The sequence below is a fragment of the Plectropomus leopardus genome, chromosome 9 (genome assembly GCF_008729295.1).
Source record: "Plectropomus leopardus isolate mb chromosome 9, YSFRI_Pleo_2.0, whole genome shotgun sequence".
In the NCBI taxonomy this organism is placed as follows: domain Eukaryota; kingdom Metazoa; phylum Chordata; class Actinopteri; order Perciformes; family Serranidae; genus Plectropomus; species Plectropomus leopardus.
The window spans coordinates 5,531,287-5,603,375 of record NC_056471.1 but is presented as its reverse complement, the minus strand read 5'-3'; the positions used below and the strand labels follow the sequence as shown (position 1 = coordinate 5,603,375).

Sequence of the window (72,089 nt, the reverse complement as noted above, 5' to 3'; positions counted from 1 at the left end):
ACTTAAATGGTGCAATCATGTAATATGTTGTTAATTAGACGTATTAAGTAATAAATGTAACATGCTCTTGTTCATTCAGTGCTTTCTCGAGAATTTGTATTTTGATTAGTCACCTCTATACTCAGTAAGAGTACTTTATTTGGTCTTTACACAGTGCAGCTTTAATCATGTGTATAAATGTCACTTTTGATTTCATGAAAAACTGCATTAACGTTGTTCTGTCACCCTCTCAGAGGAGCTGTGTACATTGGTGATCACAGAGGCCTTTCCAGAAGACTCCGGCCTGTTTAAATGTGTGGCCCACAACCCCTTCGGCACAGTCTCCTGCTCAGCAATGCTGGAAGTTTACAATGGTCAGACAGTCCATTTATACAGCACCAAAATGTATCTAATAAAAGGTCACCTGTTGAATTCAGTGATACAGTATAAACCATCAGTCTTGAATTTAGAGTTACTCATCTCTTACAGACCTGGAGGAGCAGCTGGAGGTGGAGGCTGTTTGTCAGCAGGAAGCGGTTTCTGTCCAACAGCAAAAGGAGGCGGCGTTCCAACAGGAGACTTCCTCCTTCAGAGAGAGCAGCGAAGACTTTCCATCTGAGCTGCCTGAATCCATGACCCTCCCCCCGCCTGAGTGGCCGGACAGCTCTGTGGAGGATAACGTCCCTACTGCAGAGTGAGTGGATGGTACACACACACACCAAACACACACCAGCATTAGTCAGTCACTTTCTTTGGTTTAGGTGTCTCTCATTTTATTTACAGTGACCTTTACAGTGTCTCAGAGCCTCCGAGCTTATAGTGTGGATTTAGACTCTAGATCCAGGTGTTATTGTATGTCCAGAGGTTGGAGCAGGATGTAGAACTGTACCCTGTTCATTCCATGAAATGGTTTTATTTTGGAGTAACAGTCACAATCCTTATTTTTCTTGCACTCTTGCACAGGCAGGAATCCTCTTTGACCCTTGACCTTATAATTTTAGCTTCTTGCAACACAGTTTATGTAGAACTTAAATCAACTTGCACTGTTATTCTTCCTGCAAGTAGTTGTCAGTCACAAAAATGTATTTTTTATTGTTAAAATTGAGCACATTTCTTCAAATTAAGTTGTTTAAGAGCAGCAAATGCTTAAAAAAGGTCATTTACATTGTTGTAGTTCTTCCATGGCTCCACATGAGGTCGCTGTTGTATATTCTAAAATTATCTAAAACTCTAAAAATCAAGCAGCAACACCTAGATCCCTTTTTCTTTCTTTCTTTTTCTTTCTTTCTTTCTTTCTTTCTTTCTTTCTTTCTTTCTTCCTTTCGGTCTTCAAACGACTTACCTAATAGGAATGATGATGACATAATAACAAAGAACACAGCTTTTGAGAGAGGCTGTAAAACACTAACTAATTTTAAAAAGAACATGAATAAACAGAAAATAACATTTTTAAAAAGGGCATCCTTTCAGTCAGATGGGATGCTCTATACGTATATTAGACTATTCATTTATTTATTTATTTACAATTCTCAAACTGAACATATGCAAAACATAAGGTGTCACCACAAAAAAAAACCCTCCCCGGTATTTATCAATATATCTGAAAGATTCAAGTATAAATGTGGAATACAAGTGGTAAAAATGGTTCTATATTAAGCGAGGTTGAATGGATGCAGTGATGACGATGCTGAGCGTTTGGGAAACTGAACCAATCAGCTGCACCCGCGCGACCCGTCTGTCCCCCCTCCCGTGAGCGCGCGGTGTCACCTGTTGCAGTCCAGCCTCCCGCTGCTGAGTGTGGATCCCCCCTCACACAGGGAAAGTCCAGTTTCATTCAGACGGTAAATTCACGTTGGTGAAGTTTAGGGACGGTAGTGCAGAAACTTTAACGAGGTAAGAAAACGTCCTCTTCGTCTTTAAACAGTTGGCAGCTGCTTTTCAACCGTGGCGTCGCCGTTTAAACATCTTAATTCTACGTTAATGTATCTCTGCATCTGCGTTAATCTTTAAACAAGCTAATTTTCCTTCCTTGTTTATTTCATGGAAACGTCCTGTGTGTGCGCTGTGTCCTCCTGAAAAGGTCAAACTATGTTGGGAGCACTTGGAAAGTGGACTTTAGTCTATTTTGGGGGCTTTGTGTCATCTGGCTTAGAGCTCTTTCAAACAGGGTAAGGGGAGATAGCCGTCAGGTAATTTCAATTAAGCTATCCATCGACGTCATTCTCAATAAAAATCACTGCTGGCTAGAGGTCTCCTCTGCAAATGTGGTGTATAATCCTCTCAACACTTGTCTTTTAAAGTGTAGCTGAACAACCCCAAAACACAGTAATTGCAGATGATGTTGGAGTTGTAGAAATCTCCACATAGGCTACATATCTACTTTAGTGAACTGAAATTCGATAATAACTGTCACTTTCCTGGAAATCATCTGGAGCTGCCTCAGGGATCCACTTAGGGAAGCACCTTAAATGTTGGTCTTCATTGTGCTATTGAGTTGTGTTTGCTGTCTGCCAGACAGCCCATACTTTAGCCAAGTGGTACCTTAGAATATGCTATGAGCTCATCTGTTGAGTGGTGATATGGGCTGTGTGTCCTTCAGACTTAACCCTTCACCTGCAGTCATACTGAAGCTCATATTGGTGAACATACGGCACTGTGATTTATTTTATCAAATGTGAGGCAGTTACTAGTAGTGTGTCTCATTTATTGATTTTATTTTATGGTTCCATGGGTGCCCTACTCATGATTTTATTTACTTTCTTTAGTAGGCTTGAGGAAATACTAAAAACACTGCGAGGACTGAAGTGACTGATTAACATGTCTGTTGGGATGGTGCATTGATGTGCACTCAAAGTGTGGAAATTAGTCTCGTCCTTCAGACACTAGCTTGTAAATACAATTGTTTTTTGCAGTTTTTAATATTGCACCACAAATATATTCTCAACTTTTAAGAAATACCGGATATAGATATGCCACATAAAGTTCAGTAATATCGCTGCAGATGAAAAATACCGCAGTGAAGAAGCCGACCACAGAGCAGATGTAATTTAGTGATGTATAAAGTAGTGTTTTAGCTTTTGAGATTTTGTTTCATTGATGTTTGATTCAGTTTGGTAACTTTGACTTGATCTTTTGATTCATATTCATACCCAGTGTGTATTTCATGGTGTGAAATATGTTTGGCTGGAGTGTAATGTGTCCACTCTATATCAGAGTCCAGGGCTATGATCTCATCTGTAATGTGAAGTGCAGACATGGCGTCCGTGTCCTTCAAAACCCCCCACCCCCACCCCTCCGCAGTGCTTCACACAACAACAGTTGTTCATAAGCTTTTGGCAGCAGTCTGGCTTTTAAGGTCATGTTGAGGTTCTCTGGCCAACCAGAGGTTTATGTAATTGTTGCATTGATTTATTTGATTAGGAAAAGAAATTATATATGGTGTCTGGAGCTACTGTTGATTTTGACTTTTTTCTAGTAAAATAATGCTCTGATAAATGATGAGAACTTGAAGTTATAATGGTTGGATAAAGATTACTTTCAGCTTTAAAAACAAATTGTCCTTTTGCTTTGAGATCTTCTGCATCATAGCATATCTAAGAGTGACTGTGTAATGTTTTATGTTTTGGAATTAACTCTGACTAACTAATAACATTTTAATGTGAAATGTTTGAAATTATTCATCTATTGAACACCAAAATGTTTTTACTAGACAAACTCTATTAAAAGATAGAATGGTCAAATATGTAAAGGAAGAGCTATGATTGGACAGTTTATTTGGTCCTTAGCAAAACTATACATTTGTATCAATACATATCTGATCTGAATGTTTGACACATTTTCAATGCACAGTAACATTTTCTGCAGTAACAATACACCAATACCAGCTGAGCTCTGTTTTTGTAATCATTAGCCTAATGTTTACTACAGTGTTTGTGCTGTTCTCTACTACTAACCAAGAAAAAAAGTTGTCATGTCATAGTCTTCTGATATTTATCATTTAAGAGAAAGAAAACCCAAAACAAAACAATTGTATGTCAATTTTCCTCATAATATTGAAAATGGCAGTTAGAAATAACAGTTTTGTGACATCACTCTCACTCGGGGCTCATTTATGCTTAACGTTAGATATGTAGACAGACAAAGCCTTCTGTCCATACGCTGCGTTCATTTTGTCTGTAGTTGTGCACGTTTGTATAAAGCTTAGGGATGAAACTGAGCAGTGCCACTGGAAATCATGGGGGCAGTGTAGCATAATTTAAGCTTCCTTCACCGTTGCCTTGTTTGTTGTCAGGTGAAACTTTCGACTCTGCCCTCTTGTGCCATCTATTTTCTGTATCTGTGCTATCACAAAGGATGCATGAGAGTATGAGGGCAGTGACATTCACAAAGGTTGAAACAGATTTATCTATTTTTGCATGAAAATGCAGTGTAAATGAGCCCTTAGGCTGAGTTGAAGGTTAATTACTACAGTTGGTTTATATAACCTTGTTCGGTTGATAGAGATGCTTCATTCAATCAACGTTAGATGGAAACATTTAATTAATGCAGAAAAATGATGCTCATTCACAACATCTTTTTCATTGAGAATTATTTATTTTATCCCTTACCACCCAATATAAATATTGCATCTCAGTACAGTGTTGATGTATTTGAGAATCCAGGAGAGAATTTTATTTTCCAGAAAGTTTACCAAATTATGTAAATCTGTTCTATCTTATCAACCTCTTCAGCGTTCATATTGTCATTTCTCTGTTGTCGCCGGTCATACAGAGGACTTGGGTCATCTTCGCATTTTCCTACCCACAATGCCATGCACAGTGTGTGTGTGTGTATGTGTGTGTGTTTTGAAGGGGTTGGGTCACCAGTAGAGCGTCTGCACCTGCCAGCTGATGTCCGAATTCCAAGACCAATATAGCTTTGCCTACCTAATCACACAAACACAAATACACATACAAATGTGTGCGCGCACACACATGCATACTGTATACCATCAGGGTATTAAATCACAAACACACGCACATGATTACTCTCACAAAGTATCATTTAAAGAAAGTAAAACACATGCTATGGTCACGTGACCACAGTGCGCATGGCCCCCAGCACATCAGTGTCATCAACAGTTAAACATGTGAAAGTCTAAACTCAACACTGAATTTCTTTCACATGAAGTCAGCTGTCGGCATGAGGAAAACTAAGCCCAATGATTAAGTTATATAACTGTGTGTTAATAATCCGTTTCATAAATGTTAGGAGATGAAGCTCAGTGTCCTCCTGGCTGTGTTCACAAGATGCATGAACAATTATGCACAGGTATAATACGGTCAATATAAACAAATATTCATCAGCTAAGATTGTCTTTAAGCCATAGGAGCACAAATGCATTTTTTAAAAGATATTTTTCTGACAATTTTCCAACCAAATGTCGTTGCCTGGTCTAAACTTGTTATTATCTGTTATTATTAACAGCGTTACAAGTGCAAAAGACAAGGTAAAAAACATAAATAATACCCTTGCAGAGGTCTATTCTAGAAAAATGAACAGGACAGTATTTTTAATAATTAAAAGCACAAATTAAAGCCTATATAAGTGATGTAATCAGAATGGTTTAAGGAATCATAAAATTGATCTACTAATTAATTTAAACTAATTGTTAATATAATGATAAAATATCTTACTTGAATTCAGAGTCTTCTCTGTTGTGGTGACAGAAGCAGATTGTTGTAGTGTGCTGCATGTATCTCTGTTTTTAATTCAAAATACGATGTCACAAAGTCAGGTCTCCTCAGCATTTTTACCTTCAAATCTCAAGTCCAGTCCAGTCTTGCAGCATGCAGACAGCTTTTGTTTTAGGGTGTGCTTTATATCCATTATTATTGCCTCAACGGTCCGACAGTACACGATTTTTAGATCTGGTACAGCTGTGCGTAAATTGGGACTATTCCAAATTTTTCAGAATGTCTGGTCACTCTAGCCAACATCAACTCTCTATCACAAAAAGTACAAGTCAGATTATAGAAAGCATCCTCCAAGAATAGGTGTGTATCAATACACAGAAGTCATCACTCGTTTCATACCCTGGATTAGAAGTCATAGTCAGGTGTGACTTCAACACAGCGTAACAAAAAACAACCAAATGCATATGGATATATTTTTAAATTTATCTATATCAGACCAGTAGTGCAAGTGTCAAAGACAGACAGTTCTCCTGCAGAGGACTGAAGTAACATTTTTCCCGCTGACTGCTTAGGTAAATTATTTACCTTAGCAAAGTAAGGAACATTTCATACACTTCTGTATGAAAACTGAACACTTTGCCAAAATGCATTAGGTCACAACAGGTTATCTGAGGCATATCTTATGCTATTACATTGAAAATACAAAATATAGGTGGCTTTTTCCTCAACCCGGTGACTGGCACATCTGCATGATGTTATTATGTGCATTAGCATGTTGGATGTGTCCACTCTCATCCCAGAACAGTGGAGCAACACCGACACAATGTCCTCGTCTTATACGTAAATCCCTACAGTGCTTTTGTGGCTGACCAAGAACCTGCAGGCCCTTCTTCTGGCACCAGTGTTGTATTTAGGCTCATCATAATTTAACTGGCTCTCTTTTACTAACCTCATGTTGAAACTGCCCTAAAGCTGAAAGGCGGAATTTGCACTTGTAAGCGTAGGTTCTGCATTACGTGTATCGATCTACACACCATGTATTTATATTGCGTGTGGCTGCCTGCACCGGACTGTGACCTTTGAACCGTGACAGTTCGGTACAAATACACAACAGTTACAGCCCAAACCAAGGAACTTTTATGTTTCCATTTTTCTTTTAGTTCATGAAACTTCCAAAAAAGTGACTTTGGACACTCAAACTCAAAATTTTGCTCATTATTGCAAGGTACAGAATCAGGATTCTTATTGTCTGGACTACTTGGTTTAACTTGTATCCGTCCACTCATAATCAGGATTTAGAAATACACAGTGTACAAAACATGACCATTCATCAGTGTATTTTTTAGACTTAGCTAATGATTGCTGGCCAAAACTGTCTTGTGCCCTCAGGGGACCAGGAGAACTGCAGAAAAAACGCTGAGCAAGTGTGTGTAAGTAAATGAGTGTGTTGAGAGAGAGCGATCAGAGAGACTGCTATTGTCATTATGCTCCTGCGTAGCCCAGACTACGTGGTAGTCATGGGAACAACATTCTTTCCTAGAATAAAAGTAGAAGACCAGCCAGGAAGAAAACTACTGAGTGGGCTGAAATGGGAGTAGAACCATTGATATCTGGTACTCTCATTAGACAGTCCCAGTAGTACCGTTGCAGCATTACTGGAGCATATATTCTGTAGTTTAAGATGATGTTTAATGTTGTGCAGCAGTTGACATAATGGTCTTGATAGTGAAAATCTCAGCCCTTCATAGTAATAAAGGTTGAGTCACAAAGTTTTCTGCTGAAAAATTATGGTGAGATGACTACCAGCATCAGCTGCTTCAGAATCAGCATCAGATGAGTGTGATGCCAACATGACAACCACTGCAACCACATATACACACACACACACACACACACACACACACACACACACACACAAATTGACCTTTCCCAACCCTAATCTCACCCGTCAACTCCCCTGATACTGTGCTTGCCTCCAGTCCCAGAACCTGTGGTTTTCATAAATATGTTCAGATCTTTACATGCATGCTGTATTTTGTCTGTCAGTCTTCCAGAGCCGCAGCCGGCCAACCACTCCTCTGAGGACCCCTACGGTGGCAGCAAGGAGGGAAGTGCCCTGAGCTCAGAGGACCAAAGGTCACCAGAGGTCACTGTCCTTTCCTGTACGCCCAGCCCTCCCCCTCCACCCTCACTACCACCACCAGCCCAAGTGCAGGAGAAAACCCAAACACCCAAGCTGTTCACCCCAAGCAAGCTCAGTTTCACTGTAAGAACATTTCTTACATGTTTTATGACCTTTTAGAAGCTTTTTTCTATTATGTCAAGTTTAAAAGGTTAAATGAGAAATTATTATTTACACAGACTAAAGAGAGAAACACTAGATCATAATTGAGTAAATGCATCCATACTGTATGCTGCCAAGTTAGTCTGCAATATACAGTATGCCTATTTTTTTTCCTTCCTGCTTATACATAGATGTTTATTTAGGGTGTGTAGCTGATAAATTTTTCATGTGAATATCCTAAAGAGCCTGTCTTATGTTTGCGTTTTGAAGAGCAGGAAAATATATCAGACAGTATTTGTCAAGAACAAAAACCTCCCAGCATTTTTCACTCCACCTTGAATATTCTTAACATTTGGTATTCAAGAAGCATGTTAATTAACCCAGCGAATATAAATATGAAAAAGAGGTGTTTAGAATGTTTTACACTAGACTCGAAGAAATGTTACAATTTCCACCTTTATTCAGTTTTTGTATATGTGTTTGTCTTTTCTCTTCCAGTCCTCCCAGTCAGGAGGCAACAACATGAACTTATCAGACCTGCCCACCTTCACTCCCAGCGTCTTCCCTCCCAGTGCCTTTAACTATGAGCGACCGAGGCATTTCATCCAATCACAGCCGGCCTTCCAGGCACCCAGCTATGAAAGTGTTCTGAAAGAGGCCCAGGAGAACCAGAATAACTCCCAACAGAACCTCAGTAGCTTCCAAAATAGTCCCAATGTTATGGAGACACAGAGTCAAGCTAAAATGAGGTCTGCACAAAGCCAGTCCTTCTCTCAAACTCAGTCCATGTCCAGGTCCTTGTCACAGACCCAGTCTCAGTTTCAAACACTAAGCCTCAATCAGAACCAAACCCAGTCTGCCCCGCAGCCACAGATCCAGAGTCAGATCCAGATCCAGACCCAGGCCAACGGCACAGCCAAGTCCTCTCCCTCCTCATCAAGTCTCAGCTCTCCGATCTCCACCCCGGCTTCCTCTTCTGCACCTCCTCTCTCCTCCGCTGCCCCCTTGCTTAGTCCCTCTGCCACCACCGCCTCTTCCTCCTCTTCCCCTGCCTCCTCATCCTCTCTCCCCCGCACCACCATGCGTTCCACCATCACCCTTACCCCCAGCATCCCCAGTGCCACCGGCCTTGGTAGCGCCACCCTGCCAGCCAATCAGGACACCATGTCAGCACCTGCTGCCTACCTCTGCTCCGTGCTGCCCTCCCAGTCCGCCTTCTCCCCTTTTTCTTCCTCCAAGCTGTCTCCCAACTCCAACCGTCTCCAGCCCTCCATCTCTCCCTCCCCCGCCCGCTCCCCACTTGCCCCCTCCAGCCCTCTCCTCCCCATCAGGACCTCCTCTTCTCCTTCATCCCTCCCTCAGCAGCCTCTGCCTGTGTCCCCTTCCCTCCCTCACTCCCCTCTCTCTCCTTCCTCCTCCTCCTCCTCTCTCCCACAGCCAAACACTCCCAATGGTCAGAACAGAGTGCCGCCTGCTGTGGTCTCTCTGCCCGCCAGCTACAAGGGAGGACCAAGCATGTGAGTCACATGTTTACAGACAAGGGAAAATTTCTCACACAACAACCTGTACTGTATATAGGTCATAGCACTTTTCCACGAGTCAGCTAATGACAAACGTTTATTTCCTGAAGTTTTAGATAAAGCTTGTTGCAGCATTCAGCTAGTCTTCTCTTCATGGTCTTTTCTCTCTTGTTGTTCTCTGTTTAACCTCTGCTCCTCCCTCTTCTCTCTCCCTATCACCAGCCTTCCCAAACCCATCCTGAAGAAGTCTGTTACTCCTCGGCCTTCTTCTGCTCGCTCCACAGATGAAGACATTCAGGGCTCCAAAGACGCCCTCATTCAGGATCTGGAAAAGAAGCTGCGCTCAAAGGAGGCCCGGAGGAGAAGCAACCAGGTTTGTATGTTTGTGTGTGCATGTTTGTGTGTCATGCAAACGGTGTTGGAAGTTCAAAAATCCTACATTTTATTTGTCAAAAAACATTCCCCCAACCAACACGCAAACTCCAGCCTATTCACACTTAACACAATGTGTGCCTTTTTGAAAAACAATGCACAACTACAGAAGTTTACCAAAACAAGTCACAACACGCTATCTGTCAGCGTGAAAAATTACAGTTAACAGTATAAAGCTTCATTTTCGAACAGAAACTGTCCTATGAGGAGCGTATGGCTCGTAGGCTGCTGGGTCCAGACAACGCCAACTACATGTTTGACCAAGACGGTCTTTCAGACTCACAACTCGACCAGGTACGATAACAAACTTTTACTCAGTGAGTGGACATCTTAATCCATAAAAAATCGCTTAATCTCATCATTTCTAACAGCGTGTTCCTGATTATACTGATGTGTGTTGCAGCGCTGACTGTGCTGCACACACATTTATGTTGGCTCTGGTCCAAAGCCCATTAGCTTTCATTTTGCTATTAAGTAAAGACCACACATTATTACAGTCATTTGGGTTTGAATGGCTGCACAGGGAGCCAGTTTCCCTCTAAGGGCCTCCGAGCCCAAAGTTGAAAAAGCCTGGCAGTATAATCAGCAGCCCCAGTGAGCTGTCTCATGCTGTCATTTTGACCAATTTTCACTGTGTGTGTGTGTGTGTGTGCGCGTGTGTGTGTGGTGTTTGTGCACGCACAGGATTGTTCTGTCAAAAAGCTTCTGTCGCTCACAGGGCTTTGCACCATCTATTCTCTCTCTCTCTCTTTCTCTTTCTCTCTCTCCCTCTGCCTCTCTTCACTTTCACACACAACACATGCATATACACACACACAGACACACATTTGTCAGCGGCTATTTCTTGCCTGCTTTCTGAGAACGAGCCCCTTTCATTCTCTGGTAACAACAGGACTATTGTGTCAGAATCCACACACACACACACACACACACACACACACACACACACACACACACACACACACACACACACACACACACACACACACACACACACAGAGTTACCCTCCTGGCTTTTTGTCAAGCTGTTGACCAGTACGGTTCATTTTCAAAGTTAAAACCTGTGATTACCTCTGCTTATATTGGTCTGTTTTCTGTTACAGCCAGAGTCACCAGAAGGAAGACACACAGGTGGACTATGGTAAATAAAAATGATTTATATATCAATATTATTAACTCAGAATTCCAGAATTGTATTGGTGATTTTTTTTCTTTTGAGATTCTCATCTAGAGTGGCAGTATACACTCACTCCATGCAGTTCTTCATCATAATCAGTCTTTGCAGTAGAAATAGGAGGATTTTATACATAAGAATCAAACATTTACAGCAAAGTACTTTTATGCCTCCATGCCAGCAAATGCAGAGGCAGGAGGCATTATGTTTTCGGGATATCTGTCCATCCGTATGTATGTGCATCCATCTCATTCTCGTGAAAGCAATGTCTCCATGAGGGGATTCCTTCAAATTTGGCACAAACATCCACTTGGACCCAATGATGAGTTGGTTAGATTTTGGTGGTTGAAGGTCAAAGGTCACTGTGACCTCACAAAACATGTTTTTGGCCATAACTCAAGAATTCTACCACTAATTATGACAAAATGTCACTCAAATGTCTCATAGGATATAACAATGAAGTGATGACATTTCATATCCAAAAGGTCAAAGGCCAGCTTCACTGTGACATCATAATGTTCTGCAAAACAGGCCACTATTCAGTGTCAGAACTCAGGAGCAGAAGGGGAGACATTTAGCCAGATACTCAATTGGTGACACCAATCTCGAGTGTCCACCTTGAAGCATGTGTGAAGCATTCATGTTTTCACAGACATGGATGTAAACTGTAAGTGACAGGCATACAACTACAAGGTGGTCATTTTAGTTTCATCTCTACTTATAGCCTGTGTTTACGTCATCTCCACATTGTGTTATGCCATGAATATTTCTCATGTCACATAACTCCAACTGTTTGTCAGGAGGGAAAAATGGCCATAGAAATAGAATGAGACTAGAACTGACATTCCCATTTACCTACATTTCATTATGTTTCAACAATTATACAATTAATAGCAACAAAATTTAATTAAAGTAATGGATTGCTTATTTTACAGTGTAACTAAATAACTGATTAATAGCAAAACAAATGCAGCTACTTTTTACAATAAAAAAGTAATCCGAGTTCTCATTTTGTAACATGTCACCCCTGAGGATGCCAATATTAAATACATGTATTCACCGTGCAAAGACATCAATACCATTGATTATGTAAAAGGCAGCAGTAGGCCAAAATGTCAAATGACCACGGCTAACAGTTTTTATCTATCCTATTTCCATGGAAGTAGGATCACATCATTGCTGACAGCAGCCACGCTGTCTGAGGACGGAGACAGAGCAGGAAACTTGTGTGTGTGTTGTCATTGGATTGTAAAATGAAGTAATTGAAAGTGAGTTAGGGTAAAGTTCTGAATAAATAATCCCTCTCTCCCTGCAGGGGGAGGCGCCACTCAGGGACAGATAGGGGAAATGAGGGCTCAGCTATCCAGGAGAAATGTTACGCTCCTCGCTTTCTGCAGATCCCTTCAGACCTCACTGTAGAGGAGGGACGCTTCTGTAGGATTGACTTCAAGGTGAATCACTCATTCACACACACATGCATGCATTACTATCAAAGGCTTCATGTTTTCATCCCTACCACCAATAAACCAGGTTGAGACAAAAAACAAACACAAACACACAAACCTAGTTTATGAAAAACCTGTTTTGAAAGACATTTCATTTGTAACTGTTGAGATCAGACACCTAATTGATGACTTCACTCTGACTAACAAGGTACAAGTGGCCTAATCAAGCCTGCTGAAAGTTGGCAGGTTTCCATTAACCTTCAAATTTCACAAATTAAAATTGCGAATACAAAATACGCCTAATGGAAATAGGTCAATTTCGAAAAACTCCCATTTATGAAGTTAAAAGCCATATTTCGCAACACTGCAGTGGAAACACTTTCATCGCTTTTACAGCTCATATGATGTGTAACATTGGGTGGCGGTAATGCGACTTTATGGATGCCAACCACCATTTAACTGAAAGAAGAAGAAAAAGTACAACAAAGTCACATGACGTTCTACAAAACATGACTCGATATATGTGTACGGAGGAAGAGATCGAGATCTTAACTCTTATGTACTTATGTACTGTTATGTAGGGACAAAGAAATTACGGCGATATTAAATTGGCTGTATTGAGTGGCTGCAATAGAAACCTGCTAATGTTTTGAACATCCATTGCGACGCTTCTTGGAATGTTATCGCGAGAGAAGAGTCGCATAGCACCACGAAGTGGAAACACAGTCATCTTGCAATTGTGTTTTATTGAAATTTGGAAAATATCACTTAAGTTTTGTGCAAATCTGTAATGGAAACCCACCTAGTGACTGCTGTAGGGGATCTGGGTATGTAAAAAGGTATTGAGAACCTTTTCACAAATATACTCAAGTCCATATTAATCTCAGTTCAAAGGCTCCCTTTTACAACTAATATAAATATCAGTGCAAATAATTGTGCAGTCATACAAAGGTAATTAACGTGGAAACTTCTCTCTGTTAACAATCCAGGTCGGAGGACTGCCTACTCCAGATGTCTGCTGGTACCTGGACGGTAAAGCCATTCGTCCAGATGACTACCATAAGATGCTGGTGTGTGAGAAAGGGATGCACTCATTCATCATAGAGATCGTCACTGTGCACCATGCCGGCGTTTATGAGTGTGTGGCTAGGAACCGAGCAGGGGAGAGCAGATTCACCATGAAGCTCGATGTATTAGGTAAAAATGTCATTTTGGCTGGAAATGCTGTCTCTTTAATAGAATTAACATCACTGTGCACCTTAATAACAATTATGTTATTATGTGTACCAGTCCTACATTGCAAGGATCTTGTTCAGGGTAGGGGATAGTTTAATCACTTGTGCTGTGCTCCTCTCTGCAGCCCAGGAGGCTCTCCGTCCTCCCACCTTTGCCCAGAAGATGTCGAACTCCAGAGCTTTAGAGGGCGACACTGTCAGGTTAGAGTGCAAAGTCGACGCTTCACCTCCTCCGCAGCTCTTCTGGAAGAAGGATAAAGACATGCTGCGGATTGACCCAAACAGAATGAGGTGGGTCAGTTGAAGTAGTACATTTCACCTTTATTCTTCCTCTACTCCTCTCTACTACTGCACCTGAAACTCAGTAGATAATACTGAAGGTACATGCATATTTAGTTTTCTGCCTCATTCCTGTTGATTTTGTTCACATTTGCTTGAGAATAGGATGATTAAATATTTCCTTAATAAGATCAATGCATGTCGCACCCATCACTCTTTTCACTTTTTTGTAGCCTGTTAATGTTCACTGTCAAATTCTAAAATAGGCAAAAATTCAAAAAATCAGCAAAAGAAAGATGATGTTCATAGCAATGAACCCAAAGCAGCCCCCTGGGGTTCCCCTGAGCTCCACAGCTTTACAGTGACTTTCAGGTTATTTTGGTTTTAGGGCCTGCTATGTCACTGTTTGATTCGCTATTGCCACTATTATCAGCACCTTTTTCAACCAGAGTTGGCAGCTGTTGTCAGTGGAAAAAAAAGCTGCTTTAAAAAGCTGCTCTTCACTACCTGCCCAGCACCAAATGACAGACAGACACAGTTAGCACCTAGTTTATGTAACATAGTTGAGCAGCTAAAGAGTCAGATATTTTTCCTCAGGAATTGACACAGACACTAAAAGCATAGCTAAAAGAAAGCGAATAGAGCAATATGTGTTTGTGTAGACAACAATTGTTTTCACAAATCAACTTAAAAGAAGATAATAGTTCAGTGTTGTCTTCAAAATTTGTTTCTGCTGCCCCCATGTGGCCAAATGACTCAGCTATTGCTGATTTACTGATGGGCCAATGGTGCCGCATTTGTACAGTTTGTCACTTTCTTTGCTGTAATTTATTTATAGCGTTTTGCCACATTAAAAAATATTTACTTTTTTGTAAACACAGGCAAACATAAAAGTAGGTCTGTTTGCCATGAAAAATAATCTCTAGGGACATGCCAGTGTTAAAAAAAAGTACTCTGCACAGGTAAAACAATGTGCACAGTGAGCGTCAATGTTATAAAAACATGAGAATGAAGAGGTTTATTTATTGTGTAGTTGTGGTTTGTGATGGAAAATTGCAACTATATTTTTAATTTAAAAAAAACTGCACATATACAAAGTTTATCCTGCTTTATCCTCTTGGGCGTACAAAGCAAAATTGACATACGTGTTAAATACGTTAAATCAATATTTGATATTGTACCAGGATAAGAGGTTACAGATAATGAATGACTAAATAATTTATGTGTTTAGTTGTTCTTTGAAATGCTCAGCCTGCATCAGGATGCTTTGACTATCATGTGCTAACTTCGTGTTGAAATGAACATTTGTGTCTTTTTTTGTTTGTCCACAGTCTGTATCAGGACGGTTCAGGCCGGCAGTGCTTGTTGATAGAGAGAGTGATGAAGTCTGATGCTGGTTGGTACACTCTTTCTGCCATCAATGAAGCTGGAATGTCCACATGCAACGCCAGGCTGGATGTCGGCAGTAAGTCCACCTTGTGTGTGTTCATCTCTCTATGCAAATTTACTTTAAAGGGCCCATCTCAGCTATCTCTTGTATGAGATAGCTGAGAGAGTTGCCATAGTAGCCCAGGCTGTAAAATTAAACAGCAGATGGAGAATGTTGCGTGCTCCACGCTACAGCGAATCCAGCTCTGCGCGTCAAACAAATGCTGTGTTACATGATCGAGCAGAAACTTGATGAACGCACGCGGCATTGAGCTGTTCCGCTTTCCTAGAGAATACTGCATAATCACAGAGTCAGAGCGATAAGTGTGGAGGGCATCCAATGATGAGAGAGCTCACTGGAGGAAAATACAACACAGCTATTAGGTTTCTGCTCTATCACATAACACAGCATCTGCTTTGTGGAGAGCGAGCTGAGTAAGAGGACTGACAAAGGCCACACAGACAGCTACCTGACCCTTTGTTACACATGAGCTAGACTGTGTACCTGATCAGCAAACCCGACCACTTTATCTTTTTATCAGGACTCAGATATCGTCGTTTAACAGGAACTTATAACAGACAGAGGTTTTACAGGGAGCTTAACTGTGTGCAAGAGTTTCATCTTAAATCTTAAACTTGACTGATGGCTAAATTCCACCGGGCCCATCAACGCTACATCACGGCCTTTGCAGCTGATTGCAGATGTTTCAGACGATGCTCATGATTCTACCAGGCGTGCCTTGGCGCGTCTAAGCAGCGTGCTAGACGCAGCTCCCCGCTCTGCCGAGATTATGCATCGAGTCTTTTTTTGACAGTAAAATCCGCTCTGTGCGGCTTGACGCTACAGAGGATTTTATTGTGCATGTGTGTGAGTTGGAGGTAACATAGACTCTTGCTCTAAAATCACTGCAGTTAAATTATTATACAGTTTTGTATGTTATCACTGCTGAGTTTCCTCTTATAACCACAACAGGTTTCTGTGTACATACACATCTCAGTAAATTAGCATCAGGGACAATTCCAACATTGATCAGTTTGATCTTTGCAAGTATTTGTAGGGAGAAAAGGTGACTGTTGAAGTCTTGTCACAGCTATTGGCAGAAGGCTGCTTGTCAGTATTACCTGTGTGAGAGGGGCAGTGATGGTTAAAATCTGAGATGCAGTCACAGTACACTTCAGAACAAATTGTCCCACCCAATTATGTGTAGATTCAGACTATTTTAATAGCAGGCTTTTGAATTTTGCATCATTTTACATTCATTTCCAGCACAACGGTGAACTTCGAAGGCACAAAAGTGCACTGAGGTTCAAACTCTTGTTTAGGCCATGGCCAATCCAGATACTTTTTCTGTCAAAAAAGTCATAGCAGTTTCTAACATGCTACATGACTTTTTTTTGACATGTTTTGACCTTTGTTTGACATGATAGACCATGATTTTTTTTCAACATTCTAAACTATGACTTTTTTTGACATAACATGTGATGACTTTTTCCACATACATACCATACTTTTTTGACATACTATACAATGACTTTTTTTCAACATGATATTGTTTTACTTTTTCAACATGCTATAGTTTGACATTTTTTTGACTTGCGATACTATGAATTTTTTTAAACAGTACACTGTGACTTTTAACATACTGAACTATGACGTTTTTATCGACATGCTATACTATGACTTTTTTTTAAAATGTCATACTTCAACTTTGTTTCAACATGCTACACTTTATAATTTTTTATCGACATACTATACTGACTTTTTTCCAGTAAGTTCTTTTTTGACTATTACTTTTTTGGCATATTATGCAGTGACTTTTTTGACTTGCTATACTATGACATTTTTTGAAATTCTATACTGTGAAGTTTTCAGACATGCTGTTGTATAAATGTTGTGTTAGCATTATACTCTACAATTACGTTTTAATTATATCTTTTCATGACATATTACACTGTGACGTCTTCATGATTTTTTGTATGACATACTAATATTTCATGATTTTCTGCATGATATGGTTTGATCCATTCTAACTATGAACAATGAGTTGCTGGAGAGGGCGTGTGCACACATACAAACACATCAGCTCTCAGATGAATGAAACTGTAAAATCACTTGTGAATCGTTTTGTGAGTTTAACAGCTGAAGGTGAAACATTGAGAGCACCCATTGTCTTTCCGAATGTGTGCTGATTCCATACCTGGCACCGAGCCATGACGCGCTGTCCTGTTCTCTGGTGTACAGGGCAGAAGAGTTATTTTCAGACAGCGGGCATGACAGGAATGTTTAGCCAGTCGTCCAGCAGTAAAGTCTGTTGCTGCGGTGGGTGACACCAGTGGTGTTACTCCTGTTATAAAAATAAATAAACAAGGCATTACAGGTCTGTGGTAAAACCTCAGATTTACACGTGAAGTTAATCAGTTATGCATGTAAAACTCTAACGTCATGGATCACAACTGCAGGCATTGCTTTTAAACTGAATAACTGCTATCAGACAATTTGGCTCCAGTGGCAAAGACTATAATACATATAGGTAAGTTTTTCCAAGTTTTTGAAATTTCACATTTATAAAATTATAGAAAGGTTTAAATCACTCACTTGGTTGCACTTTATTATTAATTGCACTTGTGTCTTTCAACTGCTGCGCAGTGTCTTTTAACTGTCTGTTTTTACGTGTTATTTTGCACATTGGTCCGGGGAAACGTTATTTCGCTTTACTATATGTGTTCTTACAGATATGAATGGAATGACAATTAATTAACTCGCACTTGAGGTAGGGTTATAGTACAATAATATTATCATAAATGAGTAAATAATATTGTTAGCATTGATTACACTTACTAGCCTTCCTCTAATAGAACTGTTCCAAATTAGGTTTTTGCAGGTTTAATACGTTTTTGTTTGTCAAGCAACAAAATAATACAAATTGAGTGCATCTGTTGTTGATCAATAACAAATTCCTCTCTCTTTCTATCAGCTCGCACAGCCCCGGCCATGAAAACGGCGCCCCCTGGCTCAAAGACTTTGACGCTTCTGTCCTCTCTGAGCCACATGCCTTCTCTGACTGTGGAGAGCCCCGCCCAGCACACGGCCCCCCTGTACGAGAGCGAAGAGCTGTAGAGCCACACTGATCCTCAGATAACGATAGCACAACTCAGAGGTGTAAAACTGGACCGCAGTCTGTATTTACTGTCATTTTAAGGCAGACCTGGCTACTAATCATGCTTTGGTTCAGATTTACAGCATCGCAGCAGAACAGGACACTGAAATTTGAGGCTAATCCAGATCAAGTTATTTAAACAACCAACATTTACAAGGCTGATAAACTCTACAATCTAATTTCAAATTTCTCAAAGAGCAGCCACATTTTTAAGATTAAAGTGTATTTACAGAAGAATGTTTTAATTACACTATGATATGGTAGTTCATTGGAAAAACTTTAGATTTATCTTGCAAATACACTCAAAGCAACCCTCCTTTCATCCATTAGAGGTTACGTGTTACGGAAACAACAACCCTAAGCATAAGGAGCAGTCGGTTGCTTCTTGGAGAGAAATGTTTCCATAGTCAAGTGCCTTCTAAGCTAAAATAATCACACCTCATACTGTCCATCTGCTGCCGTTTGTCACCGCTGTGCCTGTCCTTTCTCTGTCTGCTTGTTGTCTAAGGCTGCAGAGCTGATGTTTGATCCATGCCTGTAAGCCTGTCTTCATCTGCCTGTCTGCTCCGCTCTCAGAATGGTGTCTCGGTCACGGATGTATTAATAGACCTGGATACGGCACAGCAGAGTCGGTCAGTTTTATCTTAGCAGCCCACTACAATATTGCAAACACAAAATTAACTCCAGTACCCACAATCCAACACTGCCAACATCCAACACTGCACTTTAATTCAGTCTCCGGCTCTTCTTTCCTCCACTTTGTTGCTATAATGTTTTTGTGTTTGAGCCTCCAAATTGAAGTTGTTGTCCTTGAACTACAGCTGCTGTTGCTTCTGATGACGTGTGTGTCTGTAAAGCTCCGTGTACTGGAATAGATTGTGATCTCAGATGTCACAGCTGGTTACTGCTCAGATTCTCTGCTGTGGTATAAATTCAGTCTAATATGTGTTTTTAAAGTTGGTTTCTAATATACAGCGTATGTGAATGAAGCTATTTATTTGAACTGAAGTTATTAGTTATCAGTGTTGGGGTTTGCAGTCGCCCCTCTCCTGGTCTGCAAAAGGCTGCAACCAGAGGTATATCATATCAGTGAGTTGGGCAAAGAGCAACGGGCTGCCATTCTGATACCCAGCATCTACGACTGAACACAAAACCTCATCTGCACTCAAAGGTACACTCAGAACTAACTCACTCTGAAAAGTTTACATTTTATCACATCTGCAGTGCAGATAAGACGTGTTTTTACAATTTATTCAAGAGGAGAAAAGCTTTTTTTCTCCTTCAGTGCAGGCATGCATCGTTGATTCTGCACGTTCAGTTGAAAAGACAGTATCAGTATGTCAGCCGTGGCTATCTGCCACGCTCTTCATTTGTGACCAGAGCCTTGCATAGAAAGAGCCATCAAATAGAGCCTTGATCTGCCTGTTATTTTCACTCTGCTTGTTATTGCCAGCAAAGAAGCACAAAAAAAAGAAAACTGGTACTTTTTGGCTTGATCTGCATGCAAACAGAAAATCCGGTATTTAACCCTGTGTAGCCACAGTTCACTCTGATGCCCCTATATTCCTGAGATTTAGGTCACAAGATGAAAGTCAGGATAAATATTACATTTTCTGCCTCAAATTCTAGTTGGGCTTCATTTAAATATTTAAACTGCCTTTTACTCAGAACGAATGGGTCTAGATAATGCATTTCTACAGTTTGTCCAGATGTTCGGATCAAACAGGGTTAAACACTGGATTTGCTTAAAGCACCAGAAGAGTTTCGGTAACTTTGGCCCCCTCTGTTATGATTTTAAACTGCAGGTAGTGGTGTGTATACTCCCCAATTATTGTTTGTTGTGTAAGTTCTACATATCACTGGATGAATGAGGAATAAAGTTAATGTGACCTTGACTTTGCCTCTTGGTGTGTTTATTTTATTGTCATTTGTTTTTTGGCGAGCTGTCGTGTCAGTAAGCAAAATGCTGACTCTGTCTACTTCGTCCAAAATGATTTTTGTTAATATGCCCTCATGTCGCCCTCTGGTGGTTAGTGTTCAAACCCTGTTGGTCTGCCTTTAGTAGGGGGGACATCAGCTCAGTGTTAGAGACACATCTCACTGCCAGCAACATACAAGAGAATACTACGGTTATGCCTCTGTGCTGGCGATAGCTGTAGCCAGAGCCGTTATATGTTTTCATGTACCGTCTGTGTGTACCATTCTTTGTGCTTTTATGTGACTTACTATATGCTATGACTTTTTTCATTTCATGAAATACTATATTATGACTTACTTTAATGGCATACAATATAATGATTTTTCTTATTTGTATGACATACTATATAACTGCACTTTATAACTATACGAAGACATTTTTTTTCAGTGTATTTGACATGCTATACCATGACTTTATTTTTATGACATACTATATTATTCTAGTTTTTAAAATATTTTTTCAACATACTTTATTATGATTTTTTACTTTGTCTGAAAATTATATTAGGACCTTTTCATATTTTGATGACCTATAATACTTTTCAATCACATATAAAACTGGCATTTATATATTTTTGACATGCTTTTCTATTAATATTTTACTCAACTTTTTTGACATACTACGCTTAAAAAAGGAAATCAAGATATACAATGAGCTTTTGATTTTAACATGCTATACTGTGACAATTTTTTTTACATCCTATACTATGACATGTTATGGCATACTATACTATGACTTTTTTTTAGGACAACTATACTGTTTTTTAAATATATTTTTTCAACATGATATACTATGACAACTTTTCAACATGCTTTACTCGACATGCTTTTGTCTGACGTTATCTTGCAATAATATACTAGGATACTATTCACTTATTTTGATATGCTTTACTATGATTTTTTTTGACATGGTATACTATGCTTTGTTACATGCTGTACTGTGACCTTTTTGGAAGTTTTTAATATGCTTCATGATGACATGTTATGACCTTTGTTTGACATGACAAACTAGGATTTTTTTTTCAACATTTTAAACTGACTTTTTTTTACTTACTTACTTTTTCCACATACCATACTATACTTTTTTGACATACTATACAATGACTATTTGTCGATGGACTGCACTATGACTTTTTTACACGCCATACTGTGATTTTTTTCTTACAGTACTACACTTTGGCGATTTTATGCTTTAAATTTCTTTTGACATACTATAATATAACTTTCTGTAGACATACAATACTAGGATTTTTTTGACAAACTGTTCTATGACATGTTTTCAACATACTATAATTTTTTTTGACTTATTACTTTTTTCAACATGCTATTTTATAATTTTTTTACAACATTCTGTACTATGATTTTCTTTGACATACTGTGTGATGAAGATTTTTCAGCCATACTATAATATGACTTTTTATTCAACATACTATACAATGACTTATTTTCAGACATGCTATATGATTTTTTTTAAACATAGACACTGTAACCTTTGTTTAACATGCTGTACTATGACATTTTATTGACATGCTATACTATTTTTTTCAAAATGTAATGCTATAATTTTGTTTCAACATGCCACACTTTAATTTTATATATCAACATACTATACGATGACTTTTTTCCAGACAAACTATATTCTATGTTATTTTATGACTTTCACTTTTTTTTTTAGCACATTACACAATAACTTTTTTGACTTGCTATATTATGACTTTTTTTACATACTATACTATGACTTTTTGGACATGCTATTGTATACATTTGTTTTCAACATTTTTAAACATACTAAACAATGAGTTTTTTTAACATACATAACAGTTTTTTTTGCAGCTGAGAATACAAAGACATTTTTTCTCCATATACTATGACTTTTTTTGACATGAGATACTATGCCTTTTTTTTGTACATACGATACTATGACCTTTTTTTACATACTATACTGTTTTTGATTATGTGAGCAGTGCACTACATGGTTATATTTTGATTATATCTTTTCATGAGCTATTGCTCTATGACATCTTTATCATTTTTTGAATAACATACTAGTTTTTTTCATGATTTGGTTACATGGTTTGATGTTTTATAATATTTTTGAAGACTTACTGCACTATAATCGTTTGATGATTTTTTTGGATGACATAAACTATGACCTTAAAATGACTTCTTGAAAGGTATTCTATACAATGACATTTTTATTATTTTTTTAACTACATGCTATGATATTTTAGTCATGATTTTTTGAGCAGCATTCTATATTATGATGTTTTCATGACTTTCTGAATGACATACTGTACTATGACTTTTATTTATTTTTTTGAACAACATACTATACTCAATTTGTCATGATTTTTGAACAATATACTATGAAGTTTTTATGATTTTTTGACATATAATACTATTATGTATTTATGTTTTGTTGAACTTTTTACTACACTGTGAGGTTTTTCAGTGTTTTTTGGACGACAAATGATACTATGACTTTTTTTAATCTTTTTATTTTGGATTATCTACTATGCCATTTTGCTCAGTTTTTGGATGACATACTAAACTATGTTTTTATGATTTTTTTGAAAAACGGTATAATATGACGTTAACATAATTTTTTGGATGGCATTCTCTACCATGAGGTTTTTGTAAAATACATACTTTAGTATGACGTTTTTATCATTTTTGGACAGCATACTTTAGTATGACATTTTTTTATCATTTTTGGACACCATACTATACCATGATGTTTTTAATCATGTTTTGGATGACATACTTTAGTATGATGATTTATTATTTTTTTTTTCATTTTTTGGATAACATCATATAATATCATGTTATTCTTTTTTAGACGACATATTTTAGTATGATGTTTTTTCCATTTTGAGCGGCATACTATACTATGACATTTTTTGGACCAACTACTATAGTTTGATGTTTTTAGCAATTTTTGGATAACATACCATACTATAACATTTTTCATGGCTACTATACAATGAAGTTTTTATAATTTTTTGGACAATCCTGCCACTATATAGGCGGGGCTACATCCAAAATGCATATGTTTTTAAAGCTCTGACGAAGGCCAGTGTTTGGTCGAGACATGTTGGCTTTTTTAATGTTTTAGCCACTATAATAAAGGATTTTTAATGTAAATCCTCCTTGTTTTTCACATTAGCATACTTTTGGAGTGCCTGGATCTCCCTCTCACCTTATTTTTCCCGTCTTCCATTAGCACCCGATACTACTTCGTGACCTACATTTGACTGTGATCCACAGAGCAAACCAGTCAGTTGTCTTTTCTTCAGTCATTTAGTATGATGTTTTATTATATTTTGAAGGACATACTATACACTGACATTTTTACATTTTTTTGGAGGACATACTATGGCAATTTATCAGGTTTTTTGGACAGCATACTCTACTATAAACATTTTACCATTATTTGGACGACATACTTTAGTATGGCGTTTTAATAATTTCTTCAAAAACATACTATACTATTTCATTTATTAGGATTTTTGGAGGCCACACTATACTGAGTCATTTTTGGGATTTTTGGACGCCAAACAATACTTGATAATACTTTCATAATTTCTGGATGCCATTCTATGTCATTTTTCATTATTTTTAGACGACATACTACACTTAAGCAATATCACACAAAAGGGAGTGATGATATACAGCACAACGCATGACCTCGAGTGTGATATTGCTTTTACACAACAGTTCTACAAGCGTCTTTCATGTGTTATTAGTAACATGCAACAACAGATTACGATTTGTTCCACAACCGCTGGACGTGTCAACAGTTGCCTAGCAACACATCCTGCATGCTGCTTGCTAATCTGCATTAGCTCGGTCTTCGTGTTTTGCACAGAGCAACTGCTAAGTGAACATTCATCTGTGTGTTTTCAGTGAAATCAGAGTCTGTTAACAGACAACTTGGTGGCCTGTGTGATTCAGATGAGCTAGTTTGATCAGACAGTTCTCAGTCTCTGCAGTGTGTGTCCACTCACTGCTGTTACCTCCGTCACCTCGAGTCCCGTATCAGACAGCATGTGTGTGTGTGTGTGTGTATGTCGTTGTCTCTCAGGCTGTGGATAGTGTCAGAAGAGTGTGTCTCTGTCTCACTGCACATCCTTGTAACATCTGTAACAGCTGGTTCACCCCTAGTGAACGGTGGTTTACCAAAAACCCGTCCCTCACAGCTTCCTCATCACTTTTAGTAACTCCAGTGCATTTACAGTCAGCTCAAGACACACTAAAAATTCCTGTCCTTCCTGTCCTAATGGATTTTGAAAAGCTGTGAGGAGTCACACATGCAGAGTTAACAGTCCTAGTGGTGTTGTACTGGGTTGTACTCCTATATCAGCACTCATGGAATGCCTCTCGACCAATCAAATTGCTTGGTCAGAACTAACTCCTGTATAATGTGCTGATTTACGTGATTTTTGGACAACATAGTACTATGTTGTTTTTCGTGAATTCTGGACAACATACAATTTTATGTGGCTTTTTGTGATTTTTGGACTACATAATACACTATGTCACTTTTCATGATTTTAGGAAGCCATAATATACTATGTCGCATTTGTGATTTTTGGACATGTTGTTTTTTATGATTTTTGTAGGCCATACAATACTTTGTCCTTTGTGGTGATTTTTGGATGACATACAACACTGTTGTTTTTTTGTGATATTTGGCCTATGTAGTTTTTCATGATTTTTAGACAACATTCTATACTATGTCATTTTGGGGGATTTTTGGTGATTTTTGAACGCCATACTATAGTACAAGGTAAAGAGTAGATTTATTGTTTTCTTAAATGTGGTTTAAGAAGACTAAATTAAAATTGAGTCTCAAATCCTGCTACATCTTTTTGGTGTCAAAGGAGGAGTTGAAGAGTGTCAGAGCCTGGGAAAAGAAGGTGGTTCAGCAGCGGATACTTTTGTATCTTTTTCCAGATAGCAGCAGGGTGAACAGACTGTGGCTGGGGTGGCTGCTGTCTTTCAGTATCCTTTGGGCACTGCGCAGACACCTCACTTCACCAAGGTCACTGATGCTCTGTAGATGTAGATGGGAACCAGTGATGTACCGGGCAGTTTTAATCACCCGCTGTAGAGCCTTCCTGTCCTGGGCCGTGCATGAACCATGCCAGTTGGTGATGTTTCCAGTCAGTATGCTTTCTATTGCTCCTCTGTATAAGTTAACTCTCATCGTCGTTTGTAATACGGCCAAGTTCTGCTGATGCATAGTATAGCGTGTTTAAGTATTTTTTTAGCATGGCATGTTAATAAACTATCCAAAAAGTTAATATTTGCAATGTTTTAAAGTCATTGTATACTATGTCGAAAAACGCCATACTATAACGTGAAAAAATGGTCAAAAAAGTCATGTTTCCGAATGTCCAAAAGAGTCATAGTGTAGCATGGTTAAGTAGTTTTTAGCATAGCATGTTGAAAAAACAGACCAAAAAGTGAATATTTAAAGCGTTTTGAAAACCCAGTATAATATGTCAACAATTGTCATTCAATAGCATGTCGAAAATTGGTCAAAAAGTGATGGCTCCAAATGTTGAAAAACTTTTTTTTAGACCGTTTTTTCTTCAGACTATAGTATAGACAGCCTCAACATCCTGTTCTATGACTTTTTTCAGCATTTGGAGCGATCACTTTTTTGACCATTTTTCCCTGGGCTATAGTATGGCTTTTTTTGCCATACTAAACTCTGGCCTAAAAATCTCAAAATGATGACTTTTTAGACCGTTTTTTCAACAGGCTATGCTATAAGCAGCCTCAACATGCTATTTAATAATTTTTTTCAGCATTTGGAGCAATCACTTTTTTGACCATTTTCCCTGGGCTATAGTATGGGGTTTTTTTGCCATACTAAACTTTGGCCTAAACAGCTCAAAATATTGACTTTTTAAACCGTTTTTTCAAAACACTATAGTATAAACAGCCTTAACATGCTATTTAATAACTTTTTTCAGCATTTGGAGAAATCACTTTTTTGACCATTTTTCCCTGGGCTCTAGTATGGCTTTTTTTGCCATACTAAACTTAGGTCGAAAATGCTCAAAATATTGACTTTTCAAACCATTTTTTCAAAAGACTATAGTATAAACAGCCTCAACATGCTGCTGTTCTATGACTTTTTTAAGGGATTTGGAGAGAATCACTTTTTTGACCATTTTTCCCTGGGCTATAGTATGGCTTTTTTTGCCATACTAAACTTTGGTCGAAAATGCTGAAAATATTAACTTTTTAAAACGTTTTTTTTTTCTTCAGACTATAGTATAAACAGCCTCAACATGCTGTTCTATGACTTTTTTAAGCATTTGGAGCAATCACTTTTTGACCATTTTTCCTGGGGCTATAGTATGGCTTTTTTTGCCATACTAAACTTTGGTCGAAAATGCTCAAAAAATTGACTTTTCAAAACATTTTTTCAACAGAATGTACTATAAACAGCCTTAACATGCTATTTAATAACTTTTTTCAGCATTTGGAGAGATCACTTTTTTGACCATTTTTCCATGGGTTATAGTATGGCTTTTTTTGCCACGATATACTTTGGTCTAAAACTCAACAAATATTGACCTTTTAGTCCGTTTTTTTTCAACAGGCTATGCTATAAATAGCCTTAACATGCTATTTAATAACTTTTTTCAGCATTTGGAGAGATCACTTTTTTGACCATTTTTCCCTGGGCTATAGTATGGCTTTTTTTGCCATACTAAACTTGGTCAAAAATGCTCAAAATATTGACTTTTCAAACCATTTTTTTTCAAAAGACTATAGTATAAACAGCCTCAACATGCTGTTCTATGACTTTTTTTGGGGGGATTTGGAGAGATCACTTTTTTGACCATTTTTCCCTGGGCTATATAGTATGGCTTTTTTTGGCCATACTAAACTTTGGCCTAAAAATCTCAAAATGATGACTTTTTAGACCGTTTTTTTCAACAGGGTATACTGTATAAAGCCTCAACATGATATTTAGTGACTTTTTTAAGCTTTTGGGGAGATCACCTTTTTGACCATTTTTCCCTGGGCTATAGTATGGCTTTTTTTGCCATACTAAACTTTGGTCAAAAATGCTGAAAATATTAACTTTTTAAACCGTTTTTTTTCTTCAGACTATAGTATAAACAGCCTCAACATGCTGTTCTATGACTTTTTTAAGCATTTGGGGAGATCACTTTTTGACCATTTTTCCCTGGGCTATAGTATGGCTTTTTTTTTTGCCATACTAAACTTTGGTCAAAAATGTTCAAAAAATTGACTTTTTTCAAAACCGTTTTTTCAACAGAATGTACTTATAAACAGCCTTAACATGCTATTTAATAACTTTTTTTTCAGCATTTGGGAGAGATCACTTTTTTGACCATTTTTTCCATGGGCTATAGTATGGCTTTTTTTTTTTTGCCATACTAAACTTTGGTCAAAAACTCAAAAATATTGACTTTTTAACCGTTTTTTTCAACAGAATGTACTATAAAACAGCCTCAACATGCTATTTAATGACTTTTTTAAGCATTTGGAGAGATCACTTTTTTGACCATTTTTTCCCTGGGCTATAGTATGGCTTTTTTTGCCATACTAAACTTTGGTCAAAAAATGCTCAAAATATTGACTTTTCAAACCATTTTTTCAAAAGACTATACTAGTAAAACAGCCTCAACATGCTGTTCTATGACTTTTTTGGGGGATTTTGAGAGATCACTTTTTTGACCATTTTTCCCTGGGCTATAGTATGGCTTTTTTGCCATACTAAACTTTGGCCTAAAAATCTCAAAATGATGACTTTTTAAACCGTTTTTTCAACAGAATATACTATAAACAGCCTCAACATGCTATTTTATAACTTTTTTCAGCATTTGGAGAGATCACTTTTTTGACCATTTTTCCTGGGCTATAGTATGGCTTTTTTTGCCACGATATACTTTGGTCTAAAACTCAAAAATATTGACTTTTTAGACCGTTTTTTTCAACAGGCTATACTATAAACAGCCTCAACATGCTGTTTATAACTTTTTTCAGCATTTGGAGAGATCACTTTTTTGACCATTTTTCCCTGGGCTATAGTATGGCTTTTTTTGCCATACTAAACTTTGGTCTAAAACTCAAAATATTGACTTTTTAAACCGTTTTTTTCAACAGAATATACTATAAACAGCCTCAACATGCTATTTAATAACTTTTTTCAGCATTTGGAGAGATCACTTTTTTGACCATTTTTCCCTGGGCTATAGTATGGCTTTTTTTGCCATATACTTTTTGGTCTAAAACTCAAAAATATTGACTTTTAACCGTTTTTTTCAACAGGACTATACTATAAATAGCCTCAACATGCTATTTATGACTTTTTTCAGCATTTGGAGAGATCACTTTTTTGACCATTTTTCCCTGGGCTATAGTATGCTTTTTTTTTTGCCATACTAAACTTTGGTTGAAAATGCTCAAAAAATATTGACTTTTCAAACATTTTTTCAACAGAATATACTATAAACAGCCTCAACATGCTATTTAATGACTTTTTTAAGCATTTGGAGAGATCACTTTTTTGACCATTTTTCCCTGGGCTATAGTATGGCTTTTTTTGCCATACTAAACTTTGGTCAAAAATGCTCAAAATATTGACTTTTTTAAACGTTTTTTTCAACAGATATGTACTATAAACAGCCTCAAACATGCTATTTATAACTTTTTTCAGCATTTGGAGAGATCACTTTTTTGACATTTTTCCCTGGGCTATAGTATGGCTTTTTTTGCCATACTATAACTTTGGCCTAAAATGCTCAAAAATATTGACTTTTTAGACCGTTTTTTTCAACAGGCTATACTATAAACAGCCTCAACATGCTATTTAATATGACTTTTTTTCAGCATTTGGAGAGATCACTTTTTTGACCATTTTTCCCTGGGCTATAGTATGGCTTTTTTTGCCATACTAAACTTTGGTCCAAAAACGCTCAAAATATTGACTTTTTAAAACCGTTTTTTTCAACAGACTATATATATAAACAGCCTCAACATGCTATTTCTATAACTTTTTTTTCAGCATTTGGAGAGATCACTTTTTTGACCATTTTTCCCTGGGCTATAGTATGGCTTTTTTTGCCATACTAAACTTTGCCTAAAAATGCTCAAAATATTGACTTTTTCAAACCATTTTTTCAAAACAGGACTATACTATAAACAGCCTCAACATGCTGTTCTATGGCTTTTTTCAGCATTTTGAGAGATCACTTTTTTGACCATTTTTCCCTGGGCTATAGTATGGCTTTTTTTGCCATACTAAACTTTGGTCAAAAATGCTCAAAATATTGACTTTTCAAAACATTTTTTCAACAGATATACTATAAACAGCCTCAACATGCTATTTAAAAACTTTTTTAAGCATTTGGAGAGATCACTTTTTTGACCATTTTTCCCTGGGCTATAGTATGGCTTTTTTTGCCATACTAAACTTTGGTCAAAAATGCTGCTCAAAAATATTGACTTTTTAAAACCGTTTTTTTTTCAACAGAATGTACTATAAACAGCCTCAACATGCTATTTAATAACTTTTTTCAGCATTTGGAGAGATCACTTTTTTGACCATTTTTCCCTGGGCTATAGTATGGCTTTTTTTTGCCATATATACTTTGGTCTAAAAATGCTCAAAATATGACTTTTTAACCGTTTTTTTCAACAGGCTATGCTATAAATAGCCTCAACATGCTATTTAATAACTTTTTCAGCATTTGGAGAGATCACCTTTTTTGACCATTTTTCCCTGGGCTATAGTATGGCTTTTTTTTTGCCATACTAACTTTGGTCGAAAATGCTCAAAATATTGACTTTTCAAAACGTTTTTTTCAAAGACTATAGTATATAACAGCCTCAACATGCTGTTCTATGGCTTTTTTAAGATTTTGGAGATCACTTTTTTGACCATTTTTCCCTGGGCTATAGTATGGCTTTTTTTTGCCATACTAAATTTTTTGGTCAAAAATGCTAAAAAAATATTGACTTTTTTAAACCGTTTTTTTTTTTCAGACTATACTATAAACAGCCTCAACATGCTGTTCTATGACTTTTTTAAGCATTTGGAGAGATCACTTTTTTGACCATTTTTCCCTGGGCTATAGTATGGCTTTTTTTTTGCCATACTAAACTTTGGTCTTAAAAAATGCTCAAAATATTGACTTTTCAAAACAGTTTTTTTTTTCAACAGAATATACTATAAACAGCCTAACATGCTGTTTAAAAACTTTTTTAAGCATTTGGAGAGATCACTTTTTTGACCATTTTTCCCTGGGCTATAGTATGGCTTTTTTTGCCATACTAAACTTTGGTCAAAAATGCTCAAAAATATTGACTTTTTAAACCGTTTTTTTCAACAGAATATACTATAAACAGCCTTAACATGCTATTTTAATAACTTTTTTAAGCATTTGGAGAGATCACTTTTTTGACCATTTTTCCCTGGGCTATAGTATGGCTTTTTTTGCCATACTAAACTTGGGTAAAAATGCTCAAAATATTGACTTTTCAAACCATTTTTTCAACAGACTATACTATAAACAGCCTCAACATGCTGTTCTATGGCTTTTTGGGGGGATTTTGGAGAGATCACTTTTTTGACCATTTTTCCCTGGGCTATAGTATGGCTTTTTTGGCCATACTAAACTTTGGCCTAAAAATCTCAAAAATGATGACTTTTTAGACCGTTTTTTCAACAGGGGATATACTGTAAAAACAGCCTCAACATGCTATTTCTATGACTTTTTTAAGCATTTGGAGAGATCACTTTTTTGACCATTTTTCCCTGGGCTATAGTATGGCTTTTTTTGCCATACTAAACTTTTGTCCTAAAATGCTCAAAATATTGACTTTTCAAAACGTTTTTTTTTCAGACAGATATACTATAAACAGCCTCAACATGCTGTTCTATGACTTTTTTAAGCATTTGGAGATCACAATCACTTTTTGACCATTTTTCCCTGGGCTATAGTATGGCTTTTTTTGCCATACTAACTTTGGTCTAAAATCTCAAAATATTGACTTTTTAAACCGTTTTTTTTTTCAACAGACTATATACTATAAACAGCCTCAACATGCTGTTTTATAACTTTTTTCAGCATTTGGAGAGATCACTTTTTTGACCATTTTTCCCTGGGCTATAGTATGGCTTTTTTTTTGCCATACTAAACTTTGGCCTGAAAATGCTCAAAATATTGACTTTTCAAACCATTTTTTTCAAACAGACTATACTATAAACAGCCTCAACATGCTGTTCTATAACTTTTTTCAGCATTTTGAGAGATCACTTTTTTGACCATTTTCCCTGGGCTATAGTATGGCTTTTTTTGCCATACTAAACTTTGGCCTAAAAATCTCAAAATATGACTTTTTAGACCGTTTTTTTCAACACGGTATAATATAAACAGCCTCAACATGCTGTTCTATGACTTTTTTCAGCATTTGGAGAGATCACACTTTTTTGACCATTTTTCCCTGGGCTATAGTATGGCTTTTTTTTTTGCCATACTATATTTTTGGTCTTAAAAATGCTCAAAATATTGACTTTTTAAACCGTTTTTTTTCAACAGAATGTACTATAAACAGCCTCAACATGCTGTTTAATAACTTTTTTCAGCATTTGGAGAGATCACTTTTTTGACCATTTTTCCCTGGGCTATAGTATGGCTTTTTTTGCCATACTATATACTTTGGTCTAAAACTCAAAATATTGACTTTTTAGACCGTTTTTTTCAAACAGGCTATACTATAAACAGCCTCAACATGCTGTTCTATAACTTTTTTCAGCATTTGGAGAGATCACTTTTTTGACCATTTTTCCCTGGGCTATAGTATGGCTTTTTTTTTTGCCATACTAAACTTTGGTTGAAAATGCTCAAAATATTGACTTTTCAAAACCGTTTTTTCAACAGAATCTATACTATAAACAGCCTCAACATGCTGTTCTATGACTTTTTTAAGCATTTGGAGAGATCACTTTTTTGACCATTTTTCCCTGGGCTATAGTATGGCTTTTTTTGCCATACTAAACTTTGGTCAAAAATGTCTCAAAAATATTGACTTTTTTGAAACCGTTTTTTTCAACAGATATACTATAAACAGCCTCAACATGCTATTTAATAACTTTTTTCAGCATTTGGAGAGATCACTTTTTTGACCATTTTTCCCTGGGCTATAGTATGGCTTTTTTTGCCATACTAAACTTTGGTTGAAAATGCTCAAAATATGACTTTTTTCAAACCGTTTTTTCAAAGACTATACTATAAACAGCCTCAACATGCTGTTCTATGGCTTTTTTCAAGCATTTGAGAGATCACTTTTTTGACCATTTTTCCCTGGGCTATAGTATGGCTTTTTTTGCCATACTAAACTTTGGTCAAAAATGCTCAAAATATTGACTTTTTTTAAAACTTTTTTTTCAACAGATATACTATAAACAGCCTCAACATGCTGTTCTATGACTTTTTTAAGCTTTTGGAGAGATCACTTTTTTGACCATTTTTCCTGGGCTATAGTATGGCTTTTTTTGCCACGATATACTTTGGTCCTAAAAACTCAAAATATTGACTTTTTTGACGTTTTTTTCAACAGGCTATACTATAAACAGCCTCAACATGCTGTTCTATAACTTTTTTCAGCATTTGGAGAGATCACTTTTTTGACCATTTTTCCCTGGGCTATAGTATGGCTTTTTTTGCCATACTAAACTTTTTTGTCTAAAATGCTCAAAATATTGACTTTTCAAACCATTTTTTCAAAAGACTATAGTACTATAATAAAACAGCCTCAACATGCTGTTCTATGACTTTTTTCAGCATTTGGAGAATCACTTTTTTGACCATTTTTTCCCTGGGCTATAGTATGGCTTTTTTTTTTGCCATACTAAACTTTGGTCAAAAATGCTCAAAATATTGACTTTTTAAACCTTTTTTTTTTTCAACAGAATGTACTATAAACAGCCTCAACATGCTGTTCTATGACTTTTTTCAGCATTTGGAGAGATCACTTTTTTGACCATTTTTCCTGGGCTATAGTATGGCTTTTTTTGCCATACTAAACTTTGGTCAAAAACGCTCAAAAATATTGACTTTTTAAACCGTTTTTTTAAACAGAATGACTACTATAAACAGCCTCAACATGCTGTTCTATGACTTTTTTTCAGCATTTGAGAGAGATCACTTTTTTGACCATTTTTCCCTGGGCTATAGTATGGCTTTTTTTGCCATACTAAACTTTCGCCAAAAATGCTCAAAATATTGACTTTTTTCAAACCGTTTTTTCAACAGAATATACTATAAACAGCCTCAACATGCTGTTCTATGACTTTTTTCAGCATTTGGAGAGATCACTTTTTTGACCATTTTTCCCTGGGCTATAGTATGGCTTTTTTTGCCATATACTAACTTTGGTCGAAAAACTCAAAAATATTGACTTTTTAATCCGTTTTTTTCAACAGGACTATAAACAGCCTCAACATGCTGTTCTATGACTTTTTTCAGCATTTGGAGAGATCACACTTTTTTGACCATTTTTCCCTGGGCTATAGTATGGCTTTTTTTTGCCATACTAAACTTTGGCCTGAAAATGCTCAAAATATTGACTTTTTTTTTTTTTCAAACAGACTATACTATAAACAGCCTCAACATGCTGTTCTATGACTTTTTTAAGCATTTGGAGCAATCACTTTTTTGACCATTTTTCCCTGGGCTATAGTATGGCTTTTTTTTGCCATACTAAACTTTGGTCAAAAATGCTCAAAAATATTGACTTTTTCAAAACGTTTTTTCAACAGAATATACTATAAACAGCCTTAACATGCTGTTTATGGACTTTTTTTCAGCATTTGGAGAGATCACTTTTTTGACCATTTTTCCCTGGGCTATAGTATGGCTTTTTTTTGCCATACTAAACTTTGGTCAAAAATGCTCAAAATATTGACTTTTTAAACCGTTTTTTAAACAGACTATGTACTATAAACAGCCTCAACATGCTGTTCTATGACTTTTTTCAGCATTTGGAGAGATCACTTTTTTGACCATTTTTCCCTGGGCTATAGTATGGCTTTTTTTTGCCATACTAAACTTTGGCCAAAAATGCTCAAAATATTGACTTTTTTGAAAACGTTTTTTCAACAGAATATACTATAAACAGCCTCAACATGCTGTTCTATAACTTTTTTCAGCATTTGGAGAGATCACTTTTTTGACCATTTTTCCCTGGGCTATAGTATGGCTTTTTTTGCCATACTAAACTTTGGTTGAAAATGCTCAAAATATTGACTTTTTCAAACCATTTTTTTCAAAAGACTATAGTATAAACAGCCTCAACATGCTGTTCTATGGCTTTTTTAAGCATTTGGAGAGATCACTTTTTTGACCATTTTTCCCTGGGCTATAGTATGGCTTTTTTTTGCCATACTAAACTTTGGTCAAAAACGCTCAAAATATTGACTTTTTTAAACCGTTTTTTTCAACAGATATACTATAAACAGCCTCAACATGCTGTTCTATGACTTTTTTAAGCATTTGGAGAGATCACTTTTTTGACCATTTTTCCCTGGGTTATAGTATGGCTTTTTTTGCCATACTATTTTGGCCTAAAACTCAACAAAATATTGACTTTTTAAACCGTTTTTTTCAACAGGTATATGCTATAAACAGCCTCAACATGCTGTTTTATAACTTTTTTCAGCATTTGGAGAGATCACTTTTTTGACCATTTTTCCCTGGGCTATAGTATGGCTTTTTTTTTGCCATACTAAACTTTGGCCTAAAAATGCTCAAAATATTGACTTTTCAAACCGTTTTTTTTCAAAAGACTATAGTATAAAACAGCCTCAACATGCTGTTCTATGACTTTTTTCAGCATTTGGAGATCACTTTTTTGACCATTTTTCCCTGGGCTATAGTATGGCTTTTTTTTGCCATACTAAACTTTGGTCAAAAATGCTCAAAATATTGACTTTTCAAAACAGTTTTTTTCAACAGAATGTACTATAAACAGCCTCAACATGCTGTTTTAATAACTTTTTTTCAGCATTTGGAGAGATCACTTTTTTGACCATTTTTCCTGGGCTATAGTATGGCTTTTTTTTGCCATACTAAACTTTGGTCTAAAAACGCTCAAAAATTGACTTTTTAAACCGTTTTTTTTAAACAGAATATACTATAAACAGCCTCAACATGCTGTTTAATGACTTTTTTCAGCATTTGGAGAGATCACTTTTTTGACCATTTTTCCCTGGGCTATAGTATGGCTTTTTTTGCCATACTAAACTTTTTGAAAATGCTCAAAATATTGACTTTTCAAACCATTTTTTTTCAACAGACTATACTATAAACAGCCTCAACATGCTGTTCTATGGCTTTTTTCAGCATTTTGAGAGATCACTTTTTTGACCATTTTTCCCTGGGCTATAGTATGGCTTTTTTTTCGCCATACTATTTTTGGTCAAAAATGCTCAAAATATTGACTTTTTAAACGTTTTTTCAACAGAATGTATACTATAAACAGCCTCAACATGCTGTTCTATAACTTTTTTCAGCATTTGGAGAGATCACTTTTTTGACCATTTTTCCTGGGCTATAGTATGGCTTTTTTTGCCATACTATAACTTTGGTCTAAAAACTCAAAATATTGACTTTTTAGACGTTTTTTCAACAGGTATACTATAAACAGCCTCAACATGCTATTTATAACTTTTTTCAGCATTTGGAGAGATCACTTTTTTGACCATTTTTCCCTGGGCTATAGTATGGCTTTTTTTGCCATACTAAACTTTTTGGCCAAAAATGCTCAAAATATTGACTTTTTCAAACCAGTTTTTTTCAAAAGACTATAGTATAAACAGCCTCAACATGCTGTTCTATGACTTTTTTAAGCATTTGGAGAATCACTTTTTTGACCATTTTTCCCTGGGCTATAGTATGGCTTTTTTTGCCATACTAAACTTTGCCTAAAAATGCTCAAAATATTGACTTTTTTGACAGTTTTTTTCACAGGACTATACTATAAACAGCCTCAACATGCTGTTCTATGACTTTTTTCAGCATTTGGAGCAATCACTTTTTTGACCATTTTTCCCTGGGCTATAGTATGGCTTTTTTTTTGCCATACTAAACTTTGGCCAAAAATGCTCAAAATATTGACTTTTTAAAACGTTTTTTTCAACAGATATACTATAAACAGCCTCAACATGCTGTTCTTTAAAAACTTTTTTAAGCATTTGGAGAGATCACTTTTTTGACCATTTTTCCTGGGCTATAGTATGGCTTTTTTTGCCATACTAAACTTTGGTCTAAAATGCTCAAAATATTGACTTTTTTAAACCGTTTTTTTCAACAGATATACTATAAACAGCCTCAACATGCTGTTCTATAACTTTTTTTCAGCATTTGGAGAGAGAGATCACTTTTTTGACCATTTTTCCCTGGGCTATAGTATGGCTTTTTTTTTCGCCATACTAAACTTTGGCCTAAAAATCTCAAAATATTGACTTGACTTTTTAGACCGTTTTTTCAACAGGTATACTATAAACAGCCTCAACATGCTATTTATGACTTTTTTAAGCATTTGGGGAGATCACTTTTTTGACCATTTTTCCCTGGGCTATAGTATGGCTTTTTTTGCCATACGATATTTTTGGCCTAAAACTCGCTCAAAATATTGACTTTTTAGACAGGTTTTTTTTTCAACAGGCTATACTATAAACAGCCTCAACATGCTGTTCTATAACTTTTTTCAGCATTTGGAGAGATCACTTTTTTGACCATTTTTCCCTGGGCTATAGTATGGCTTTTTTTGCCATACTAAACTTTGCCTAAAAATGCTCAAAATATTGACTTTTCAAACCATTTTTTCACAGACTATACTATAAACAGCCTCAACATGCTGTTCTATGACTTTTTTCAGCATTTGGAGAGATCACTTTTTTGACCATTTTTCCCTGGGCTATAGTATGGCTTTTTTTGCCATACTAAACTTTGGTCAAAAATGCTCAAAATATACTTGACTTTTTCAAAACAGGTTTTTTCAACAGAATATACTATAAACAGCCTCAACATGCTATGTTAATAACTTTTTTAAGCATTTGGAGAGATCACTTTTTTGACCATTTTTCCTGGGCTATAGTATGGCTTTTTTTTGCCATACTAAACTTTGGTCAAAAATGCTAAAAAAATATTGACTTTTGAACACCGTTTTTCAACAGATATACTATAAACAGCCTCAACATGCTGTTTAATAACTTTTTTCAGCATTTGGAGAGATCACTTTTTTGACCATTTTTCCCTGGGCTATAGTATGGCTTTTTTTGCCATACTAAACTTGGCCTAAAATGCTCAAAATATTGACTTTTTCAAACCAGGTTTTTTTTTCAACAGATATACTATAAACAGCCTCAACATGCTGTTCTATGGCTTTTTCAAGCATTTTGAGAGATCACTTTTTTGACCATTTTTCCCTGGGCTATAGTATGGCTTTTTTTGCCATACTAAACTTTGGTCAAAAATGCTCAAAATATTGACTTTTTTGACCGTTTTTTTCAACAGGGATATACTAGTAAACAGCCTCAACATGCTGTTCTATGGCTTTTTTCAAGCATTTGGAGAGATCACTTTTTTGACCATTTTTCCCTGGGCTATAGTATGGCTTTTTTTGCCATACTATATACTTTGGTCTAAAACGCTCAAAATATTGACTTTTTAGACCGTTTTTTTCAACAGGCTATACTATAAACAGCCTCAACATGCTGTTTAATAACTTTTTTCAGCATTTGGAGAGATCACTTTTTTGACCATTTTTCCCTGGGCTATAGTATGGCTTTTTTTGCCATACTAAACTTTGGTTGAAAATGCTCAAAATATTGACTTTTTAAACGTTTTTTTTTTCACAGACTATACTATAAACAGCCTCAACATGCTGTTCTATGACTTTTTTAAGCATTTGGAGCAATCACTTTTTTGACCATTTTTCCCTGGGCTATAGATGGCTTTTTTTTTGCCATACTAAAACTTTTTGGTCAAAAATGCTCAAAATATTGACTTTTTTCAAAACGTTTTTTCAACAGAATGTACTATAAACAGCCTCAACATGCTGTTTAAAAACTTTTTTCAGCATTTTGGAGAGATCACTTTTTTGACCATTTTTCCCTGGGCTATAGTATGGCTTTTTTTGCCATACTAAACTTTGGTCAAAAATGCTCAAAATATTGACTTTTTAACACGTTTTTTTTCAGACTATATACTATAAACAGCCTCAACATGCTGTTTAATAACTTTTTTTAAGCATTTGGAGAGATCACTTTTTTGACCATTTTTCCCTGGGCTATAGTATGGCTTTTTTGGCCATACTAAACTTTGGCCTAAAAATCTCAAAATATTGACTTTTTAGACCGTTTTTTCAACAGGGTATACTATGTAAAGCCTCAACATGCTATTTCTATGACTTTTTTAAGCATTTGGAGAGATCACTTTTTTGACCATTTTTCCCTGGGCTATAGTATGGCTTTTTTTGCCATACTATACTTTTGGTCTAAAAACGCTCAAAATATTGACTTTTTAGACTGTTTTTTTTCAACAGGCTATACTATAAACAGCCTCAACATGCTGTTCTAATAACTTTTTTCAGCATTTGGAGAGATCACTTTTTTGACCATTTTTCCCTGGGCTATAGTATGGCTTTTTTTGCCATACTAAACTTTGGTCTGAAAATGCTCAAAATATTGACTTTTCAAACGTTTTTTTTCAACAGACTATAGTATAAACAGCCTCAACATGCTGTTCTATGACTTTTTTCAGCATTTGGAGCAATCACTTTTTTGACCATTTTTCCCTGGGCTATAGTATGGCTTTTTTTTGCCATACTAAACTTTGGTCAAAATGCTAAAAAAATGATTGACTTTTTTAAACCGTTTTTTCAACAGAATGTACTATAAACAGCCTTAACATGCTATTTAATAACTTTTTTCAGCATTTGGAGAGATCACTTTTTTTGACCATTTTTCCCTGGGCTATAGTATGGCTTTTTTTGCCATACATACTCAAAAACTTTGGTTGAAAAATGCTCAAAATATTAACTTTTCAAACCGTTTTTTTTCAAAAGACTATAGTATAAACAGCCTCAACATGCTGTTCTATGGCTTTTTGGGGGGATTTTGAGAGATCACTTTTTTGACCATTTTTCCCTGGGCTATAGTATGGCTTTTTTTGCCATACTAAACTTTGGTCTAAAAATGCTCAAAATATTGACTTTTTAAACCGTTTTTTCAACAGAATGTACTATAAACAGCCTAACATGCTATTTAATAACTTTTTTAAGCATTTGGAGAGATCACTTTTTTGACCATTTTTCCTGGGCTATAGTATGGCTTTTTTTGCCACGATATACTTTGGTCTAAAACTCACAAATATTGACCTTTTAGTCCGTTTTTTTCAACAGGCTATGCTATAAATAGCCTTAACATGCTATTTAATAACTTTTTTCAGCATTTGGAGAGATCACTTTTTTGACCATTTTTCCCTGAGCTATGGTATGGCTTTTTTTGCCATAATAAACTTTGGTCAAAAATGCGTAAAATATTAACTTTTTAAACCATTTTTTCTACAGAGTATAGTATAAACAGCCTCAACATGCTGTTCTATGACTTTTTCAGCATTTGGAGCGATCACTTTTTTGAGCATTTTTACACGGGCTATAGTATGGCTTTTTTTGCCATACGAAACTTTTGCTTAAAAATCTGAAAATGATGACTTTTTAGACTGTTTTGTCAACAGGCTATGCTATAAATAGCCTTAACATGCTATTTAATAACTTTTTTTAGCATTTGGAGAGATCACTTTTTTGGCCATGGCTTTTTTTGCCATGCTAAACTTTGGTCGAAAATGCTCAAAATATTAACTTTTTAAACCGTTTTTTCTTCAGACTATATAAAGAGCCTCAACATGCTGTTCTATGACTATTTTCTGCATTTGGAGTGATCACTTTTTTGACCATTTTTCCATGGGTTATAGTATGGCTTTTTTCCCCACAATATACTTTGGTCTAAAACGCAACAAATATTGACTTTTTAGTCCGTTTTTTAAACAGGCTATAGTGTATACAGCCTTAACATGCTATTTAATGACTTTTTTAAGCATTTGGAGAGATCACTTTTTTGACCATTTTTCCCTGGGCTATGGTATGGCTTTTTTTGCCATACTAAACTTTGGTCTAAATTCCTCAAAATATTAACTTTTTAAAACGTTTTTTCTTCAGACTATAGTGTAAACAGCCTCAACATACTGTTCTATGACTTTTTTGGGGGATTTTGAGAGATCACTTTTTTGACCATTTTCCCTGGGCTATACTATGGCTTTTTTTGCCATACTAAATTAAGTCGAAAATGCTCAAAATATTGACTTTTTCAAACCATTTTTTCAACAGAATGTACTATAAAATAACTCAACATTCTGTTCTATGAATTTTTACGTTTTTTCAACAGGCTATACTGTATACAGCCTTCACATGCTATTTAATAACTTTTTTCAGCATTTGGAGAGATCACTTTTTTGATCATTTTCCCTGGGCTATAGTATGGGGTTTTTTGCCATACTAAACTTTGTCCTAAAAAGCTCAAAATATTGACTTTTTAAACCGTTTTTTCAAAACACTATAGTATAAACAGCCTTAACATGCTATTTTATGACTTTTTAAGCATTTGGAGAGATCACTTTTTTGACCAATTTCCCTGGGCTATACTATGGCTTTTTTTTGCCATACCAAACCTTGGCCTAAAACGCTCAAAATATTGCCTTCTTAGACTGTTTTTTCAACGGACTTTACTATAAACAGCCTCAACATGCTGTTCTCTAACTTTTTTAAGAATTTGGATCAATAATTTTTCTGACCCATTTTCCCTGTGCTATAGTTAAAACCCATCACCTCAAACCACTCAGTATTAGGGTCAGCTGGTGGAGCAGGTTCAGTCCTTTAAATACCTGGGAACAGAAATAAACTTTGGCCTAAAACGCTCAAAATATTGACTTTTAGATTATTTTTTTCAACAGGCTATACTGTATACAGCCTTAACATGCTATTTAAAGACATCTGCCTGTCCTTTGCACAATACACTGACTCTGTATACATAAAAGCACAGCAGCGCCTCCACCTACTGAGGAAATGCATTTTCAAGATGTTTTGATTTAGTTTTTAGTTAGGGTCCTTACTACAGTTAATTGTTTAGCGGTGAATAAGTGAGAATAGATTGAGAAATATCATATCATAGTATCATATTTTTAAAAGAACTTACTGTAGTATGTTGTTTTTATTGATTTTTCGACAACATACTATACTATGTCATTTTACCTGTTTTTTGACGACATACTATACTATGTTGTTATATTATCATTTTTGTATGACATTGTATTTCATTTTTTCTGAATTTTGGACATCATGCTACACTATGTTGTTTTTCATGATTTTTGGACGAAATACTATACGTATATATATATATTTTTTTTGTTTGTTGTTTTTTATTTTGGAAGACACATAATACTATGTCCTTTTTTAGGACATTTTAACAACATACAATATATCATGTCGTTTTTTCATGATTTTTGGACAACATACTATACTATATCCTTTTTTCATAAACTTGGAGGACATACTATACAATGTCTTTTTTTGAGATTTATTGATGACATAATGTACTATTGTGTTTTTTTTAAAATCATTTTTGGATGGCATTCTTTAGTATGACGTTTCTATCATTTTTTTGATGACATACTCTACTATGACATTTTTGAGTATTTTGGATGGCATAGTAAACTATTAAGTTTTTGTCATTTTTCGAGCGACATTCAATAATATGACATTTTTATTACATTTTGGAAAAAACACATTACAACATATATTTCGACAACATCAAATAGGATTTTTTCAACATGTTTGGAATGCATACTATAGTATAGCATTTTTTTATTTTTTATGTGTATGACATACTATACCATGACATTTTAAAGATTTTCTGAACGATATAGTATAATATGACGTTTATTTGTTTGTTTTTTGGATGACATACTATTGTATGATGATTTTGTCATTTCTTGAATGACATACTTTATAATGACATTTTCATGATTTCTTGGACAACATAATATACTTTGATATGGTTATAGCTTTTTTGGACGACATCCTATGCTATGATGTTTTTTTTTAGCATTTTGTGGTTGACATACTATATTATGATGTTTTAAACAGTTTTTGGATGTTTCTAACATTCTGACGACAAACTTTAGTGTGACTTTTTTTGTTGTTTTTTTTTCCAGATTAGGCATTTTTAGCACTTAATGAACACATACTATACTATGTCATTTTCATGTTTTTTTTTAACAACATAGTATACTATGATGTTTTTTTAGCCTTTTTGGATGACATACATGACTATGACATTTTAATCATTTTTAGGACAACAAATTATAAAATGACAATTTACAATTTTTTGCGTGCCATACTTTACTATGATGTTTGACATTTTTATGATTTTTTATATCATACAATGTTTTTATGATTTTGTGAACAACATAATATACATGAACTTTTTTTTATCTGTTTTTTTTAACAACAAACTATACTATGACATTTTCATCATTTTTTTTAACAAAATACTAAAATACAATGGTTTTAACCTTTTTTTGTCGGCATACTATAGTATGATGCTTATAGCATTCTTAGACGACACCCAATATTATGCCAGTCTTATCCTTTTTTTGACTACATATTATAATGTGACATTTTTTAGCATTTCTTGGGAGACAGTTACCATGATGTTTTAACCATTTTTTAACCACATTCTCCAGTATGATGTTGTATGATTTTTTGGACTACATAATATACTGTGATGTTATGATTTTCTGAATAGCGTACTATACTATCACGTTTTTAATTAGTTCTAAGATGACATAGTATACTGTGACATGATTGTTTTAAATGACATATTACAGTATGATGTTTTTCAGCATTTTTGGAATGACATATACTATTATGTTTTATGATATTTATGAACTACATACTCTACTATGACGTGTTGATCATTTTTTGGACGATATACTATACTATAAGGTTTTGTCAGTTTACTGAACAACATATTTTACTATACTGTGATGTTTCTTTGATTTTTTTTTTACATGTTATAGTATAACATTTTTAGCATTTTTTAGACAACACCCTGTACTATGACATTTATATATTTTTTTTCAATAATATACTACACTGACTTTTTTTTTGGACAACATACAATGAATTTTTTTATGATTTCTGAAAGTCATACAATGACCTGATTTTATAATTTTTTAGACGACATACACTATATGTACTATGATGATGTTATAATTTTTTAAACAAGATACTAATCTATGAAGTTTCATACTATAGTATGGTGGTCTTTTTTTCATTTTTTTGAACTTCATATTATACTCTACAGTTTTTATCATTTTTCTGAACAACATGTTATACTATGACATTTTGATAATTTTTTTGAACATACTATACAGTTTAATGTTTTTAACATTTTTTGAAAGACATACTATGCTAGGAATTATTTTTGGAGCACATACTTACTATGACATTTTTAGCATTTTTCTGAGGGCATAAGATACCATGACGTTTCATTTTTTTGACTGACATACTACACCTCACTATTTGGACAAGAAGCTTTACATTATTTTTTGGAAGTTATACTATACTTCTACAGTTTATACATTACATAACATTTATGCTTTGTTTCAAATTATATTTATGCTCTCTTTTATTAATGTTCGCAATAATTGGTACATTAATTTTAACCTATAACTTTCACTGTCAAGCAAAATCAATCGGTGTTAATGACTCATGATCATAAACCACATTAATGAATCACTTCATCACTTAAATCACATATTTGTATAGATAAACTGAAATCATTGCCCAGTCCTTTAAATCATTCCATTGAACCAATTCTTATAAATAACAACTCAGATCAGATTACAGCATTAAATGCCAAAGTGAGTGATCCAAACCGTTCAGCAAATCACATGAATTAAATGGCATGAATGAATGGATCGTTGCGATCACTTGCGTAACAACACTGCTAGCATACTAAATGCATAAATAATTTGCAGCATTATTTACTTTACTGTTCAACAAACATATAAGATCATGTACATACCAACTGCATCTCTGTGATTGTCTGAAGATTGATGCAAACTTCTCTCCCACATGTTCCTCTCTGCAGGAGACAAACAAAGCAAGAGTACACACACAACTAATGCTGATTACACTGGAGCTCTCTCCCTCTCTCTCTTACATTTTCATGCATACTATCCTTTGACATGCTATGCTATGTCTTTATACTTATGAATAAACATTCATACATACTTGTTTGCATTTTTTTAGATATTCTTTACTTTTTCTGTTTTAGTTTTATCAACAAATTATACATCACTTTTCTCGTAAACAAGTTGAGGGTTTGTTCTTCGTATCATAAAATTAAATGTGAATTTCACAATTGCCTCAAGACATAATCATTTTTTATGAAATCATTTTAACTGTTTTAAATATATTTATTTTGTGATTGCCATTTAAACTTTGCTAAAGAGTTAATTTATTATCATCATTATTGTACCACCTAGATGAGACACTGTGTAAAGTCAGGACGTATTTCAAAATGATTCACACTCCCCTGCCCCCCAAAGCTGTTGGGTAGTAAAGGTTTTTTAAAGTTCATTTAAGATGTTTTTCTGTCATTTTTAAACATACTTTATTCAAAGATACAACAGTTTTAAAGAAGAATCCTTTTAAAGCAATGCAATGTAAAACCAATTATTTTTGGTAAATTAAAGATATTTCTTAACCAGGAAATTAGGATTAATTTGACAACAAAAGGGTGAGGCAAAACTACAACAGGAAGGGCTTGCGGTGGCTGCTGAAAATCAAAGACATGAATACAACAAAAACAAGAAAACCCAGAGCTGTTGAACTTATCTGATGAAAACAAATGTGAAAATAAAAACCTATCTATCCTATTTAATTGTGTTGAAAATAAAAATACAAATGGTGGCTATATAACAGCTTTCAGTCTTCTGGGAAGGCTTTCTGCAAGATTTTTCAGTGTGTCTGAAAAAGTGTGGGAATTTTTGCCCATTCATCCAGATTTTATAGACCTGTGGCAATGCAACTGAATGACACACCTGAATTCAATGATTAAAAGGTGTGGCCCAAAACTTTTGTCCATATAGTGTATGTCACATTCAGTGAAATACTCAAAATCAGCACACATCAAGTCTCTTAAGCCTACCAAACAGCAAATCTATGGTTTATCTGTTATTAACAAAGTTGTCCTTCTCCAAACATGTAATAATGACATGTATTTTCTACGGCTGTGACTGAAATGCTGCTGCAAAATGTATTACTCACTTTCAAATTAAACAAGGCAAGAAAGGCTGAGGCCCTGCACCCAAATTAATTATTTCTCATTGCACCAAGAATGTCACTGATGGTCATTATGTAATTGACATACTCCTTGAAAGTAACAACACCATTGCCATCTTTATCCAGCTTTCTGTAGAACTCCTCCATCTCGGCTTTGTTTGGCCCCTAAGGAAAAAAACAGAAGGAGAAGAACTTTGTTTTTTTAATGTCAAAAAGGCATTCGCAGCTTTCTGTTGGGATTTTGTTACATCTGTTCTACTTACTTCCTCGTCAAACTCTTTGTGGAGCAGCTCAGCAAGTTCTGCCTTGGTCAACACTCTTTTGTGATCCTTTTCTTTAGCCTGTTGGTTGAAGCAGGCCTCAAGCAACTGCAGCCCTTGTTTAGCCATGTTGGCTGGAAGGAGAAGGTGTTTATTTTTATTTTTATTTTTTTTGCACAGCTGTGCAAAGCAATTAAAAAAATATATATTAATTGAAAAATTACACAATGTTACTGCAATTAAACATAAAGTTAATGTGTAAAACAAAAATTTGTTAATTTTTCTTTTTTCCATTTATGCCATGTGTCTACGTACATTAAGGATCACACACCCCTGCAAATGTTGGGCAATATTTTTTGAATTTTCTTTGTTTTATTAATCCGAATCTGTAAAGAAAACAAAGTTTTCAAATAATTGTAGTGGAGCAAAAAGTGTTTATTTACCTCTAAGATGTAGTTGAGTGAAAGTATAAAGAAAATAAATGACAGTTCTTAGGAAAGTACAAGTGCATAAGCTGTACATGAATACTTAGTTACGTTTCACCACAGCATAGCAGCTGGTGGTGAGAAATAACCGTCTGAGGTGTGGAGAGGAGAAGGGAGCAGAACGCACCACGCCCAACTGTTGCAACTGAACACAGACCTACTCTGTAGTTTCGGGGGTTGATTGTTTTTTTTAATTTTATTTATTCAGAGAACGGCATTTTCCAATTTTGTGTAAAGATTTGTTGATTTTGAACGGTGATATTAGAGACCACTAAAGCATGCACTATATGACATTGTTTTCTTTGTTGCTGCTTATTCTTGTGAATGCTAAAGACCATAATACCTCTTATTTTTTAAAAATGAATTATGAGGAATTAAAAGAATTAAAAGAGGAATTAATTTTTGCTCAAGCACCTGCCCCCCAAAATGTCTCTGCATGGTACAACAAGGGGCTTTTCCCCGTCTGAGCCTTCGAAGATTGTCAACAACACACTCTGTCACTTTGTTGTTAATGCCAATTTTGTTAACAACTTTTATTCATATTCTCTCTCAAAATAGCAAAAATAAAACTTGTTAAAATTTATTAAAACTTTAAACTCCCTGCTGCACAGCACATATACCTCACCCAGAGCCACATTAATGCATCTCATGCCACATAATTCTGCAAGTACCACCTACTTCCAAAATGTTTAATGCTGTATTAAAATGATTTTAAAAACATATTTCCACTTACCACAACTGTGTGAAAAGTTGTGTAGGTTAAGATGAGATAGTTGGAGGGATTTCAGCAGAGCGTGCAGAGACAAATCTTTTTATCGAGAGGTTGGCACACCCTCCCTTCAAGGTGCCACTCCTCTGTCTGCCTCTTTTCAAAATATCAAAATGACAGCACTGCAATTAACTCTTTCCTGCTTTTCCTGTGACAAACGTTCACTGTGATACTGGCAGTGATACCAGTGTAGGAAAGTCATATATATATATAGATATGCAAAAAAAGGATTGCAAGTCATGTCAGTAAGTAATGGTTGTCTGTCTCATTCTTGTGAACGGAATATCTGAAGAAGGCCTTGAGGGAGTTTGTTCAAATTTGGCACACATTGGCAAACATTTAATTTTCACAGACATGAATGTAAGCTATAACTGCAGCTTGACTGATTTGCAGAGTCGTACAACCATGAGATAGTAATTTCAGTCTTCTGGGAAGGTTTTCTAAAACTTTCTACTCATTCCTGCTGCATTAAACTCTTGAGTAATTCAACAAGTGTTGTTGGCTAACTCTTTTTCAGTGTACTCATTGTCAGTAGTCATTAGAGGTAGGACTGCCTCTGTGAGCTGTGACATGGCTTGAATTAGAAAACAGTGTTAACTTTGTATTCCTGTGTTTATTTATTCATTTTATGACTGTGTTAACACACAGGTTTGACTCTATTGCTGAGGAACACCAAGTGAAAAACTGGGAGGAGCTGGATGAACATCTTGTTGAGATCAGTGTTGTGACTATTCAACACACTTCCTCATTTGTCGCATGAGTACAAATGACTTTAAGAAAACATATTAAGAACAAGCCAAAATTCTGATTTTTTAAATTACATAAAATTAACAATTCCAATATGTGATTCCCACGTCCTTGGAAAATTGTAACCAATATCTGTGAAAATCAAAGCCTGAAACCAGAGAAGTTAGTTTGAAACTTGCAATAGAGAGCCACACGAATGAGTCTTAAAACCCAGAAATCAGTTTGGCACAAAGTCAATGCGTTTTTTGATTAGAAGCTTGAAATGAGATCTGTGCTTAACACAAGCTGAAGAGACTTTCACCTCTTATTCACAACCTAAAATATCAGTGACGTCAGTGTATACCACACTGTGAATTTTGAAGCTTTTATGTTTCTTAAAAAATGCGGTTGCTACAGAATGTCATCATGACAAACCCAGCTTACAGTCTTGTTGCTGTGGCAACATTAAGACTGGATTTATACTACAAGTCTTGATACCTGCTTGCCTTGATGCCCGCCTGCTTACATCTACTTGCCAAAGTGACTCATGCATGTCTGCATGCATACCTACTTATGCTTGAAACAATGCATATGCACAACTAAAATGTACACACTTCCCCTTGTTTCCACATGAAACCTGTATTTTCGCCTGAACAGTTTCTTCACCCCAAAGACTTAAAAGACAGATAACCTCTGCATTTGACCACTGTCTTGAGCTTTCATTCTCCATTGTTGTATTTTGTACTTACGTACAACTCACAGATTATCTTGCTTAATAAAACGTGTAAGTGTTATAAATGTCTGCTTGCCACAGATTTTATTTTCTATTATAAATGTATACAGAAATATGAGAAGGAGTTGTATCTGGAGCTGTCTTGTGGTGACACATTTGAAAGCATGACAATATTGTTGCAGTAAGTGAGCTGGCAGGCAGCAAGTGTTCAGAAACCTGCACAACCTGTTCTGTTGTACACCTATATGTGCATACAGGTAACTGAAGCACTGTATCATTCTATTATTATTCTGGATTTTAAAATGATAACCAGTTAACAGTGTCGCAACGGCTGGTTTTGTTTTAACCTTGTGAGTTGTGCATGCATGTGTTATCATGGCAAAAGGTGGTCCTGGGAACATCTATTGTAGCAGGAACTACCGCAAAAACAGTTTTGAGTATTTTGCAGGTGTTTGTCTGTGTGTGAAAAGAATTTTGTCAATGTGATAATGCCAAGAGTGTACAAGATGCAGTCACAAACCTTAATGACTTGATGCAAACATATACTTTAAGCTGCACATTGCTCATCTGCTGGAGTGAGAGTGAGTTAACATGTTGTCGAAAATTTATGTGACTTCATAAAAGATGTACAATTTTATGCCCTGTTGTGCAGGTGTTGATCTGTCTGATTATTACTTATGATGTTGATTGAAAGTGATTAACCTTAAGTTTTGTAAGTGTGTTTAGAATATATTTTGCCATTTATGGTATTATCTTAACTGTCTCTTCACATCGGTTAATACATGATTTCTGTTAAATTCAGCTTAGAAACTCAGATGTAACATTGATACTACAGATGATTTTAAGGCCTTTACAGGCCACAACATACGGCCCAGAATCAAAATAAAGAACAAAATCTGGGTGTATTCCTCTGCCTGCCTGAGGCTTTATGGCTCAGAATTAAACTGAATCTGTATCTGTTCTCTTAAAAATTATAAACTTTTTACAATCGTAGTCTGCTGTGTTACAAAATACTTGGAAGATAGATTTTGGACAGAGTCTAGAAGTGACATATAAAAAAAGCTTTTCTGTTCATTAATTTCCTCGTGTGTAGTCTTTCTGATTAATTGTATGTCTTTGTGGAGTAAAATAGGAATTAGGGTTAATTTGTGCTCATGATTTCCATGGTTCCTGATCATGTTTTTAGGGGGTAGAGATTTTGTGAAATCACAATGACGGCAGTCTTTAGTATTTCAATGTTACAATGGATCACAATTCTGCCATGACGAGCAGCGAACAGGTAGCACCTCTGACTGTTACACAAAGACCTGGGTTTAATTCCCTGATCAGCTGAGTTTTCTGCCACATCCTGATAATTCACCAAGAAAGACAGTAAAAAGTTATACAGCAGCAGCAAATGCCCAAAATAAAGGAAACTTCATCATGTTAAACTGCACTGCTCAGTGTCTTACACACCTTACAACATTACCAAAAAGCAATTTGTAACTCTGTTTCAAAAGAAGCTATATAAATAACATTATTATTGTTATTATTAACTCCAGTTTCCCAGCAATGCTTTGAAGTGCATTTCAGCTGTCAGCATTCATACTGCATTTTCTACAAATATGCATTACCTAGTTTAGTAACTACTCAATTTTCTCTCACTCTCTCTGGAGGTCAGACCAGCAACAAATGAAGAGCTGGTAGTGATCAAGTATTTTGCTCCCTGCACCCCTGCAGCAGCAAGCGAGTGTAGGAGCGTTCTCAAAAACTTACTCAATATGAATATTTGTAAATCTGATACAAACTGATGATTATCAAAGACCACTTTACAGATCGATACGAAGACTGAGGAACCTCAGCCCCATATCTTCGTCCATGCTGTTACTGTCTTTTCATTCAGCATTATGTGCAGAATTTCCATCACTACGATTTAGCCTCGAGCATAGGGATGTTCATAGGTGTACATGGCAAAAGAGCTCCCTAGGCCAAAGAAGGATGATCAGCTTTGTTTTTGTATCATCAGATCAGCAGCCATACCTCTTGGACGCTCAGGTGAAGAAAGGAGCAGAGCTGTGAACTGATCACCGCCTAGTGATGAGTTGGATCAGGTGGCAGGGGAGGCTCCCGGACAGACCCAGTAAACAGACATGTCTAGTGAGGGTGAACTGGGAACATCTGCTGGAGGCCCCTGTCCACCAGGTCTTCAACTCACACCTCTGGAAGAACATTTTATGCATCCCGGGGGAGGTTGGGGACATGGAATCCAAGTGGTCCTTGTTCAAAACCTCCATTGTAAGCAGCTGCTAGAAGTTGTGGTCAGAAGGTTGTCGGTGCCTGTCATGGCGGCAAGCAAAGAACCTGCTGGTGGACGCCAGCAGCGAAGGAGGCCGTCTGGCTGAAAAAGGAGGCCTTTTGGGCTTTATTGGTTCAGAGATCTCCTGAAGCAGCAGACAGGTACCAGTTGGCCAGAAGAGCTGCAGCTGAGGCAGCAAAAACTCAGGTGTGTGAGGAGTTCAGGGAGGCCATGGAGGAGGACTTTTGGTTGGCCTCAGGGAAGTTCTGGCAAACTGTAAGACATCTCCAGAAAGGAAAGCAGGGCTTGTCTCAGGCTGTGCTCAGCAAGGGAGGAGACCTGCTGACCCAGACTGGAGATATTGTCAAGCGGTGGAAGGAGCACTTTGAGGAGCTCCTGAACCCAGCCGTCACATCCTCCGTAGAGGAGGCAGAGTCTGAGGACTCAGGGGAACCATCGTCCATATCCCTGGCAGAGATCACTGAGGTAGTCAAGAAGCTCCTCAGCGGCAAGGCGGCTGGTGTGGATGAGATGCTGAAGGCTCTGGACATTTTTGGGCTGTCTTGGCTGACATGCCTGTTCAATGGCGAATGGAGGTCAGGCATGGTGACTGTGGAGTGGCAGACCAGAGTAATGGTTCCTGTTTTTAAAAAAGGGGACCTGAGGGTGTGCTCCAATCATAGGGGTATCACACTACTCAGCCTCCCTGGCAAACTTCACTCTAGGGTGCAGGAAAGGAGGCTCCGGCCGACAGTCGAATCTCGGATGCAGGAGGAACAATGCGGGTTTCAGTCCTGGTCCGGGAACAACGGATCAGCTCTTTACCCTTGCGAGGCTACTGGAGGGTCGTGGGTGTTTGCTCATCAGGTCTACATGTGTTTTGTGGACCTGGGGAAGGCTTAAAACCATGTCCCTCTGGGAGTCCTGGGGTACCGGGGTCGCTGGTGCGAGCCATCCGGTCCCTGTATAACCAAAGTGAGAGCTGTGTCTGCATACGCAGCATAAAGCAAACACGTTCCCAGTTGGTGTTGGCCTCTACCAGGGTTGTAGAGGGTTTGTGATACTCATGGAGAGTATCTCAAAGCAGAGCAGGACGGTTGAAGGGGTCCAGTTTGGGGACCTCAAAATTGCATCTCTCGTTTTTGCGGACAATCACACTGTGACCTCCAGCATGCATTGGTGCACTTTGCAGCCAAGTCTGAAGCGGTCGGGATGAGAGTCAGCACCTCCAAATCTGAGGCCATGGTCCTCTGCCAGAAAATGGTGGACTGTCCCCTCTGGGTGGGGAGGGAGATGCTGCCCCAAGCGAAGGAGTTCAAATATCTCAAGGATAGAGGGTAGAATAGAGCATGAGATGGACAGGTGGTATTGTGCAGCTTCTGCAGTGATGTGGGCTCTCCATCGGACCGTTGTGGTGAACAAGGAGCTGAGCCAGAAGGCAAAGCTCTCGATTTACCAGTCCATCTAGGTTCCAACCCTCACCTATGGTCATGAGCTCTGGGTAGTCACTGAAAGAATGAGCTCGCCGATACAAATGGCCGAAATGAGTTTCCTCCGCAGGGTGGCTGGGATCAGCCTTAGAGATAGGGTGAGGAGCTCGGACATCCGGGAGGAGCTCGGAGATGGAGCTGCTGCTCCTTTCGCGTTGAAAGGGGCCAGTTGAGGTGGTTCGGGCATCTGATCAGGATGTCTCCCGGGCGCCTCCCATTGGAGGAGGAAGAAATGAAGAAATGACCTAAATGGTTAACCAATGATCACAGCTATCAATTTGTCGACCAAAAACAAAAAAGACTGATGAACTTATCAGAATGCAATCACAGAATTATCTACACTAAAAAAGCACAGTCATTGATGTAAGATAAATTATCATTTTCTGAACATAAAATTAGGCTCGACATACCTCTGTTTAATAACTTAAAGAGCAAATTTATGTCGTATGATAGATGGAAATCACCGTCACAAGCAGAAGTGTGAATAAAGCATTTGAATATTTGGGGATAAGTGAAAGCAAGATTTGAAGGTTTTAACCGACACTGATTTAGACCAACATGTAATCTTTACATAAAAAAATTCTCCTGGCAAATTATGAGCTGAACGTCAGAGAGAGGAAGCAATGATGCGTATTGTGGAAATCAATTTCACAATCATAGATCACACTTGCAGCAGTTTGCAGCATCAATAAGCAATTTATTGAGAGGAAGTCTGGAAGAACCTTTTATAATAATGACCTGTCGCATATATTAATGACATTATTACATAAGAAGATACTAATTATGTTGCATTTTATTTATCTTTTCTCTTCAGTACATTAATGAAGGCGTCTTTAGGAACTTCCACGCTGCCGATCCGCCTCATTTTCTTTTTACCCTCAGCCTGTTTCTTCAGCAGCTTCATCTTCCGGGTTATGTCACCTCCGTACTACAGAGCCAACACATAAAGAGAGAATTCAGACTGTTTGTAGTACATTTGTATATTCAGGAAGTGTTGAGAGCAAGTAATAATCTTTACTTACACATTTAGCGAGAACATTTTTTCTGTACGCCTTAATTCTGAAAGGCAAATAAAATCATGTCACATTTTTCAGACAGGTTAAAATCTCCTTAGCACATTTCCTGCACAAAAACAATATTTGCCTCTCATATTATTTGAACAAAAACTTTATCCTGCTGCTGATGTTGTACTTACGTTTCCCTTGCAATGATTTTACTTCCAATAGAAGCTTGTACAGCGATCTCAAACATCTGCCTCGGGATGGAGTCTTTGAGTCGCTCACACATGGCCTTTCCTGAGCTGTACGCACGCTCTCTGCAATAAAACACAACTATTAGAGCCAAAAGAATACAATACATAAAATCTAACTGCAGGTAGCACATTAAATAGTGTATGTAGCTACAGCCAGAAGACGAAATGGTGTTAGGTCTTAGCATCATAATATTTTATAAATAGCCCTTGATCTAAATACATAAGGCTAATAATGAAAAAAGTGCGGATCTAACAATCTGTCATTACGTTCATACTTGTACTTGAGTAAATATACTTAGTTACATTCATACATGTATACATAATACTATTTTTCCATCAACTGTAATGATAGCAGCACTACTAACATCTTTAACATCATAATTCATAATTCATAATTAATCGAGAAAGTTAAACGTTTTTTAAAATTAAGGTTCCACAGTGCATTAAAAATACAGAGCTTAATTTAAAAAGCTTTACCAGGCAAGGATCCTCCCTGGAACCCCCTACAGAGGTCTGGGCTAAGCCCCAAATGTCCACAAATCCTAGAAACGCCCTTTTTGAGGCAGTTGGCCTAGCTTAGCATAAAGAATAGAAACAGACGAAAACAACTAGCGTGGCTCTGTCCAATGTTAAAAAATAAAAACAGCGACAGTGCTGAAAACATAACTTACCAAGGGCAAGGTGCATCTGTTGTTTTGTTCTAGTTATTTTTTGATGTGCTATTCTTAAAATTTTAGCGCAAGGCTCCACTCGTCACTGTCACATTTTCCCAGGCAGCCAATCAGATCAAGCGAGAGGCGGCCTTCACTTTTGTTTTTTGGGACCAGTGGGGCGATGGCAGATGCAGACAAAAGGTTGATATCAGTTGTATTTGATGACTATGAAGGTCAGCCCAGTATTCAGATACTAATTGCCAAAACCCATGCACTGAGTTTGCATGAGCAGTCGGCTGAATCGCTCTGGTGAATATAATGCCATTTATTATGCTGATAAACTAGAAAGCTGTTTAACTGTGAGAGAGCTACAGAGTGTGTGAGAATGAAGGAGGAATTTATACCTTGTGTCGTTACAGTTTCATGAAGAGAGAGATGCGAGATGTAAGAGGAAGCATGGGGGAGATAACAAGAGATTAGTTTGTTTTTTCATTAATAACATTTGGTTGCCTGGTTGCATACCCTTCTCCACAGGTGCACCACGTCGTTTTGCCCGGTAAGTTTTGCCATGGTGCTCTCAAAGCAGCTAAGCCTGTAACTACATGTCGGTTTCGCACATGTATGTCATTGCCCTCATGCTTCCATACAGTATTTATGATGGCATGGATACAGCCAGCAGATGGCACTAGAGGGCAGAGTCAAAAGTTTTTCATAACACCAAATGAAGCGATGGAGGAGGAAATCGTACCTTTAAACAGAGGCAGCGTTTTAGATGGTGGTGGTCTCTAAGGCTGTTAAATACACTCCAATATGTGGACAGAGAATTTTTTTCACTAGAAATTATCACATGACTAATTTGTTCTGTTCCGCCATTATTTAAATTTCTTCCTCTTACAGGCATGTCTAAATAGAACTACAAGCCACTGCCTTCAAGATCTCTGCCTCCACAGTGGTACTGATCTGTTTCTTCCATATCCGAAAGTTTTCAAAAAAAAGTGCACAAATATGGCCAGAATGGACGCAGAAGGTTCCATCCGTCTACGTGCGTAATGTTGAGCAAAAATGAGCTCTTAGACAAGTTGGTAGAAGAATTTTTAACTTTGGACAGAGCCAGCCTTGCATTTTTTTTATGTTAAGCTTTGCTAATCACCTCTTAGCTTTGGCTCCAAACCATAGACTGTATAATAGAGACGGATGTGCATGAAAATGAATATGTATATCTCCCAAAACACTGACCTATTCCTTTGATAGGTAATGCAAATACTTGAGCTCCACCACACAACTGTGTGCCCTTGTCATACTATAAGGTACTTAAACTAATGAGTAAGGACTTCCTAAGCTGCACTAGGCCTGGCTCCAAGGCTAAAGTGTATAAATGGTGAGAGCAGCCATTGTTGGTGAAGCGTAGTGCCCTTTAATTACCAGAGTTTTTACAGGCTTTGGTATTAAGTACATGAGTACAGATCTGGTTTGTCATCACTTTTCACCTGTGAAGTCACTCTATTGTCCTTGTCGCAAACGGAATGAAATCCGTCTTTGCTGTAAAGTCTTTTTTAACAGATAATGTCAAGACTAGCTGCCAAGAGACCATTCTTTAAATCTTGGGTGTTGAATTAATTTCATGCTCCACAGGCTCAGAAGAATTACTGTGGTGGTGAAGCACTGTATAACCTTGGAATGATGTAAACTCATAAAGAAATCTGCCAGTGACAATAATTAAACCATGAGGGCAGCTGTGACGAAGAAAATAAGGCTCTTTTAAGCAGCATCACAGTTACACCTCAGGAAAATTGAAAAACTCACAGCATGTGACTTCAGTTAGGATGTGAAACATACAGTACCTGTGTACAATAGTGGTGAGTTCTTCCACAGGTTGCCCATTCAGCAGAAAATTCATCTTTATCAAATCAGCAGCCTGGTAGCCTGCGTTCTCATAGTCAAAGCTACAGGAGATAATATCATGGGATGCTTTCAGAGTCGGTCAACAGTGATACAGTATTTCATAGAAAGACTCATGCAACATTGTTAAATGTAAGAATGGAAGACAGGTGAACAGGAGAGAGAAAAATGAAAGGAAAAGACTTCTTGCTTTGTGACGGTTTCATTTACTGGATTCATTGAAGCACATAAAGTTTCAGGATGACTAAAAAACTAAGAAAAATTCTATTTTTTTTTTAGCATTTTAATATACTGGTATTTCAAGGCTACAAGTGGGTAACTTTCCACCATGTAAGTATAAACAAGCTCCAATATACATATTAAAGCAACAGCTGGTAACTCTTATGAAAACATTTTTTTGTCACATTTAATGAATTTGCCACTTTATTCACACATAAACAAGAAAAAAATCATGTTTCTCCTTCTTGTAGTGTTTCTTTTGCAAGAATCACACCTGTGCCAAATTATCCGAAAAGATTTCTTCCTCTCCAAAACAAAGAGACCCGAGAATTGAAACAGGTAAAAAAAGTTTTTCAGTAATTTTCAGTAAGTGTTTCTGATTAACTGTGTGTATTTATGTGTGTCATACTTGCTTTATTTTACCTGGCATATCCAGAGGACAGCGATTTGAGGAGGTCATAAAAATCCACAACAATCTCGTTTAAAGGGAAGAGATACTTCATCATGACGCGCTGGTCGTCTATGTACACCATGTTCTTCTGGATGCCTCTGCGATTCTGTAAGACCACAATGACATGAATTCAGTATTTTTGCATCAATTTACAGTCTCAATAACCTAAGAAGGACGTGGATACAGTTCTTTTAATGTGGAAAATCTCCTAAACATGTGACAAACATTTTCAAAAAAAACAAAAAAATGTTCTTGTCTTATTTTTCCAAGCATTGTTTTATGTTTGGCTCCCAACCAATTCATCAATTCAGTAAAAAGCAATGATGCAATCTAATATCTCATGTCAAACTGCATTTCCCAATAATCGGTAGGACGAATGCACTGTGAGCTCTTTCTCTGACTTAATAGAAAGAGATCTACACTTGAAACAAGATGATTAAAAGACAGATACATGTGTCAGAGGTAAATAAAAATGTACCCCCAGATGGCGCAGAAAGAACCTATCAGGTTAAATAGTTTAGATGACAATTTTTCATTGATTTCAATTGTACTGGCTATTTTCCTCTTACCAAGCAGAGAGTCATGATCTTGCCGATGTAAGTGTCTGGAGCGAGGATGGTCCCCAGTACCACCGGCTCCAGATACTCTGACACCACTGATCTGTCTGGGAACTGAGCAGGGTTCACGATGGTTATCTCCTCACTGCCGTGTTCCTGCAACAACAACCAACAAGATTTATCCTTTCAAATAAAACTCACACATCTGCTGTAGGTGTGTGCCATACCACATCATTCACAATAATACCTATATAACATGTTTTATTTATTTATATGGTTATGATGGCAATATTTCGACATGGTGGCATAATGACATCATACTTATAGACACAGCAACAACAAGGATGACAAAAATAAATAAATAAAAATCATAATGGCCTCCTACCTAAGCCACAGCCCCTAGTATAAACCAGTGGAGAAAGAGGGTGAGGAGTGTGTTTAATATAAAAAAAATCACAGCGAGGTTACAGCTGAAAATGGACAGGTTTAATATTAATGGTCTCCATTAACACAGGCAGGGCCAGAAATCTAGCTACCTCTTTCTTTTCTTGTTTTTGCTTTGTTTTTTGTTTGTTTTTAGTTGTTTGTTTCTCTTTCTGTTTATTTTTTTGTTATTAACTTTAGTTTTTATTTTATTGTTATTAGTACTGTTTTGTCATACTTGTATATTTCTTGTGCTCTTTTCATTAGAATGGAAATGGGAAAGTACGAGGTATATGCCAAATTAACAGTACATTCTGTTAATATTACCATTGAAAATGTACTTAGTAGTTTGAAGATAGACACGAGAAAGTCCAAAAGTATGAGAAATCATTATAAACATCTCCTTTGTGTTATGTGTTCTATGTTTTGTATAATAAGGTATAAGGTAGATTTATTTGTCATTTTTTAAATGTAGTTTAAAAAATGAAATCAAAATTTGTCACTAAATCCTGCAACATCCTTTGGAGTTGAAAGTTATGTAAATAAAATAATAATACTAAATAAAAAGTTTTTAAAAAATTGATAGTCCAGTCAAAAAATAAAAACCCAAAACACTCCAGTAGCTGTGTGCCATATCACATCCCTCATGGTGATACCATACTGTTACACACACGGCAACAACAAGGGTGGCTAAAAGTGAAATTGCTAGCTGTCCAACGGTGGAAAAGTTAATTTGAAAAAGGGAAACGACTTCAGAAGTGTGAATCAATGTCTTCATTAGCCCAGGAGCCTGAGCTACAGTCGCAAATGTTTTATGAATAGCCCTGGAGTTTTCAAACCCTTTTGGCGATTAGTTGTTCAGAATAAACTCAGTTTGCGGCTCCTCTGGCAGCAGCACGATGTCTCGCTGCGTGCATTCAGGAGTTAACATCACCAGGTCATTTTGTCATAAGCCTGTTGTAATGTAAGCCTACATGAAGCTTAAAAAAAACTAATGTGTGAATGTGGGATAGTCATCGCAGCATAACAGCCTGTTAAAATAGAAGGTTTCTGTGTGTGTGTGTGTGTGTGTGTGTGTGCGTGCGTGTGTGTGGTCAGTGCTGTGTGCCTCAAGTTACAGCGGGAAAGTAGAGCGGAAAATGCAGAGCATACAGTTCCAAGTGACCGAAAAAACAACTTAATCTTTTTGGATCTTCCAAAGAGAACAAAGGATAAGAAGTTGGCTTTTGGAGAAATATGTTTATATATATGACCTAAAAAAATTATACCACTTCATATGTTGCTGTTTTAAGTTCTTGAAATGAATGATAAAATATTTTTCAGTATTTTGTCATATCATCATTGCCAAAATAAAATATCATTATATTTTTTTAGGGCCATATCGCCCAGCCAACAGCCTTAAAATATGGCTGTGAAAAGTTACCTGCTTGACCATATACTTTTATCATACTTCCACTGGTGTAAACTGTAACTTATGATTAAAAGTTTCCAAGTTGCTGCCAATGAGATGAGAAAAATGCTTTTCCAAAAAAACTCAACTTACATACATGATGCATCATGCTGTGATCTCCCCTTGGCAATAGTAGAGTTTATTTGCCCTCTCAAACACTTCACATGAAATTTCTCCCGTATGTTGTTATACAGCCAAGCGCCAGCTAAACCTTGAGAGCCTCCGTTTATCATTAATTCCAAGTTAAGTTACAACTTTGAGAGTATTTTTTAAAATGTGTTAAAAGGTAGCATATCTCAAATTTCCAAGTAAAGGAGGAAAAATACTCATATTATACTTGTTTAACTGGCTCACATCGGATCATAAATATGCTTACGTGCTTCAGCGCAGAGCTTTCATCAACATGTTTCAGGGAAACAGATTCAGTTCAGTGATATGTTAAAGGACACAGATTATTACATACGTTGTTTCTTTAACATGATATGCCAGACAGGGACCAATCTCAAGTGCAGTTCAATCCGATTTCGACCCCATTATAGACCATATGAGGCTTCACAGAACACTGTGGCCATCACTGAGTCACTGTTACAACACTAGATGGCAGTAAAGGCACATGTGAATGAATAAACATTCATTTCAGCTGATCTTCCAGTGGTCACATTCAAAGTTTGGGTTTGAAATGATTACAAATAGTCATAACATAAAGAGCATTTTAAGCAAAAGCCATCATTAAGTCTGTTTGGTGTCAGAGTTGAGTGTGTACATTATATCCAAAACATTACTCTCTGGGACAGTTTCCTTAAAACATCTCCTCCTCTAGAGGGGACCATGATTTTCTCGATACACAGCACCTTAATGAAGAGGGTAAACTGTGGTTTTCTTTAGCATTAAGTTTAGGAATTGTATCGTCCATGTTGCCTGTACTAATTGCAGTTTTGTGCTCTGATATTTTTGCCATTTGGTGTGTCCAACATATGCTGCACCATGACGGACATAATAAAATATATAAATTACATGAATCATTTTAAATTTGAATACATTCCTGAAGTGGAATTTTCTTCCAAGTGCGGGGATAATTTGTATTTGCTATATTGTTGCAGCAGGCATATCTCTACATGTTATATGTTACATGTTATTTGTTATCAGCCATGTAGAGGCAAGTTCAAAGTCATTCAAAGTCTGTTCTTGTTTACTGAGCTTTGAGAAGTTTAGATCATTTTCAAATGTATGCCTGGTTGATTAAAATCTAAATAGTTTGACCCCTCCTCCACTATAATTCAGGTACATCTTTAGTGCTGCTCTTGGTACATATTTACTTTATGCACATTTTTTTCTTATGTCTTTGGTAGTTATTTAATTCTATGTACATATTTTTTGTTCTTTATTTTCTCTTTGAACGCTTTTCTTTGCACTGTGGGTATGGAGAGAATCTGATTTTTTATGTCTAACACACAGAGCAGATTTGACAATAAAGTTGCCTTTGACGTTTACTTTACTCTATGTACACACTCACTCAGTAAGTTCTGTTAGATGGTTAACATTATCTGCTGTACGAGACTGTAACATACTGTATTGTCGCACTGCATTTGGGCAGTCAGCTTTTCTGTAAAAGCTACAAATCAGTGGAGCTCTCTGCCTGATGGTATGAGGAGCAGCAGCTCTATCAGGTCTTTCAAAACCACCTTGAAAATATGGTTAACAGCTGCTCAGCTCTGTACTCACTGACCATGAAATCTAGATTTTATAAATTAATTTAATTTGACAAGCATTCATTTGTGATGCGCTATTGTGTGTAACTTTGTCTTATGTGTTTTGTGCTTGATGTGCTTTTAGTGTATCATGAGTATCATGCCATCACGCCATCTAGTGTTTGGTTGTGATAGTCAGTCAATGACGGCCACAGTGTTCCGTAAAGCCCCGTCTTGTATGTAACGGGGTTTAAGTCTAAGCTAACGACACCAGAGAGATTAGAAAAGAAATGTGATTGGTCAAACAATAACTGGTTGCAACTCCCATCTATGCAGAATATATTACTGGACATATTCAGTTATTCATATTACTGAACTGAATCTGAATACCTGAAATGCTCTAATGAAGGCTCTTTGACGGATTTCTGTTGTGATGTGAGCTTATTAAACAAGTGAAACGCAAGCATTTTGTCCTCCTTTACTTGGAAATTTGGGATGTGCTCATTGGATTTTGGGTTTAAAGCTCCACTGAAAGTTCTGTATTTTTAATAGCAACCACCTTTTCAAACACAATTAAAAAAAATGCTGACAGAAAAGCAGAAGCCCACCTCTACTATAAGAACAGAAAATATAGAAGCAGGAAGTGGCTCTTACCTTGATGAGTTTGGGTGAAGTGAGGATGGCCTTGTAGGGCACGGTGGGTGCTGTTATTATGACAGAGGCATTGTATTCCTGCTCCAGCCTCTGATTGAACACCTCCATATGGAGAAGACCCAGGAAGCCGAGTCTGCAGGGGCACAGAGAGGTGCACAGGGTCACTCAAAGTTTAGAATTGATATTCATGCTTTTCATTACAAAAAGCCTGTTTAGAAAGACTTTATCCTTGAGCAAGACTCGCTGTAGTCACAGACGTTTCCATCAGTCTCTCTGTCTGTCTGCTAAATTTGTGCTAAAGTTAGGCTTTTATGTCTATTTTTCAAATCTTGGTGGAGCTTTTTGTGGTTGGCTTTGGACAATAGCGGCTTGACTCATCACGATGACAACATCAACTCACCAGTCTGTAAACTCTCCTTATGCTGATGCAAAGCTGAAGCAGCCATGAGAGCTGCCCTCTCGCTGCATGACTCGCCCATCGTATCTACACGTCTGTCAACAATCAGCCCCCTTTACTGGTTGGCCAAGAAGTATAAGTCTTGACGAAATTTCTATTTTTTTTGTGATTAGCAAAGGTTACATCTTGTTACAAATAAAAGTAATAGAGTCTTCATGTATTATGAATTATGAAGTGCGTTATAGCCAAATTTGTTCTCATAATTATTTACTACAGTAGCATTGTAGCAGGGCTTGTCTTGTACTGGTGGTGGGTGAGGTTTGTTGGGGTATGTTGTGTACGCTACAAATGTGTCTGCAGCTCCACATGTCTCACGTCTGCTAGATAAATAAATGATTGATTGATATTAAATTGCATCTTCAAAGTTAAATCACTTCCACTAATGGAATCAATTTCATTTTCATCATCTAAACGTATATGACCAACGATGTCAAATAAACTCTAACTTGGCAGTGAAGTATGGCAACATATGCTATGTCCCAACAAAAGTGGTTCACCCCCCTTATTAACCCTCAGGGCCCGTTTTAATATTACACACACTCGTATCGCTCTGCGCACAAAATGAACTTTTCAATATCAAGCGTAAAAAAATATTGTGCATTAATATCATTTGCTACTTACATTGAGTTATTTAACCCTTTAAATGCCAGTTGTTTGTCATAATGCCATTATGTTTTTAGATGAAAAAGAAAAACAGACAAAAAAAATGTTTTTCTGGGGTTCTTTTTGATTATCACAGCCTGGGATATGTTGATGACTAGCAGCAACATTGATTGTGACAGTGCACCTAGTGGAAATAGGATGCATTTTCTCCATATTCCAGATACGATAAAAAGTCATCAGGTAGAAAATAGTAAAAATGACAAATTCCAAAGCAAAAGCCCTGAATGACACCCAGAAATAATACAATGTGTGTTTTTATGTTTTGATGGCTGTGGGATCAAAAACTGCAGTTTGAATGGGTTTCAATGGTGCATTTTTTTGTGCTGAACAGTCTGAATGTAACAACTTTGTTTCCACAGTGTAACTTAGACTTTGTGTAGGAGCTGAGCTGGAAATTCCAATATTAAATAAAAATAAAAAAAAATACGAAAGCTATGCCACATGCACGAACACACCCAAAATTATAAAGAAATGAAGAATGAAAAGCATGTAAAATGCGTCAAACAATGCATCCCTAAGGGTTAATTATATTAAATGATGTCCAGGTTTGTGTAGAAACTGGTGAAAGATCTTCTAAATGTGGTGTCTTTTGAAGAAAAGTGGAGAGTGTTTCTGCAACAACAAATTACTTGAAAAACCTCCAAGCATTCTGATTGCTTTAGGGGTCAAAACTTCCCTGGTTGCACTGCTCAGTGTCCACACTCCGCTTTTAAGAAACTAACATTGGAACGGATCACTACATGCGATGTGACAGGGAATAAAAACAGTTTTCATTCTCATTCAAAGAAGCCGTCCTCACCTCCAGCCTGCTCCCAGGGCCAGACTGCTGTCTCTCTGCAGTGTGACACTCGAGTCATTCAGGGTCAGCCTCTCAATGGCGCTGCGAAGTCCCGGGTACTCTGACTGGTCCATCGGATACATGCCTGAGGGACAGAAAACAAGAGACAGAGTGCACATCATCAGCAAAAAAGAACTCTTTTCATTTACTGTGGAAAGTGCTGAGCGCACTTACTGTACCAGCTAGAGGACACAACATGCACGGAGGGGGTTTCACTACATGTCCAGTGATACTGGGATATTTAGGGACAACATTTTTATGTGCTGAATAATTCCATCAGTGCATGTGGTGTTTAAAAGAACAGTGTCATCAGTCCCGCTTCTTATTCCAAATATTCAGTAATTTTATTTGCTGCGGAGGAAACAAAACTTTGTTACCAGCAAAGACCATGGCTTTGGCGGGTTTAAACCCTGGAAGAGCTTCCACCGGCTGCTCCTGGAGGTAGAGTGTGTCACCGATCTGGGCCTCCTTCACATCCTTCATCCCTGCTATGATGTAGCCCACCTGGCCTGCAAACCTGCACAGCAGTCGAGGAGGGTTACGCTAATGCAATGCAATCAAACACCTTAGCGGACAGTTGGACGAATGCTCAACAAATTCCTGTGTTTATCAACACTGATTATCACTAATAAAACTGTGCACATACAGCACAGCAGGCTGGATTGTTAATCACAGGTAGCTGCAGGAATACAGACTCTGATTTCACACAATGAGCCTCAAGCAGGAAGCGATATATATATATATAAACACATTTACTCTAATTTTGTTTTTGTATCTGCAATTTGTTCTTAGCACCCACTGATTTCTGGGTTCACAAATGTATTCTTACTTTCCTCTTCTCTTAAGTAATAAAAAACACTTAAATAAGACCTCTCTTAAATAATACATTTTTTAATTGTTCGCTAAATGTTCTAGCTCTAATCCCAATACCAGTTGCATTGGATGAGATAACAGGTAGGAGAAATGAGACCAGAGGAGGAAGAATGACACGTACAGTTTCTGGGTTGGGTGCTCGTCTGGCCGGAGAAGCCCCAGCTCGTTAACTTCATAAGTTTTGCCAAGATGTGCCGACACGATCCGGTCCCCTTTCCGGACCCGTCCTCCAAACACAGCAATGTTGGCTACCACTCCTCTATAGTGATCGAAATTGGAGTCGAACACTAGGGCTCTGAATGGGTCGTTGATATTCGCCACAGGCCTGAGAATATTTAAAAAAAAAAAAAGTCACTTTTATGCATCACACATGTTTTAATGTGAGAAATTAAACCAAATAAATCTTCTTACGGTGGAATTCTGTCCACGATCGCTTGGAGAACCTTTTCAACATTTGTTCCAAGTTTAGCTGAAATCTGAAATAGATTAAATCACAAATAAAGCTTTTTTTTTTTTTTTTTAATAAGTGTTACTGAAAACTAAAAGGCAGCTTTCATGTGCTCCCACTCACCCTGATGCATTCTTCATGCGGAATATCAAACACCTTTTCAATCTGTGACTCAACTCTCTCTGGATCTGCATTTTTTAAATCAATCTACGGGAGAAACGACAAATTAGAAAGGCACGCTGAACAGCAGTCAAGTAGAAAAATGAGATTAAACCAAAAAAAATAGGTCTCTAGGTACCTTGTTGATGACAGGAATGATTGCCAGCTGAGCTTCAAAAGCCAGGTAGAAGTTGGCCACCGTCTGCGCTTGAACCCCCTTCACATGACAGCAAAAATATTAACAACTACATTACATACATCCACAAGAACTCTCTGAGAACAATGGGAGCAGTGGAACTAGCTTTGTACCTGATTGGCATCAACAATCAGCAGGACACCTTGACACGCAGAAATCGATCGAGACACTTCATAACTGAAGTCAACGTGACCCTGCAGCAGATTTAAAAAACAGTTAGACATGATAATGACAAAAGAGTTGTAGACTTATTTTCATATCTCTATTAATGGACAACTTAAGTGACAGATTTTTTTTTGAAGGGTTTTTTTTTTCGCTCTTGCAGTGAGAGGCCAGTTTTGTCTGAGGTAACTGGAATCAGTACTTTGGACAAGAGAGCTCATGCTGTAGTTGAAATCTGTAAATTAAAAATTGTAGAAGTTCCACATTATCAATCCATCTTAAAGCCTCCTGAAACATGGCTTGAAATAGTGAGAATGAACATATTATATCAAAGTTGAGAGTCTCATTACGAATCTACAAAAGTCTGAGTGAAAATAAATGTTGCCAGCTATTTAGAAAACTGAGCTGAAAACAGCTCATTTTGAGGATAACAGTATTTCTCCAGACTCTGTGGGCGGGGCAGATCGCGTTTTGAGTGACAGCTCCCTGAATCCCACCTTTGTCGGCTGTCTCGTCTCCACGACAACAGCCACGGAGCTAAGCAGAGTCCACGTGCTACAGCTCGATCTGTTCGTCCCTCTGACTCTGACTGCGTTCCTGAATCCAATCTGACGCTCTGAACTAAAATGAGAGAGCTGTTCAAAGTCGCGGAGCGTTCTGCTTCTCTATGAATTAACCAACAATTAAGTTCATCACACATTCACTTCGTTCAGCGCTTTGCTGCTCCTTCTTCCCAGACAGAGTGCCCAGAGTCGCTCTGACACTCCCAGAGTGCATTGCTCTGGATAATCGAGCGGTACATTCCAAAAGCGCTCCGAATTTAACCACGGTTCAGTTTGTGCCAGAGTGGCTCCGGCACTCAGAGTGAGTGTTTCTGAACGCACCCTGACATTAAATTTTTGATTGGCTTTATCCAGATTACGTGATATTAATCGGGGATAACCACGCCCAAATCAATACAGCTTCAGGAAACTGTGAAAAAACTAAAATGACAATGTTACTATTTTGGATTGAGCATTTATATGTGTGTTATTATGCATGTAAGACCCTAAATTACATATTAAGACAGTTTTTGGTGATCTGGGTTCCTAAGGGATTTAGGGTTAAAATCCCATCTATTTGTTTTGATTGCATTTTCAGTTATTGTAGGGAAATTATGGAACACATAAAATCTTTCACAGTGCTGAGAAGATGCAGCAACCATGAAGGATGAGAAAAGGAAGCAGTTCTTCCTGACATCACACTGAGCTGATCACTTACGGGCGTGTCGATGAGGTTCAGGAGGTACTGCTGTCCCTGGTGGCTGTAGAACAACGAGGCCGTCTGAGCCTTCACCGTTATCCCTCTCTCTCGCTCTACCTGAAGCTTGTCCAACACCTGCTTGTTCTTCTCAGTCTTTGCTATGGCACCTGATGGTCAATGACACCCATTAATAACACAGTGTGTTACTTCTAATGATGTTATAAACAGCTTTTGTGATACGAAAAAAATCTAGTCTGAACCTTATAAGTGATTCAATGGTTGACAATGTGAGTGTCAGTCCTCTTCAGAAATATCAAATATCATCCATTTTTAGAAATTGAACCCTTTAAATGCCAGCTTTTTGTCAGAATGCCACTATGTTTTTTTCTGAATATCACAGACTGGGATATATCAATGATTAGCAGCAACACTGATTTCTATAAATTATTAATTTTTGTGCAGTGTCCAAAACTCACACTCATACCACTCTGCACACAAGATGTGCTTTTCAAAATCAGGCTATAAAAAATATTATAAATAAATATGATTTTCTACTTTCATTTTTTAAACCAACATCAGCCCTAATCATAAATATCAAATATTCATTAATGTTCAGAATTTCAACCCTAAAAATGCCAGGGTTTTTTTCATGACATCACTGTGTTTATCGATGGTAAAAAAAAAAAACAACCCACAAAAAAATGAATTATTTTCAACAGAACATTTTTTGTTTTTTGTTTTAATCACAGCCTGGGAGTTGTAAATGATGTGTGGCAACATTGATTGTGACAGTGCACCTAATGTATTTCCTCCATATGCAAATATATGGTAAAACTGAAGTCATCAGGTGGAAAACAGTAAAAACTACAAATTCCAAGGTGTTTCATGTGTTTCAATGATGCATTTTTGCACTTAATACTATGAATGTAGCAGTTTTGTTTGTGTATTTTAGACTTACTGTGGGAGCTGAGCTAGAAATTTTAAGATAAAAATAAATAAACAATCTTGCCAAAATGTATGCCATATGCATGAATACAGCCAACACTATCATAAAATGGAGAATGAAAAGTGTGTAAACAGTCACTAAGGGTTAATGCAGGGAGTGTACAATATATTTACTGATTCTAACACTCAATTTTCACATAATCAATATCTGTATGTGTTCACACCTAAACTATTTCCCATTCTGCTTCTGGTGGAAAATATTACACCAAAGTCACTTCAAGAAATATGACACATTAATAACGTGCCCTCAAAAACACATTACACTACAAACACAGGACAAAAGGCTGAACATCTACAGTGTTCTTGTCATTTCAGCATTCACGTAATCCATACAGGTAAACTGTATTTGCATACAAACTTTTTGCATACAAATGTTTTGGAATTTTGTGACCTCAACTTGCTGCCAGCCTCTGTTGGTTAGTTGTGTTATTTTAGTAGGAGGAGACCGTGGGAATGAGAGGCAAACCGTTTCTAAATTTATGAATTTTCACTTAAATAAGCACTTGTTGGTGGATCAGATACACGCCAAAATAAACACTGACTCTTGTTCACTCCACAACTGTTTCTCCTCCTTTTCCACCATGTTTGCTGACTATCCAGTTTTTTCATGTCACTGAACTTCACTTTTTGCATGAGCAAAGACTGAAAACTTGGATGATATTTAACATGTTTGATTTTGTTGAAAAGCCAAGATGGGAAAACACTGACTGCAGACAGCTCGGACTGAGTTTTAGGACCACCTTTAACCAAATAATGGAGATCACGTCAGTGCACACCGAGGGAATTTAAACTCTCATGACTTCTTTTTCATGTCCCTTAAAAAGTCGTTTGGTGTAATGCCACAATGAGGTGCAAAAAAGCTGATGTTCAGTGTGATGAGAAAACATACCTGTCATCTCCAGCAGCCTGTCAGCCAGAGTGCTCTTTCCATGGTCAATGTGAGCGACGATGCAGAAATTCCTGATTCTGTCCACAGGGAACTTCGACAGGTCAACAGTGTCCTCAAAAACAAAAGGAGACACACCTGCGAATTATTATGTAAGTCACTCAGCAACTGCAGATTATTACAGTAACCCCTCTGAAAGATTTGGACAGATTATTTTTTCTATATCTGTGCTGAACCACAAGCGGAGTGAACAGCTTTATGAGCTTGAGTTTCTCAGCACTTCTAACCCCTTTAGTTTAAGTGTGCCCTTCAGCAGCAATGGTGGAGGATGTATTCAGATCCTTTATTTATGTAAAAGTACTTTGTCACTACTAAAAGTTCTGCATAGAAAATGATTCTTAATGAAATATGTACAATCAGGTACAATCAGGGATATTTAGTGCTATAAATTTAGTGTATAGTACTGAAAACAGATGCACTCAATGCAGAAAAATTGAAATCAACTCAGTGAATCAAAATAATTAAAATATTGAATTGAAAGGAAAAGCAACAAGTCCTCATATTTGGGAGTCTGGAACCGTGAAATGTTTTACATGAAAAATGACTTAAACGATTAACTAGAAACTAAAGTTATTACTCTGGTGGAGTAAAAAGTACACTATCGTCCTAGTAGAAAATAGCATGAGATTTAAATACCCAAATAAAGTAGAAGAACCTCAAATTTGTACAGGAGAACAGTACTTGGGTTAACGTACTTAGTTCTTCTACCACTACTGCTCAGCTATGTGTCTGTTCAAGGTTTTTACCTCATTAAAAGAAGCAAGAACTACCACACTGTTAAATTACTTCAACGCAAGTCCTGCATTCAAAACCATACTTAAGTATAAGTATGTATTATCACCAAGTGCCAAAAGTAAAAGTAGTTATTCTTCAAAAACAAAAAGTAAATAGTGTGTTATGTTTAGCTTTAAAAGTAGAATTGTCTTAACTCATAAACACTTAATGCAACAGTTAATCAGACAAACTCACATGTAGAATCTAAATTTGGAGATGCATAGTTTTCATCAAAGATAAGGGGTAAAATATAATCTGCTAAACTAAAGCTGTCAGACAAATGTAGTGGAGTAGAAGTATAAAGCTGCATAAAATGGGAATACTCAAGTAAATTAAATGTACACATATGAATATAAGTTTGGGGATTTTTTAAAAAAATATTTGTCTCAGTGCTAGTTGTATAAACAGATCGACAACCAATCTATTACTGTGCAATCTGTAAGTATATGACTGTAAATATCGCTTGGAAAATAAATATGAGATTCATCTTGACAACAACAATGATATCAAAATATAAAAGATTATGTTCGCAGTGCTGGAGTAGTTGTGGAGAAAATAATGCCAATTATTTACAGATTTTTTTATTCATGCAAAGTATTATATACCTTTTGGTTGGAAGTATTAAGGTTGAGGGAAGACATGTTTAAATTTCATGGAAAACATGACTCACAAAATAAGGAATATGGAAGCTGTATTTGAGAAAAAGTGGATTTTGGAAGATGGGGAACTTAACTGCACCATTTCATTTTATGTATACAAATGCGTACAGTGTATAACTAACTAGAATCAGGTAGTCGTTACCTCTATTAAATTGTCTGCATGTCTTAAACTTTTCCTTTTTTTTCTTTCTTTCTTTCTTTGGCAGAGATATTGGTTATTTTGTCTTTTAAGATATATATATATGTATAGAGAGAGAGAGAGATGGGAAAAAATAAGTATATATAAAAAAGAAATCTGTAAATATAAAGCACCTTCCACAAATACAAAAAAAGATTTCTGAACTCATAAATATTTTGCAAATATAAAGGTTCTGCAAATACAAAAAACAAAATCTACAAATAAAAATACATATGTCTTTGAATACACTCAAATAATTTAAAGAGCATTTGTGAATACAATGTATTTTTGAGATTTAACAAATCTTTTTTATTTTTTGGTATTTGTTAAAGGTGTTTTAGATTTCGCATTAACACGTGGATTGTTGATTTGTTCACACAAACAGTTCTGAGACAAATGTAGCATATCTCTATAATCAGTCGGACTACAGTGCTTGAGTAAATGTATTCTATTGCATATAATATAATAATATATATATTAATATTTGTATTTGGTCATTCAGTCTCCCATTCAAACTAAGAGCTTTCAGCTTCCATCTGTAAAGCTGTGCTAATATTAATTCATATAAAATAATGCTCTATTGATAATGAACGGCAAACATATAACAAAGAGCTCATGTTTCCCAGTGATGGAGTCAAACTTAGTTGTGCTGCATGTTTTCTTTACCTTGTCTGTTTGTGTGCTGACCATGTTGAAGCTGCTGGTGAACACGGGCAGCCTTTTCATCCAGCGGTGTCTCAGCTGCGTGTAGCTCATGTTATAGCTTTGTATTTTCCTTCTGTACACTTTAAACTGTAAAACACGTCTTATTAAAGGTGTTTCACACCATCGTTTCACTAGAGACAACGACATGTTTCCGTTAAGGTACCGACTCAGACACCTACCAGCATGAAGGATAAACTTTTGGCTAACGTTAGCTAGCTAGCTAGCTCGCTGTGGAATACCTCCGCACTAACATTAATGTAATGTAGGCTATTGCAACATTAAGCTAGTGGACTGTCACCACGGTAAAACAAATACACCTAACGTTATCTTTAAAGTAAATAGTCCTGTAATAACCCCGGTGCGTGAGTTCTAGGGGTGCTGACATTTTGGGTGATAGTTCAACTGCAAAGACTTCTGGGAAATGCTGTTGACTTTTTTTTCAAACCAGAGATTATAAAAAAGAAGCAAGATGACTACCTGCTCTGACTTCCGTTTTCTTTTATGCCAGCAAGAGCACGCGACTACACCGTCGAAGTTTTCCTTCAAAATGACACCGTGATAAACTGTTACACTTTCGCTGTGTAGTGTATGAAATGTAACTGTAGTGCTAACGAGCGTATCTTAAGCTAACTGCTTTTCTATCGATCTGTCCATTTTTTTTTAATCATATGACTAGATATTGCAGCAGTGCGTGTCTGCTTTTTAGTGTAGTAGACTTTTTATCCACTTAGGAGTCAATAGCCTAAC

The 72,089-nt window shown here is 36.7% G+C and overlaps 2 protein-coding genes and 1 long non-coding RNA gene across 5 annotated transcripts in view; 1 reads left to right on the top strand and 2 right to left on the bottom strand.

The window, feature by feature from the left end:
* The window catches only part of myot (myotilin), a 33,100-nt gene extending 12,596 nt beyond the window's left edge, over nucleotides 1–20,504 (top strand). For 2 of the 3 annotated variants that reach the window (XM_042493755.1, XM_042493756.1), the window contains exons 7-18: nucleotides 234–353; nucleotides 469–673; nucleotides 7,701–7,920; nucleotides 8,437–9,455; nucleotides 9,681–9,831; nucleotides 10,083–10,184; nucleotides 10,994–11,031; nucleotides 12,380–12,515; nucleotides 13,499–13,706; nucleotides 13,870–14,035; nucleotides 15,355–15,488; nucleotides 18,427–20,504. In XM_042493755.1, the coding sequence (XP_042349689.1) occupies nucleotides 234–353; nucleotides 469–673; nucleotides 7,701–7,920; nucleotides 8,437–9,455; nucleotides 9,681–9,831; nucleotides 10,083–10,184; nucleotides 10,994–11,031; nucleotides 12,380–12,515; nucleotides 13,499–13,706; nucleotides 13,870–14,035; nucleotides 15,355–15,488; nucleotides 18,427–18,569 (2,642 nt within the window). In that variant the 3' untranslated portion in view covers nucleotides 18,570–20,504. The remainder of the gene's footprint in view (nucleotides 1–233; nucleotides 354–468; nucleotides 674–7,700; nucleotides 7,921–8,436; nucleotides 9,456–9,680; nucleotides 9,832–10,082; nucleotides 10,185–10,993; nucleotides 11,032–12,379; nucleotides 12,516–13,498; nucleotides 13,707–13,869; nucleotides 14,036–15,354; nucleotides 15,489–18,426) is intronic. The other variant, XM_042493757.1, reaches the window with a different exon arrangement.
* Nucleotides 20,505–45,171: 24,667 nt separating this feature from the next.
* On the bottom strand, nucleotides 45,172–47,637 carry LOC121948303. Its single transcript, XR_006106137.1, has 3 exons — nucleotides 47,532–47,637; nucleotides 46,317–46,447; nucleotides 45,172–46,218 (listed from the first exon to the last, which is right to left on the bottom strand). It is a non-coding gene; the product is annotated as an uncharacterized LOC121948303 (long non-coding RNA).
* Nucleotides 47,638–53,467: 5,830 nt separating this feature from the next.
* Nucleotides 53,468–71,727, bottom strand: guf1 (GTP binding elongation factor GUF1). The gene is made up of 17 exons (XM_042493945.1): nucleotides 71,304–71,727; nucleotides 68,970–69,081; nucleotides 67,094–67,242; nucleotides 65,785–65,865; nucleotides 65,615–65,692; nucleotides 65,440–65,523; nucleotides 65,280–65,344; nucleotides 64,990–65,193; nucleotides 64,373–64,512; nucleotides 63,957–64,080; nucleotides 62,038–62,170; nucleotides 57,835–57,978; nucleotides 57,238–57,371; nucleotides 56,538–56,639; nucleotides 53,987–54,106; nucleotides 53,814–53,850; nucleotides 53,468–53,719 (listed from the first exon to the last, which is right to left on the bottom strand). The coding sequence occupies exons 1-17, from the start codon at nucleotides 71,487–71,489 to the stop codon at nucleotides 53,585–53,587; spliced, it is 2,028 nt and encodes a 675-aa protein (XP_042349879.1). The 5' UTR covers nucleotides 71,490–71,727; the 3' UTR covers nucleotides 53,468–53,584.
* Nucleotides 71,728–72,089: the final 362 nt, after the last annotated feature.

Excerpts from the sequence above, each read along its gene's own strand:
- guf1 (XM_042493945.1), bottom strand. The coding sequence starts at position 71,489 with ATGTCGTTGTCTCTAGTGAAACGATGGTGTGAAACACCTTTAATAAGA. Across the intron at positions 65,693-65,784 it reads TGATTGTTGATGCCAATCAG|GGGGTTCAAGCGCAGACGGT; the intron begins GTACAAAGCTAG and ends TGTCATGTGAAG. Across the intron at positions 53,720-53,813 it reads AAAATGTTCTCGCTAAATGT|TACGGAGGTGACATAACCCG; the intron begins GTAAGTAAAGAT and ends TTGGCTCTGTAG.